The following is a 71,711-nucleotide window of genomic DNA, read 5'->3' as shown; positions in this document are numbered from 1 at the left end:
CAGGGATCCTTGATGCACACAGGTGTGGAAAAGTGGGTTCTTCCTTATCTGACTTTGACTGTTTGGAGAAGTCTCTTATCTCAAAGGATGGATAAAACCCCGTTATTCTGCAGCCATCCCACCTCCCTCTTTTCTCTGGGACTTCTTCTCTGCCATGGCAGACGGCCCAGCACATAAAACAATGTGGCTTAGACGCTGGCAGAGAGAAACTATGGCCTCCTGGAAATATGCTCTCTGTTGACTCATTCTCTAAACCGCATTCTTCATCAGCAGCACAGCAGAGTCCTTCCCGTCGGCCATGGAGGCAAAACATCTTATCTGGCCCAAGTTAATAAGTGTCTTTTTTCTTCTTCTTCTTCTTCTTCTTCTCCTTCTTTTTTTCTTTCAGCGTCTTAACCATCAAGTTTAGGCGCTAACACTTGGTGGAACCAGCGGTGGAAGACGAGAAGGGAGAAAGAGTGACCGGCTAACAGCGGAGTCCAGATCCCCCTGGATTTATTTGTGTACATAACTCTCTCTCTCTCTCTCTCTCTCGCTCTGTGTGTCTTTCTATCTCCCCTCCCCACTTCATCCAAATCCCACTTTTCATTCTTTCGTGCTGCTCTTGGGTTTTCTCGAAGTACACAAACACCCACGTACTTCCGACGCCGCGGTGACCGCGAGCGTACGGATTCGCACGACCGCCAAATTATCGTGCCGCGTTGGAGCGGGAATCCCACACCCACGGCCCCTCGCATATGCTAATTATTTTGGTCGAACGCAGAGCGGAGCGCTTCCAGTTTTTACGAGGCTCATACCGGGAACGGCTCGAGCGCAAACAGAAACCAGAGAGCTTCCCAATCCCACACGCACTTTTCTCACACTTCTGCACTTTCGAACTGCAAAACGACACGGAGGAGACGACCGCTGAAGTTGAATGCTTTCGCCGTGATTTCATCGTATTGTCATGTAACCTTTTAACCTCCTCGCCCCCCCAGCTCTCAATCAACAGACCAGACTAAAGTCCTATTCATGATGACCACAGAGGGCCAAGTCAACAGCCTGGCAATAAAAACAGGCTAATTGGAAAAACACATGACCCAACTAACTACCTCTCATGCTCAAAAACTTTTTCATTTCTCTGCTCTCCCTTTCAAGTGTTCTCATCTTCTCTTTCTTATCCTCTCTTACCATTTGGTGCTTCTTGATTGGTGCTCGTGTCAGGCTCCATGGTGAATTCGCAGGGTGATGGTGAGCGCCCAGATCAACACTCCCACATCCTGACCGAGACACAACAAAAAACAAAACAAAACAAAAAAAGAAGTTCTCGCCAACTGATCTTCAACCGGTGCAGGTAGGATGATGTGTCGTCCTTCTGTTGCCGACTTTAGTCCCGTTGCGGTTTTCCAGTAAGAGCTATTGGCTCTGGTCTGGGCCCCCGCCGCCTGCCAGATCAGCTCGGCTCCAGCTTCTGCTGCTGTGTTACATCTGTCTGACTGAGCCCCTCTGTGGCGAGCCAGGCGGCGAGAGCATAGCAGAGCCTGGAGCAGGAGGGAGGAGACTGAGGGGCAGTTTCCACATGGAGTGAGAGAAATCTGGGTGGAGGGAATTGCGGCTGCGCTAAATGTCGCCTCTTCGATCAGACTTTTCCACTTTCTTTTTGAAAAAATAGGGAGATTTCGGTGTAGTTTCCACAGCCCTTAAATAGGTAGTATCGCGTAAAATTGAATTTGAGCTTTACATCACGGCATCGGAAACATTCCTTTGACTATTACATGCCCGTTTGAGAAAGCTTTTAGTCTCCCATGGCAACCGTTCAGCTGTGCGAAACGCCTGGGTGGACCTAGCCCCGCCTCCGAGACACGGCTCCTCCTCGGAGCTGCGGTTTCCAGGCCTCCGACTCACAGAGCAGCGTTGCCCCGACTCTCCCACTCGGCTCCTTCAGACTAGCCAGCAGCAATTAGCAAACACCTGGTGGAACTGTGCATCTGCTGAGCTCATTATAGGAGCTACTTCTCAGTGCAAAGCCGGTGCAAACTTTATCAAGGAGCGATGTGATGACTTCCTGAAGGCAAAATTTAAGAAAGAGCAGGCGTTTTTAAAGAAACAGTGGCCCAATTTCACTGTTTGGGCCACAGTGAATGTGTAAAATTACAAAATCACATTTCTTTTAAGTTATATTTGATATAAAGAGCTTTTTTTAACAACTGATGGTAACAGTTACTTGACTGTGCTATGAAATGGCACCATGTGCTTGGAAAATACGTTATATTGTTCCTATAAGCACCACTGGAAGTGCTGTTAGCAGTTTATGTAGGAAACACAACAAACATGTGGATGAAGCCAAAATTGGGTTTTCTTAAGGAACACGTCTCTTGAAGTTGTCGGTTCATTCAAATCCGAGGACTCAGATGGCCATGGGGAAAGAGAACACCATATTCTTTCATAATATGATTTGCTAATTTCAGACGTTCTTTGTCCTTGATGGATTTATTGGTGTATTCTGCATCTTGCGGTCTGATTTCATGGTGAACTTGTTTTGACGGTAAGAACTTGACATGTTGGGAGCTGTTTTAATTATTCCTCCAGTCATAAACCATATTTTATATGGTGATTTTAAAACATTTCAGAACATTTTTCAATATGTTACCAGACTTGTAAGCTGCAAAAAACATGCTAGCATAGTTTGATTGTAGCTTCAGGTTTTCCACTGGTGCATCACTCAACACTCAAAATCAAATTAAATGACAAAATCTTCAGGGACTTTTCAAATTTTCAAACCGGTGCAAGTTTAAATGCTATTCTTTATTATAGCACCGGTAACATTAAGCTGGACTATACATTTTCACATCCTCGTACACCACCCTTTTTCAGAGCTAATAGTCATTTTGCGCTCTGGGAGAAGGATTACAAGCAGGAATTAAAGACACACGAGAGGAAGCATTTGGGTTGCAAGACGAAATCCTTTAAAAGCATATCTCCGTTTAATCCTTTATAAACCACGACAGCTCACCGCAAATTAAAAAAACCGGGAAAGAGGTGCAACGTGTGACCAATAAAACAAGTTGTCACAAATATTTAGCGCTCTGTTATTTGACTAAAACAAATGCGTGTTCTCGTCAAAACCTTGACGAGTTCAAAAGAACGGAGGCGACAGGTGCTGAGAATTCAGCCTGGAGATCAAACGAGATGAAAGCGCGCTCTAATTTGTTTGAAACCTTTTCATGGATGTGTAGTTTTCCTTTCTTTGCGCTGCTGGTTTTGAACGGAGCAGGTGGGATGCATGCCGACTGCATTGCAAATATTGTTTATGGTTTTGCAGGGGACACACAAACGCATGCAGAAACACAACAGTTGAGATGCTTGAGACAGACGAGTTATATATGCAGTAAAGCCCCAAAAATAATCATAACCCTGGCAGATTTAGGTTATAAAATTAAGATCTTAATTTTATAAAAGGTGCAAAAGCTGTGAGAGATCACTGCAAAAACACAAAATCATACCAAATATTTCTGGTCTAGATTCTAGTCCAAATATCTGAGAACACCAGAAATAAGAAAAACAAACCAAAGTCATTTTCAGCAAGACACAGGAGCTTGTTTTAAGTCAATAAATCCTTAATATTGATGAAAAAGTTCTAGTTCCATTGGCAGATTGTTTTACTTATAACAAGACATTTTTCCCGTGTTCTAAGTGAAATAATTTCCCGATGGAACTGGAACTTTTTCATCAATATTAAGAAATTATTGAGGTAAAACAAGCTGCTGTATCTTACTGAAGTTACTTGCAAGTTGTAGATAATATTATTGTAATTTCAGGACATATAAAAATAGACACCATTCAACCCTTCCGCAACGTGCCTTCATTGGCCACTATATTAGGTACACCATATTTGAACCAAGTTGTTCCATTACGTCATGACAGCGTCCAACAGTAGAAACAAATTTGTCTGCTAAATATCTACACACCAAAAGTGCTCGGTGTATTAATATCTGGTTATTGTGGAAGTCATTGGTGTATACTGAATTCATTGCCATTTTGGACAAAATAAATGCAGAAAATGATGAGCCTTCTGGCGTGATGTGTTATCCCGGTGGAAGCATTCTGTGGTCGTAAATGGACGGACCAAACATATATCTCAACCTTAAATGCAACATCAGACGGAAAGAAGGATCAATACAGGATATTATCTATAACACAAATTACACCTTTTTCTTCAATACTTTTTCCTTCCACTCAACTGTAAACCAGCTATTTGTTTTTACATGTATTTACTTTCTATTTACTTCACTTGCATAATTTCTAATATTAATTAAGAGTTTGTGTATTGAGTCACACAGACACAAAACTTTAGCCCAGTTTTAAAATTGTGATGTGTTTCTTGTCCTTTACGGGCCACAAGTGTAAAGGTGCTGTGTATTATAGCAAACAGTTCCATCTGATATTTGTCCAGAAATCAGCTGATTATATAATTTAGCAAGTTAACTATATAGGGGCCGAGATACAGAGCAAAAAAACAAAAAAAAACAAAAAACAACTGACTACCAAAACACCTGCCAATTAGCACCACTTCCTTTCCAAATCTGACTTTATGTGTTGATTGTCAACCCTGATCTTTAATTAAGATTCTCTATTTGGATCAAGTTTATACACTTAAGCCTAAAGACTGCATGCCAACAAAAAAACTTTTACACCTATTTCTGAGTGTTGAAGTGTGATGAGTGCAGAGCAGCAGCGAGAAGCAGCAAGCTCTCCATCTAGTGGATAAGCGGTAGAAACAAAACACGACACAAATCCCCTCGTTGAGCTGGGCAGCGAATCGGCCGTCCTTCTCTGGAGTGACGTTTACCTCACCGCCCCTCCACTCTGTTCGAGTCTGACTCAAATGCATGAAAAAGTCAGATTTCAGTGAATCAAACATCTTTGCTGACGCTCGCAGATGAAATTGCCTGTGAAGCCAGTGAAATTCTTTCCAGAAAAAAAAAAAAGAAAAAATGAAAGAAAGAAAAAAAAACTTGAGAGAGCTGGGCGTTAGCAGCGGGGAGCTTTGGGCTGCTTACCGCTCTCTGTGGAAAGCTGGCTGTGGAACTCTGGAAACTGAGTTTCCACAGGAACGCTGATGGTGCGTCGCAGGAGATGGGCCCTGGCTGACGCAATGCGCCTCCCCTGCAAAAAAAAACAAAAAAACAAAAACACACCATCAGTCATCTTAAGACAGATAAAACAATATCACAAAATTGACATTAGTACCACCAAAGACAACAAGTCCTACATTGTAACAAACAACAGTTACTAAGGGTCTTATCGCTGTTGCAATTCTGATCACTGTGTTGGGCGCCGTATTGGGTCGACGCCTCACAATGGCTGTCGTAACCCTGATGAATGAGTGTCTGTTGTTCTGAGTAGAGCAGACACTAAGCAGCGCATCAATCTGTGTCAGACGTTTCTCTTCCCGTAGCTCGCGTTGACGACGTTTGGCTCCGAACGATGATTGAAAACACAAAGGGGAAAAGAAGGGCTGTGATGAAACAGCGGCCTGGTGTCCTCCTCTCGTGGCGATAATGGCTTATCGAACACGCTCACACCTCCAGGCTCATCGCGGCGCCCTGTCCGCCTCGTTTTCTCACATCCTCCGATACGACTGCTGGGTCGTCGTCTCCGTCTGATCCTCTCTGCGAGTCTCTTTGTGCATCGGGGAGACTAAAGGTGCCTGTATTGTTTCTCCGAAGTTTCTTTGCTTAGATGTCTAAATGATCTACAACTCACAGAAGCAGACTGCGGCGTCACCAAAAAAAAACAAAAAAACTCAGCTCTAGCTCAATCTAATTGAATGGAGGGAATTTGTGATCGTTTTCAAAGTGTGTTAGGCTTGAGACTACATTCGCACAGCAGGTCTTGATGTTCAATTCGGATAAAAAAAATTTTTATTTTTTGTTTTGCTACTAATTTTTCATGCTGCCAATTAAACCCGACAGCCGTGAGAACTTCTGTGTGACCCACATGCACAGAAGAAGAGAGTCGGCGTCGCAAAGCAGCACAAGTAATGATAGATTTGTGGATCAATCCTAAAGTTTATCCAACGGCGTCATCACAAGATCATAGCAACTTGAAGGAAGCTAATCAAAAGAAGCAATGCCCTTTTTGTGGAGTATTGACTGCAATTTCTGAAAAGACGCTTTGAAAACAATCGGACGCGTCTCCGAATTAGCAGCACATGTGGAAGTGGCACAGACTGGATTTTGTTGGGGGTTAAAAGGAAGAATTGGGTTGTTTAGGCTGGAAAAAGTTGGATGTACATCAAATCAAATGTCATTTGTATAGCACACTTCAGCAACAAGGCATTTCAAAGTGCTTCACGTCAGAAAAACACAAAGTCATAGAACACACAGTCAACAATTGAAACATTACACATCACATGAAAACGAGCGTGTTTGGGTCTAACTTACATATTCTGTAGGCATAGCCTTAGCATGTTAGCTTTCCGCCATTCATAGCGTTCCCCATGTGGTTCTCTTTAGTTTTGGTCTCCTCAGAGCAGAGAACCTCCCACGTCTACATGACTTGTGGAAAACTTTAAACTGAACTTATGTGCGTTTTCTTTTAACAATGCCGTTTTTTTTTCCTAGAAGATTTGTCCTGTGCACCACTAACAGTTTAACAGGCCAGTTGACTCTCCTTGCTTGCCTTATTAGTTCAGCTGGGCATCCATTGTTTTTTATTTTGGGGTCTTTTTGTTCGCAGTTGTGTCATACTGTTTCAGTTTTTGGAAGATGGATTCAAAGGCACTCCATGAGACTTTCAAACTCTGGGATATTGTCTTTTTTATAACTTCTGCTTTAACTCCTCCACAACTTTCTCCCCTGACCTTTCCTGCTGTGTGCTTTGGTCTTTTTTTTTTTTTTTTTTTGCTATTTGTTCCCCGATGCTCTCAAAAAAAAAAAAAAACCTCTGAAACCTTCACAAAAGCTCTCCATTTCTAGTGAAATTAAATTGCACACAGGAGGATTTTTATCTACTCATAAGGTGACTTCTGTGGGAGGTTCACCGGAGTTCATTTAAGGTAGCACATAAATACAAATGCACACCACAATTTTTAGATATTTAGGAGACAAAAAATAGAAATACAGGCTTAATTTTCCTTCAGATTTTTGGGGGCGTAGGAGTGGGGATGAACTTTAAGCGAACCATGCGTAGGTGTCTCAAGGGACACTTTGTGGTTCTAGTACAACAAAATATGAAAAAAAAGATTAAAAGGGGATAAATAAGCCTTACATCTATATGGACTACAAAGCTCAGTGAGCTTTACGGCTATATCAGCACTAACTCTACGCAGATATTGGAATTTGTGGCTTTTCTTTATTATAATGAGATTTTTATAGTCCATTATTCATCCTCTAATCCATTATTCATTTTTTTTTTATACTTGGTGACAGAGTAATAATTTATCTGAAGTGTTGGAGCATCCTACGTTCCCAGGCTTGAAATATTGAAGGAAGGGGAGAAAAAAAAAGAAAAACATATCAGATCCTGTACAGTGGCATTCGTCATTAGAGATAGCTTGATTCTGATTCATAATTGAGACGGTAGAACGATTCCAGACCACAAGTGGAGAAGATGAAAACATCTCTAGATTAATTAAAGAAAGGAGAGAAGCGAATGAGAATTTCAGGAGAGCAAACGCCTCAGAGTGTCGCTGAAGACGGAGAACGAGACATCAGAGGGTCGTGGAACATCGCAGTGTAATGATGTGAAACCAGAACCGGAGCAGATTGATATGGCAAACCAAACTGAAATAAAATAATGTAAAATAATGCGCACACTCACACCGATATTTACGAACAGTGAACCTCTGGTTGAATTAAAAATTTTATTTGTAATCACAATGATCCCTGTGTGTTCTGCTATTTGTAGTTAAATAGACAAAAGACAAGCTCATATTAGCCAGATAATGTTGGTGCTGTTGGGAGATAACTCCCTGTTGTTCCAACTAATGTTTCAGAACAATTTTATCTAATTAGGACAGATTAGATATCCTTGTTTTTATCCGTCGGATGTCGTTTCAAATAGCTGATTTCGTGTTTCATGTAAGTTTGGGGCAGGAGCAGCGACTTTCTTCTTCTACCCACCTGACTGGCAGCATGCGGCACCAAGTGGCAGGAGAGGGCATTACATCGCTACTCTGCGGGTCAAAACATACTCAGATCTCCTCAACACTGTCTCTGGCATCTCCTTTAAAAGACTAATAGTGTTAAAACTACAAAAACAATCCCATGCCATCACACTGGCAGCTGGCTCAAACCTGCTACCAACTACCAAGAAATACAACAGAACAGAAAACGTAGAGGCAGATTGTACATAAGAGATAAAATGGAGCCGTTAAGCTGTGGGGATAATTTTTTATCACTTTTGCATAAAAAATAAGAAACTGATGCAAGGAATGATTTCTTTTTAGGATATCAGCCGTTTTGTTTGGTTGTCTTAAAAAAAAACAAAAAAACAAAGAAGCAGGAACTGCACAGATTTTCACAATCCAACTGTCCTTGAGAGAAAAAACAAAAACGGTTCGCTCTGAAGCTTTTCAGATTGTTGAAAGGATCTTTCTGACAGACAAAATCATAACTTGATGAAAAGTGCAACAGGGTTCTGTGTATATATATATATATATATATATATATATATATATATATATATATATATATATATATATATATATATATATATATATGTATATATATATATAATCAGTGATTCTTGAGAATAGGGACAAAATGGGTTTTAATTTTCCCATATTTTTTTTTTATTATTTCTCAACCTTATGTATGCAAATATGACAAATAATGTTTAGAAAATATGAAGATTCTAAGGTACAGGCTCCCAGTTGCAATTTTTTTTTTTTTAAATTACATTTTTAATCGACCTGGCCCAGAACTTTGTCATCACCATCTGACAAAAATAAATCTAAAATGATTTTTAAAATACCCCATTAGAGATATTTTTACTCAATTTACAGACAAATGCTTCTCAAGAAATAAAATAAATATTATTTAAAACAAAAAACAAGAAAAATTCCATCTGATGGAGTTGACAGTGCATGACGGAGTTGACACAGAACTGAAGGTGGTGACAAACTAGTGAGTAAAATGAAAAACTTGGTACATGTGAAGTAATGCAATTCATGTAAAATACATTAAAATGAATTAATTGCACAATTAAGTGAGATTTGACAACAATTTCACTGAAAGAGTCAGAAAAACTCTGATGGAGTTGACATCTGACGGAGTTGACGAAATGCCAAACTACCTCAATTTATATGATGTTATTCTGAAGGAGGCCATATTGTAGCTCGTCAGGTCCATGAAATCTTTACAGTTTACCAAAATTAAGCTTTTATTTCGCAAAATTTCATCAAAGTTTTGTAAATTGTCAGTTATGGAGTTGACACATCATGGTTGTGACAAACAACTTAGGAATAAAACAGAAGAAAAAACTAAAGAATAACTTAAGCTAACCGGAGCTAACTAGCCCTCCTAGCAAAGGAAGAGAAAAGACAACGTCATGGGGTCCTCAGAAGTTCTGGTGCCCCCCAATAATGCCTGATTTTTTTACATTCTTTTCATTTCTGACGGTGTTGACAAAAACTAAGGACAAATTTCAACGGAGTTGGAAAATATCTAAAAATTATTTTTAATTCAATTTATCGATACTTTTATAATTATTTATATGACTACTTATACTTAATTGTCATAATATATAATTTTAGTATTTCTTTAATTGTTTTAAACTATAAGAATGTGTTGAGTTCTGCTCCTGGACAAGGGCTTTTACAGGCATCATCCACCGACTACAATGTTTAAAATGAAAAAATATTCAGCAAAAAAAAGAAAAATATACATTGTTGTGCTCACATAACCCAGGTTAGTTTAGTCAGATATTTGAAAAAAATATATTTTGTGTATATTTTATTCAAATTTCATGCTTTATCCATAGGACCTGTTTTGTCCCTATTCTCAAGAATCACTATATATATATGTATATATATATATATATATATATATATATATATATATATAACTAATTTGCTGTGGAAAGTCTTTCATTTTGGTTACAGCACTTGAACTTCAACACAAAACCTTTTAATACTGTAGAGCTTAAGCTTATTTTTCTTCACCCCCCCCCCCCCCCCCCACAAGTACTGAGTTTTTTTTTGTTTTTTTTAATCAAAACTCTCATTGAGATTCTGGGTCTGCGTTCTAACTTCATTTCAAAGTGGTGCAGGATGAAAGTGCCATTGTACGGGAGTACATCAGATTCATCCAGAAAAAAGAAGACACAAAGCCGACACGGAGGGACACAACAGATGAGAAGCTGTGCTGTCTGCTCTCACCGCCTCCTGTTCGTCGAGAAGCAGCATCTGACGGTCGGCCACCGCAGAGCACTTCGGGTTCCACGAAGTTCTCTCTTCGTACGAATGTCCGCGTGACATCCGCTGCTGCGGCAGGCGCCGCAGATCTGGGAGAGAGAGAGAGGAAAAGAAATGTAACAACAAAGAATAACAGCATCTGTGAAGAGCAAAGAGAAAAGCAAAGATTTCTGCATGTTCATTGAGGATTTTAAATGTCAAGATTTTCTTTAGTTGTATTTTTTCAGCTCCTTTGCTTAAATAAAGGCAGGTATCCCCTTTATTGTCGATATTTTAATTGATTATGTGTCACTTTCACTAAAAATATTAGTCTGTTTGATGAGTATGGTGTCTTAAAAATAGACATCCCTTTCTACATTTTGCATTTTTTTCGTGAGTTATAACCTCCAGTCCACCAAAACAAAAGGAAAATTCTTGCAATTTTTTTCCCCCGGTGCCACAATGGTGATGTGCAGAAGTCAAGATATAAGGAAGCAGCAGGAAGATAAAAAAAATTTAAAATAAAGAAACGAAAACTAAGTAATAACAGACAAGCAAGGCTGGCGGTGTAACGTGGCGGTTTGACGAAGAACCGACCGGACGAAAGATGTTGATGCAAAGAGAGTCGATTACTGAACAAGGATCAGGTTGTAGATTAGAAACTGGGTGCAGCTTTGAGGGAAGGCAGACAACTGCAGCTGAACTGAGGAAACGTGTGAAATGGCTGGTAGGATATGTAGGGAACATGGAAAAACAAAAACAGAAATGTACATATATCAGACAAGAGCCAACAGGAGAAATTGTCACCAAAAAAAAAAAAAAGGCTTGATGAGAACACCAAAGCAATAAAAACCCAAGTAGAATATAAAATATGAGTTTTTAAAATCAAACAAAATACACTAGAACCACAGAGCTGAATAAAAATACATAACACTAAAGCACAATTAAAATTAAACTGATGACAGTAACCTAGAACTAGAGCTGGTAGCTGCGTATTCTGGGCTCCATTTACCTCTGAAACTGGGATCTGGCAATGACAACAAAGCAAACTGCAAAGCAGTTCCAAGTTTGAACATCTGTTGGATTTACTAATTGATAAACACAACAAACGGGCTATTTATTATTAGCAATAACAGTCTCGGCTACAGTGCTGAGAAAGTAGCGTTTGCCCCAGTAAGGATTTAGTCTCATTTTGCTTCTTTGTAGTTCTCAAGGTAAAAACTGATGTGCAGCCGTTGGCACCGACAGCAGCGAATCTTTTGCGTCACTGCGGAAGAAATTGGATCCACTCTTTACTTCATCCACAGTGCAAGTGGGTCCCCCCTCTCCCCTCCAACCATGAACAGCCTTTTCGCCAAAATGACAGCTTCAAGTACTTTGACTAGTCCACTCCAGCTTTCAGTTTCCTCAGATCGAGCTGTTGGTGTCCTTCAGAAGATTATTGTCTTGCTGCGTAGTTGAGGTGTGCTTGAGCTTAAGATCAGAGGTTTTTTAAAAATCCACATTTTCACATAGTGGGGCAAATTATTGTACAAAGTTTGCATATTTAAAATTATTTTAAAAGCTTTTTTTTTCCAAATAAAAATTACAGTATACTGCCTATTTAATTCTGAGATGAAACCTTGGTGAAAGTCTTTCTTTTTGTGTTTTTAGCTGAGATGAAACATAGCTTTGAAGGAAAACAAAGCACACTGGAAAGCTAGCAAACGTTAGCGCAGCTTTTATCAAGCATGTGTAAATACTGAAACATGCTCTTGATCAATGGATTCAAGCACCACTAAACAGAGCTAAATTAAATTCAACGTGAATAACTATGCAAAAAAAATGCACTCTTGCAAGATTTCCCATAATCTAAATGTCTATAAGAAAAACAGACAAAAACTAGTCTAGAAATAAAACTAGTCATTTGGACTGGCTTTCAGCGGTCAAGAAATTAAAAGTAAGTTTATTTTTATGGTTTGTATAGTAAAAAACTGAGCGCTCTCAACTCATCTGTCCGTTTTAGGACTGGTAGAGGGTTCACGTTTTGTTACAGGAGATACTTGTGACAAATTTTGATTTGTTCCCAATTCTATATTAAATTAAAAAAAAAAACTCTCAACATTGTTTCACATAGTAACCTACTCAAGAGCATAACCAGAGTTATGCACAGATGTGGTGTCTTGTATTCCATATCTGTAAAAACTGCTAATTGGAAAACTCTTCAGTTTTTCTTATGAAACCAGCAGAGCAGTTCTGAATTTTTCTTCCCTCTGGTTATTGTTATCCGTGAACTACTTACTATACAGCGCTCCTGTTTCTGTTGCTCTCACACTTCTTCACATTTCCCGAATTAAAAATAAATAATCCAGGTTCCAGTCAGGCAAACGTATAAATACACATAATCCAAAATTGAGGACCAAAAACGAGCACCATAAAAGAGAACCGTCGTCTGTGTGATGTACAAAGTATTTATACAGACATTTTTCTTTTTGGCTGTCCAAATGGTCATACCACCTAAATGGAAATAAATGCATTTTAATGAATGGAACCAGACAAATCAGTGTGAATATTTTATTTTCCTGGTCATAAAACCTACATCTCTCTTTGGTACTACAATGTCTCAGAGACCCAATTCACACATTCAGTGTCATGTAGCTGTCGGTTATGAAAGACATGCAACATTTCTTATTCATTCGGATCTGACTGCAGGCGAAGGAAAAGCCTGAAAGGAACCTGTAGCACAGATCCAAGGTAAAAAAAAAAAAAAACATTTACCAATACGCACTTAAAACTAAATGTAGGACTTTTCTAGTTGCTGATTTTCTCTTTTTTTGGCCAAGTTTCTATGTAACGTGTAATTGTTGCTTGCCCGTTTCAAATAATACCAGTTAAATTTTCTTTCTAACCTTTTACCACAGTAAAAGTCAAATAAAATCTACCGTAGCAGTTTCTGCTAAGTCATTAAGATCTGACATCTAAACAGATGCCTTTTTTTCCCCAAACCATCTGTTAATGTCTAATCACCCTGTTTCCTCCCCTCTATTTCTTAACAGCGCTGACTGAAAATTTGAGAAATTACCTTCCTCCTCTTTCTGTACCTTTTCGGTTTTCACATAGTTACAGATAATAAAATAAGAAAGCGCAAAAGTCTGATTAGAATGAAATCAACTCATGTGCAGTACGTCATACAACGCGTAGGCGGTGAACAAGTATATTTAACTTACTGCAGTAAATGAAGACCAGCTCATACGCGTAGAGAGGCATCGTGGGGTCAAATAACACCCCAGCTGGGTGTTTATGATAACAATACTTGTTATCATAAAATCCAACAAATGAAATCTATACAATTTAAATCATGGGGCTATGGAAAGTGGGTTATGTTTGAAATCATAAAGAAAATAATAATAAAAACCAGAAGTTTGGCTTTGTTTGCATTTTCTGTGGCTTTCTCTAAGGATGTCCGTCTTTATTTTTGTCCGCACTTGTTCTAAAAGTAATTACACCAACAACTGTGTTTGTGGAGAGATTTACACCAATGTGATCCAAGATTTAGAGCTCATTAAATGTTTATGAAGTCTGACTTTGCAGACTTTGTTGTTCTATTGAAGGAAATCAAATTAAAAATGCGAAGCAGAGCTCCATCAAGTCAGCGGACTTCCGTCACTCGCTTCATCTCTTTCTTGTTTATCTCTCTCGTTCTCATAATCCTCGAGCTTTAGGTTTAGCTGATACTGTATAGCGTAATTTAATCAACACGGGGATTATGAACCTGTCTCCACAGAAGCTCGGTAAAGAGAGAGAGCAGCACGTCATTTTCAAAACACGACTTCAAGCTGATCTGCGAGAAACTCGTCGTGTGCGTTTGTGCATTAATTTGACGTAGAATGACATGGTGATGGGTTTTACACATCTGTGAATAAGACCTAAGATGTAACCTTTAGGATTTCTCAGTGCTTAAATTATTTATTTGAATCTGTCCTTGCTGTAGCTGTCAGCAGTACGGGCCACCGTTCTTACTGCCCATTTGCCTGAGGCATATATTACTGTTATATTATGCTGAAGAAATACCGGCAGGATTTATGTGTGGCACGCTACGCCATTATGTTTTCATGTATTGCTTCAGATTTATTTAAGCTGTAAATAAATATAGGGCTGCGATGGCAGGTATAACGAGCCAATTAAAGCAAGCGCTAAAGAGGTGATTGATTTTTGAGCGAAAACACCATCTTTGCAGAAACGACCGGCGTTCTTTGAACTGGGATTCATAAACACGGGTGGCTTCGGAGACACGGCGAGCTCTGCGGCGTTGTTTCGAGGTTACAGTCGGGGGTGCGCTCGTTGAGCCCCACGGAGAGATCGATGCCATGACTGAATGTGTGACCGTCTAACTAAAGCTTTGACACCCTCCCCCACCAAAACGGTGAGATTCCTCCCCAATAACAATCCATAGATCATCAGACAAGGAATTACTGAGGTAAACAAAAGCAACTTAAAGTCAGGAGTAGAGATAGGAAGGAGGAGCGAGCTTCATTAGAACAATACAGGAAGAATATCAGGCCAAACAGACCTTGACCATCCTCCTTTTATTTGTCACACCATCGGCTCAGGAGTTGATGCTGATCCCTTCACATCCTTTTCTAGTCCATCTCTCGGAGATAAGATGCAGATGCCATCTTGATTGAACGAGAACAAGGAAGCAGACCCAGATCCCGTTAGACCTGGATGCGACGAGCCATTTGGGAATCTGGAGGACATCCTAACCCGGGAGAAGGTTCCGGTGCTGTGGAAGACTTCCTCCCTAAGAAAACTCGCCCATCAGAATTGCAGATGAGTTGCTCTGACGTTACACATAAAGAAGGTTCTAGAGGGAGTCGTCCTCTTGTTCCACTTGAGTGAGGGAAGAAACCCAAAGAAGGGAACTCTGCTTCCACCATCGTGTTTTACTCTGTCTGCACAGGGATTTGCAGAAATGCTGCAAATGTATCCGATGATGCATCCACAGTTGTCCGGTGTATCAGAGGTTCACACGATGCAGAGTACAAAGAGTTAGGGCATCTCTAGAGTCTACTGATGAGAGATATTGTCTTGTAATAATCGTTTGCTTCTTCAGTGTTGTCCAATGTGGTTTGATGGACCAAAAATAATCATCAATGAGAACCAAAGTAGTCCATCATTATGACAGATTAAATTCAGTCAAATATACTTGTGTTTTTGGTGTCAAGCATAATCGGAGTATTTCATATACAATTCATGAATGTTGTCATTTCACATGCAAATGATCAAAATGAGAACTAACGAGGCACAACTAAGATTACTAGATTGCAGTAAATGATTCCAATACAATCCCTTGATGTGTGTAGAATATGCACCAACAGGGATTAGTGTGACAACTACACAACCATGCTTACATTGAAATAGAAAGTGGTTATTTTAGATTTTTTTTTTATTGTGAAGTTATTATTGGTAACAGTTTTCTCACCTGAAGAAGATAGATGTCACATCACAGTGAGTTTTTTTTAATTTGAAAAAAGTCCTCCTATCGATTGATACTAACTTCTAGTCAGATATACTGTACAGTTTTACCTGACTTTGATGCTGTTGCATCCCAAAGGCATGAAGACGTTAGTTCAGGTTTTAGACCATCACTGTTTGGTGTAGTGTGAAGTTTTATCTTGCAAACGTTTATTTTACGTTAGAGTCATTGAAGATGACATGTTCCTTTGTTTTTCGGATCTCAAAGTTGTTTGAAAAACTATCCGGATGGTTAACTGGTTCACTGACTCAACAGATACAGTGTGTACAGCTTGATGGCTTCCACCGTCTGTGCGATGACAGATTTCTACTCTTGGTAAAGTGAACTTAGCAATAACAAAACCTCACTTCAAAAAATAACCAATCTAACCCTTACAGTCATGTTAAGCTTTTTCACACCCACACAGGTTCAGCTCATCTTTGTGTTTCTCTCCCGGTTTCCTGCATGCTGCCCACTTGTAAAACTGTTTGTGCGTTCACACTGACTTCACTGAGCAGGTAAGGTTGTTTTTGTTTTATTCATTTTTGTTTATCTGTTGTTTCAATAGAATTATTTTTGCAGTTTCTGTGGCCATTTTTTACACACTAATATTAGCTTTCATTGTGATCCCACACAAATTTAACAAAATGTATCCCTCAAATAACTACAAAACATAGTGGTACATTTATATTTCATGGGAAATAAGTTAATTTATTTTTCTTTGCTAGCTTTTCTTCATGTTCCTCACTAAAAAGTGTAGAATTATTCAGCAAATACCACCATTACATATTCATCTCTCATGAAGTTATGTTACTTACTTAAATAAACGGTAACACACATCTTTCATTTGTTTTGATGTAGGTTTGTTCCGTGTTGTTCCTGAATGTGTCTCAAAAGGTTATAAAACCAATATTGTCACCATTTGGGCCATCCAATCAGATTGCAGCTAGGTGCTCCTGCCTAACTCTGATTTTTATTTGCATGTACCAACAACTGTGCCATTATGCTCCTCTCCCTACTTTAACTTCTGACTGAGCGGATCAATAACTGGGCAATATTAGCATTTTATCCCTCCGTCAATAGCTGTGACTAACAATGCAATAATAAGCTCTGGTTTAACAGGTTGGACTAGAGCACTTATATCTGGTATTGACTTGATGTAAAAAGCCAAAATGGATTTAAGTCAATACTCCGAGTTCGGTGGAGATGCTTGTCTAACATTTTATTTGAAATATTTCAGTTTAATGCCCACTGTGGTGAGTCAACCCTAGTTGGCACTCTTAAGAAAGAAAACTGAGGGCTTACATATAAACTTTTTTTATATATTACTGGTGTTACTTTCACTGTATTTGAAAATGCTCTGGAAAATCTGGAGGTTAATATCGACTTCCCATCACATTAAAGCGTGCGCACCCACAGTGAGACTCCTACAGAGTATGGATTTTAGCCTCCTTGCTCACCTGAAGCAGAAACCATAAGGAAGCTTTGAGGTTTTCTACAAGCCGGTACAAGTCTGTTGACCAGAACATTTCTCACAGAAAACATTTTCAGAATTTATTTTTAAAACCTAATGTTTTTTGACGTCTTTAAGTATCCGAGTCGTTTCGCTTGTTGTGTCATTTAAACGTGACCAAAGTAAAAACTATGCACAAGAATTAATTTGCAGCAACTTTTATTTTTGGGAAAAAAATATGATTTCCACTGCTTCTATAAATTACAAATGCAATCATACTGAAAACGGTGAAATAAAAAAAGAAAAATGTGACTAAGTCTTTATAGGATTTAGAATCATCATTTCAGTTCACAGACGTTGAGAGTTTGGAGAGAACGCTTTGATCCAACATGTCCACTTGTTAAGTTCTCTGAAAAACAACTGAACTGTGAAAACCAATGGACAAAAAGACACTCTGCATGCAAGACTGTGTCTGAACGTGATGAAGGCTGACTAAACAGAGGGAAAATAATGATGTTCTCGAGAGGGTAATTACTGAACAACAAAAACTTTGCAAGGCAATATTTAAAAAAAAAAAAAGAAAAAGAAAAGAAACAGCGCAGTAACCGCTGGCATAAAAACCAAATTACGGAAAATATGACTTAGACTTCAAACAAGTGATGCTGTTTCTTGTTTTTCCTTTGATTTGATCCAATGTGTCATTTTCCTAATATCTCTCACTAAGCAAAGGAGTTCCACAGGGCTCAGCATTAGGATGATTCCTCATTGGCCCTAAATATAAATGAGTTTTGGGGTAATCCGTCATATTTTGCAGCCAGTTTTCAATAGATTGCACATTTACCACAAATTTTTCCAATCTACCAGGCCGTTTACATTTCTTGAGCGTCATTATCAGTGAGAATTTCTCATTTAAATCCAAGATTAAAAAGGCTTGTCAGTAAATTAGAAGATGGGTTTCTTTTTTAAAAAACCTTGTTTGTCACTTCTGCAAACGTCTAGCTTCTTTTGGGGTTAGGAAGATTTGTATGAAATGTAAAATGTATAATAAGATTAAGTAAAAATAATATGATTGTGCTAAAAAATCATTTAAAGCAAATAAGTCATCATGGCCCAATGGTTTAAAACCAGCAATTATTCATATGGACACATACAAAAAAAAACAAAAAAAACAGTGATTTGTAAAGTTATGATTGACTCATTATAATAAACTATAATTAGCTGGTATTAGGGAGTTAATTTGTCTGCAATCAGCTTAAGACATCTTTACCATATCAGCAACAGATGCCATTCCTTTAATTGTTGTTTCTTTTGTATTTTTTTCAGCCAGCCGGCCGAATATTCACAGCAACAGGTGGTGGAGGGGCAGCATATATCTCTATGGAACAAAAAGTCAGGAAAAAATTAAGCACTTTCTCTGCCACCTCAAAATTGAAACTGTAGGAGTGACATGATCAAGTTTTTTTGGCTCTTTTTAAACAACAGCGTCACTTTGGATGTCATGTGAACGTCTTCAGTGGAAAAAAATTAAAAAAGAGTTTAAATATCCAACCCAAGGGTAAGTTTAAGTCAGTTTATTGCCTTTACAGTCAAATTTCTAATGAGAATTTGCATCTATTTTATTATTAGGGTGACATCACGATAGCTCTACCTAAAAATGACGCCGTTTCTGTCGGATACCTCAACACCCATCAGAAGTAGCTCCACGATATACAGCCTCATTGCATATTACAGTTCCCGGTCAGAACAGTTTGTGTGTTTTCAGAACATTTCAGTATGTACTGGCAGACTTGCTCTTTGAAGTTTTTTTATTTTTCCCCAGAAAGGGAAGCAGAGGATTATGCAACATTTCTAACACAGGGAGACTGTGAGTCAGTGTTGATCACCACGAGGAGCGTTTACACCTCTCTCTTGTCTGCTGAGCTTCATGCACTCTCACCGGACATTACCCGTTTATCACCTTCATCGCATCAGGCGACGCGTCGACACACAAACAACAAATCAACGCAAAGCGTCGTGTAGCCCACACCTCGTCACATCTTGAGGTGTGTTTTTTATTTTTATTTATTTTTTTTGTTGCAGTCTCCAGGGCTCGTGTGAAAAAGTGATGGGAATCAACATAAATGCGCATGCAGGCAATGATTTCAACCTCCCGCCTCCCTCAATCATGAGCCAAAAAACCCCCCCAAAAAACACGGTGATGGGTAACGGGCGGCGTGTCGGAATCGCGCCGACATGTCAGTCAGTCAGCCGTGGAGAAAAACTGGCAGCTACATCATTAAATCCGTTCCAGGTATCCTTCAGTTTAACTGTGGTCTGAGAGGCCGAGGATCTAAACAGAAACAATACGTCTGGGTTCGGGTTTTTTATTTTTACTTTTTCCCCACTATTGTGTAACTCAATTTTACTGTGATACTCTCAACTATCAAGGCAATTTAATGTGCCTTCAATTAGACTTTATAAAATAGAATTATTTCATTCAAACGTTATGCAATCGACCATCACAGAGTTGCATCTTATTGTAAGGAGAAAAGTGAAGCTTAGGAGTTTTTCAACAAACATTTTTACCCAGGATGACTGTATAATAATATAGCTATCTGTCAAGGCTACTGAGGTTCACCAGAGAACATTGGTGAACCAGTGACGTCACAAAGACCAAGCAGCTCAGCAGGCGGGTCAGGGATGAAGCTCCAGAGGGATTTATACCACAGGAACCTCAAAGTTCAGTTTTGGGAGTCAATGTCCCACAGCTTTTAGATCTGTGTCCTGTTTTGCACTTCTGAACCGATTACATTTCTGCAAAACGTGACTATTTCTTTTTGGTGTGTTGAACCCACAATCTAGATAACAGTTTAATTTCACATCATTGTCGACCACAAAGCATGTGGAGGAAATAAATAGAAAAAAAAAAAAAGATCTGGTCAGACGATAACGAGCTTGAACTTTTAGCCCAAATTGAAAATGCTGTGTGTGTGTGTGTGTGTGTGTGTGTGTGTGTGTGTGTGGGGTGTGTGTGTGTGTGTGTGTGTGTGTGTGTGTGTGGGGTGTGTGTGTGTGTGTGTGTGTGCGCGTGTGGTGAAAAACTAAAAGTGCATCTCATCCTAAAAATACAGTGAAACACAGTGATGGCTGCATCATGCTTTGGGGATGTTTTGTTTAATCAGTGATGGAAGATTCAGACTGACAGTAACCCTAAATGTGCAGCCTTACCTACAATTAAACAGTCACAAAAACAGCACGTTAATGTGGAAAGAAAAAATTAAAAATAAATAAAAAATGGTCCAGTTAAAGTAACATTTTAAATTAAATTGAGAATCTGAGGGAAAACTTTAAAAAAGCATGAGACTGACTGAGCTGCAGCGCACAAAAAGTCACTATTTAGCTCTAAAAGGGGAAACGGGAATTTTCAATCTGTAAATATATATATTTTTTTCGTATTTTACAGTCATGGAAAGATTTGTGCTGCTCTTAGACTAGAAAAAAAAATTCAATCACGTGTGTAATTGTAGTGTGCAAAAACAGATATATCTGGAGAAGTTGGAAGGGTATAAATTATCTTCATCGCCGTCTGTTTGGTGATGAAGAGCCATTGATTTGCACCGTGTACTTCACCAAGAACAAAAGCGAAGCAAATCCACGTATTGCGGCTGAGCACTTCCATTAATCAATCTGCCTCACTGTTCAGCCGAGATTACAGAGAGGCAACCTGCATCGTGTTTTATGGTCGCCTTCATCTCGGAATTAAAGCTTTACGTTACGGGGGCAAAACTACAGCAGATCTGACTTTAAAGAAATTGTTCCTAAATCTAGGTCACGAGAACCAACTACTCCCCTCATCCATATGGAGTTTCACAGCTGGGCTTTAAGGGACCAGCCAGTTGTAGTAACAGCAACTACTCCACTTTCAGCACTACCATATGGAGAGAGGCGCAACAACAACAACAAGCATTATCACCTCCTGCAGAACACCACATGCTCTCATAGGTGTGTGTGTGTGTGTGTGTGAGGAAAGGGGGAGAAAAAAAATGAACACACAGATTCAGGTAGAAGATTAAACAAAATGTCACACTTCAGAAAAATGGATAAGAGGATGCTTAAATATGAAAAACATTTTTTTTTTTTTTATGGAAAAATGACAGATTTGCTTACCTGAAGGGGAATACGAAAACATGACTTCTTGTCGCTGTTGCTGATGCTGCTGCATCTTGAGTCCTCGCTCCTGGGAGTGAGGCCACCAGCGAGCCGCCCTCGCTGCGTGTTGTGGTGACGAAAGTCTGTGGAGCCGCTCGGGGGGAGAGACGGCAGCATGCGCGTAAACACCAGGGCCGGGGCGACGAGACGGGAAGGGAAGGGAAGCGATCCTCCCAGATTACCTTGGAAAGTGACTGCAGCCGCCACACTCTCAGTTTCTCTCATTCTTGTTCTCGTTCCCTGCTGGGGTGTGTGGGGAGGGGCGGGCTGGGGGGAGGGAGGGGATGTGAAAGCACATGCAACTGCGGATGGAGATCTTTTGACGTGCACGCAGAGTCAGGAGGCATGGGAGGAGCGAAGGGAGCCGGAGGAGGTGCCGAAAGGAAGGAACGAAGCAATTACCTTTTTAGTGTAGCCTTACTCGCTCAGGCGTTGAGCCGTCCCCCTCTCCCCCTCCTCTCCCCTCCCCTCCCTCCTCTCGGTAACCTTGCGGGGCGCTGCACGCTGAACCAATTCGGAGCTTACATGCACTACATCAAGTTTAAGTCTGTGTATGACAGATCCAATCTTCTGGGAATTTGCGGAGCCGAACGAACGGCAGCAGGCCAGCGTGTCTGCAGAGAGAACGCATCAGAAATTCAGAAAAAATAAATTAATTAATTAAAAGCAGTCAGCTGCAGGAGTTAGCAGGTCAGGAGGAGTGTTTCAGTTCCAACAGGGGTGCAGTGTTCCTAAGACACTAGAAAACGGAAGACCTGCATCATATGCATTCATAATGGAGGGAGAAAAGTGTGTCACGAAGGGTCAAAATGAGGAACTGGGCAGTTAGTTATGTTGGGATACACAGAGCTATGGATAAGAATGTTTGTCCCCTTAAATAGTTTGTTCTGTGTTTTTGGTCACATTTTTTTTTAGAGCTCATTAAAACAAATGGCTAAATCCAATCTGGCCTTTATGGAACAGTAAAGGCTCCACTGCATAAGCAGGTACTAACCTGGCGTCAGTCTTCTGCCTCGACTGGCAGCGAGTGGCTCCCATCTCCATGGAGAAAATCTGCCCCACTTTTCTTTGCAGATTTGTTTTAATTCAGACATATTGGAGGATTTATGAGCATAATCTGTCTGTTTTAGGTCATGTCACGGCATGTAGATCAGTCATTTGTCTGGACTTTGACATTTTAATAACGTAATCAAAAGGCAGATGATGTCGTAACTCGGAAGGCAATGTAAGAAGCCAGATAATCTGTAAACGCACCAAAAGTATAAAGACCTTTTTTTTTTTTTTTTTTGTGACATGTCTTACCGTCTGATGAAATAAAGTGCTTGGGTTTACTGACAACAGATGCAAGACAGTTTTAGACTGGTTTAGTTAGTAAAGTTAAGAAAATAAAAACAATGCGGTGTACGCAAATATCTGGTTTTAGCTGTATAATAGAAAAACAAGAGATCAAATTTCAATAAAGAGATTTACCTACGTCGTCAATCAAATTACAAGCTTTAGATGTTTTTAATGTTAAGATTACAAAATGCACACAAAGCAACTTAGGTTAGAGGGTGGTAGAGAAACAAAACCCAAAAGACAACGACTAAGGAGTACCAAGACTTTTAAAATCCAGTTAACAAATCGTTCACTTTTGGTAACAATACCGCAAAGTATAAGAGAGAGAAAAATCTGTTAAGTCTTCAGAAAAGAAACAAAATTAAACCAGAGACAAAAACCTGGCTTTGTTGGAAACTTACACTCAATTAGAAAAGTGTGAAAGTAAAAGAAGAAAGTACAAGACCACATTTGTCCAGGCTGTGCCGCTCACACTTAAAGAAAAGCCTGGACAAGCCTCATACTGGAATAATATATCTGAAATGACAAATCATATTTTACTTTCCTTTCATGCTGTTCAGAAGAAAAGTTCATTTTGAAGCGAATTTCCTTACAATAATAGAAAAATCTGTACTTTTCTCCAAGTATTGGAGTTTCACCTCCAATATTTGTTCTATATGTCATTCTCCTAGGAATCGACTGACTCAACAAAGTCAAAAGATTTCTTTTTTCCCCTTGGCTCTCTTCTGAACTTCCTTGACCTTCCTCAGTCCGTTCATCAGCTGTGTTGACAGTCTTATCACTGCACGTGTACAAACTGTTCCAATTCTCTTTCTGCAAAGGGATGCGATTTGTTTGCGAGTCCCGTCATGCTTACTCCTTTTGGCGACTCAATGGATTCATTTGCACAGGTTTTGTGAATACAGTCAGTCTGTTTGACAGAGGACAATGGTTCACAGATGTCTGCTGTATTTTCAGTATCAAGTCACAAAAAAAAAAAAAAATAGGCCTCCATTATGAGCAAATGGAAATTCATCATAAGCTATAGTGTGATAATAAAAGAGCAGGAGCCTGGCATCGTTTTTTTCTTCTTCTTTTCTGCAGGTACGACATGCGTCTGTGCAGGACGCGTGTGTGGTTGACGGTGGGGAGTTTGGCCATTGTGTGGTTCTTTCGACGGACATTCAAATCATTTCTTCCTGACTGATGTCGTGGCTGGAGGTAGAGGCGAAGAAGCAGAGACGATTTGCGTGGTTCTAAGCTGTCCTGGCGCAACAGTGTGCTGGAGAGAGATGTTCACGGTTTCTATGGAGCCAGTCACTATCTCCACAGCACGGGATGCAACGCGGACAATTATCAGGTTCTGCACCTTTGTGTTTGTTTGCTTCACATTGTCTTCCTCTTGTCAGCTGTGGACAGGTGGAGGACCACCAGGCAAAGATAAACTTATTGGCTCCTCTTCATTTCGTTTGCAGCCTCTGCATTGTGTCCTTTAAAGATTATTATTTTACTTGTGAAATGAATAAATATGACGGATTTGAATTTTCTGAACAGCATTGAAGTTGACATATGAAATTCATGCCAGCGGAAGAGTTTTTTTTTTTAAACCAGATCTCTACATAATGAGATTTTAGGTAGCAGAGTGAAGAAATGTGTTATGTCTGCCCTTCAGTAGCATAACTAAGGGTATATTTCTGTGCTGAATCTGAAGTAAATATCGTTAAAAAAAAAACTATTTGCTGTAATAAGTTAATTATAAATGTTCAGGTTAATGTCTTACAACCTGAAAGCGATTTACATCGTTTATCTTACTGCATGTCACGTCCAAATGTGGTACAACACAATTGTACTTGTTTCGGTGAACACAAACAGCGCCATCTAGTGAACATTTACTTAAACAGTACTTCACTCCCAAATAAATCTTTTTCAAAAGACCTTTTGTTTTGAATGAAAAAAATAAATAAAATAATTTTATTTTTTTTTCGAAATTGTTCGTCCATTTTCTATATCTTTCCTCCAGCATTGACTTTTGGCGTCATAAACTGAGGGTCATTTAGTTAGTCAGTGTTTGCTTATTGTCATGTCATCTATGGCGGCCTCTGGTGGTGTGTTTTATTGTTGCACATAATTTGCTTTTGCACTTTCTTTTTTTTAAATCCAAAAGTTCTGATTAAACTTTTGCAGCATTTTATATCACAATTCAGATTTTGCAAAGGACTCGGGAGCCGAAATCATTTGTAATTAAGACGAGCCTTTAAAAAAAAAAAGAAAACAAAAAAGTAATAAAACCGCGAGTGGAGAACATAGCGTGAACAACAGGAGTCAGCAGGAAATGGCAGCGAATGAGAGACTTTACACTGGGGAGTTGATTACTGACAAAATACAGGTGGGTGATTAGAGGAGGCGCCAATAAACATCAAAAAAAAAGAAGAGGAGGCAAACAGGCAGAGGGAAAGAGAATAAAGAGGAGGGGAGCAGATGGGAGGATATGGGAAGAAGGTTTACTACGCCAAGAAACCTGAGCACAAAAGCGCAAAGACCATGCAAAGCAAGAAACCAAAAACAAAGGGCTAAACTGATTAGGCAACACCCATGTTGATTTAAATGAGCAATACAACAATAATCAAAATAAAGCAGATGAAAACCAAAACTCAAACACTCAGTGATGCTGACAAGCTTCATGGAGATACTGAGTTCATTTCCCATTGACTTTGCACTTGTCCACACTCAGCCACTGCTTTAGTGACCATGCAATCAAACAGAAGAGCTGCCTGTCAGTAACCTCATAGACAGTGTGACAAGGGTATTCGACTCCAGTCCTCAAGGCCCGGTGTCCTGCAGTTTTTAGGCGACTACCTGCTCTAACAGACCTGAATCAAATGGCTCAATTGCCTCCACAGTAGGTAGTCCTGCTGGTGACATGTTTTTATTTTTGTCTGCAATTAAAAGTTTGCAGGACGCCAGCCACCGAGTTGAATAACCCTGACTTTTGGAGTGTTTTCAAAATATAAGCTCATATATGAACTTTCTTTTTTGGTAGGCCAACAGTTCTGTATTAAAAATCCTTATTGAAAATCATGCATGGATTCTCATCATCTGTAAGGCATAATATTCAAAATGATCAGAAATAAAGGGTTAAAATGTGTATTTCTCTGAATATAGTACATTTGTTTACATTTTTTAAGCTGAAATGGTTAAAAAAATGTATATGGTATTCTACTTTATTTAGATGTACATGTTAATCCTTAAAATAGACACAACTTTCACCATAGATAAACATAATTCACAGGCATTACCAGCAATAGCACAAACCCAAGAGGAAATGACACTTACTAAATGAAACTGTAATGTGCTGTTCTATTTACTTCTCTATGAAAGACGGTGGTGAAAAAGAAAAACTTAATGCCCACTGCAAAATGTATTTTCACCGGAAATAAGTCGTTTGAACCAAACTTGAGTTTATTTTCTCATAGCCGTACATCTCCAATCTGTTGTGATCAGCTTCATTTGCAGAAAATAAAACCGATTCTTATCCGTGCACAAAGAACAAAACAATAAATCCAAGTTGCTTTATTTTAAAAACCAAATTACATGTAGAACCAAACAGATGGCGTTTACGGGCAGAGTCCTGAGAATAGTGTACAAATGGACGGATATCTGTCACAACTAACGAGTTGAACAACAAACATGACGGAGTCATCCATAAGGTATTTGGGTTTGTCGGTTCTCTCGATTCACATTATAAATTGCAGTTCACAGTTTTCAGTTACAGTTTTGTGAAAAAGTAATTGCATCCTATTCCTAATAGCTGGTTGGGCCACCTTTAGTGGCAGAAAATGGAGCCAACACTGACGTAACTCACAAAGAACCTTTTTGATGGAATGCAGAACTTTAGTCCACTCTTCTTAGCAAATAAGACAATAAAACCTTAGTTTTGTTGTTTTAACCACTTAGAGAGACTTGCTGGTGTTTTGGATCATTGTTCTGATGAATGACCCAAATGGTGTCTTGTTGTTTCTGCATTGTCTTTGTCAGTTCGTTTATTGTTCACCTTTTTGGTCTCATCAGAACCTGTACATTTTTGACTGACAAATTTTGTAATTTTAATCTCCATTGGTTAAAGCAGTGGACTTTATTTCCATGTTCTCTAATTAGATATTAATTGTTGGTGTGTTGCTGTTTTTATTATAACTTGCATTTTTAAGATTTTTATCCTACTTCATGGTGTCAGACAGGTTTTACTTAAGTGACTTTTATTCTGCAATTTTAATCAGGCCTTTGTGTGAAAGCATGTAAAAATGTGATACGAGTCAATTCACAATTAAAGAAAAAAAATTATATTTTGACAAATTGGTTGAGTTGGATAACTTTTAAATGAACTAATTATTGAGAACTAATGTTATATTTAATAAAGCTATGTTTATATGATATCAAAATTTGATCATCTGAAACATTTTTAAGTTTGACAAAACAAGCAAAAATAAGAGGGTATAGACTTTTTCACGATCCTGCATCTCCAGTCAGTGATAATCACACAAATGATTGAAACGGTTACGCTATTTGGCAAAACTTTAGATTCTCTCGTTTTGTATATAATTCATGAGACAGAACAGCCGATTGGTTACGGTCTGCTTTCAGGAGTACTGTGTGTTGGAAATTTTCTTCCACAGTAATGTCTTCAGGTTGTTGAGAACCAGCGAGTGGTGCACTTCCATCTGGCTCGCTAACCCACTGAGTGTCACGCAGGTGCGTAGCTGCTTCTCCAGATCGCCCCGCAGGTCTGATGGGGCCCCGAACAGCAGGTAATCCTGCAGGAGCATGCACACCTTGGCGAGGTTAGGCTGCACGACCTCCGTGTTGCACTGCTTCACCAGTCGATCGCACGTGGCAGAGCAGTCTTTGCCGTAAGTGCAGTCCGCGTTGTTCTCGCACCGCCGGCCCTTCAGGAAGGCCCGCACCACAGCCTCCGACGCCACGCTGCGCAGGTTGGCCATCTTGCAGTCGTACTTTGAGTTGTAACCCACGTGGTGGGGGCTGGCGTCACAAATTAGGAAGCTCCCATAGGATCCGTGGAACACCTCCTCCACGAACTCCAGAAGGCCGATGGTGATGCGGGCCCTGCGGGGCCAGGACGGCGCCAGCCAGTGGTTCAGGCCAGAGCTGAGAGCTTCTGGGACGACCGCCTCCAGGTAGTGAGGGACCTCCAGCCTGTAGAGGGAGCTGTGGCTCACCCTTTCTGTCACGTACAAGTCTCCACAAAAGCCCAGAAGCTTTGGGGTGTGCTCCTTCTCCTGCAGCGCCACCATCAGGAGGAACTCGTTGATGTGAAGCAAAGCCCAGATGGACTTGGCCTCGGCGAGAGACACTTTGCCATCCTGGTTGATGTCAGCGAGAGTGATGACTCTGTCCACCAAGACGCTCAAAGACGGTTGTTCCCCGAGATTAGCCTTCAGAAAAGAAATTGGACGCTCAGTAAGAAAAAGAGCACATCAAGAGCTCTTTTCCTTCTGTGCAACATTAGAATGACTTCCATTGTCAATTAAGTAGTTTGACGTAAATGGTACCTTAAGAAAGCTGTGCAGCATCTCTTTGAATTCGTCCATTGAGGTTCCACGAGTCGGCTTGTCGAATAAGCTCATTTCCGGTCTCGCCAAAGTCTCTGGGACTCCATCTATGTTCACTGGATCCTCGATGCTGCATTTGATTACCACCGGCCTGTCCTTCCAAAGTCCAACGTAGACCTGAATGAGTAAAATCAAAACTAGAGTTAGTTAGAAATATGGAGAACATGTTGAAATGGTAGCCAATGTTTGTGTGATATACCCAAAACCGCATAAACTGTAAATCGATATGCATTTCTTAGCTGCTTGAAACTATTATTTTACAGACATACACAAAGATAAATTTTATCATATAAAAAAAACAAAAAAAGCATTCAAAAGCAAAAAAAAACAAAAAAAAAAACAGTGTTTGTGTTTTACCTGATGGGTGGAGGAGGTGGACATGCAGTGGTGCAGCGTCAGAGTTTTCTGATCACACAAGGCCTTACATGACGAGCCTGAAATGATGCCCCTTCTGTAGTGATCGCACTGAGAAAACAAGCAAAGAAATACCCAACGTCAGGCCACGGGAAACGGGAAGCAATCCCAAGTGAGCTAAGAAACATCAGCCATTTTAAGACCTCTATATTTACGTAGTCTATGAGGTCTACCAAACAAAAGCAACAATTGCATGACATTGTTGCTGTGTCCTCTTTTCAGCGGTGTCACTTCCTCTTAATGACCGTCTCGCATTGCATTTCTTCCCACAGGTCACTGATTCTGACCAAAACATATCGGTTTGACTGGTACTTGAAATACGTGTGCAAACCTTTACATCGATTAGCAAATTAACCTACGGATCTCTGAGACCTCGACCAGGGTGAGAAACCGTTCAAGACCGACCTCAAGAGTACAATTACACACAGAGTCAACCACGTCATAAAATATTAAATGAATAATGATGTCCCAGTGGAAAAGTTTAAATTTTCCAATGGCCTTTCCAAAAGCCTTGATTTTACTTCAAGGCTGAGGTGCTGTCATTATCAGTCGCTTATGTTTATATATATATATATATATATATATATATATATATATATATATATATATATATATATATATATATATAAACAGTTGATTCTGGATTATTTAGTAGAAAGGAAATTCCACAAATGAACTTATTTCCACAACTATAAGTGCATCAGCATTATTGGCGAAGTTGGTAGAATCTTTGAAAAACAGTAATTTGTACAAAAAAAGTCAAGTTTAGATGAAAAAGCTGTCAGTGAAAGTAAGTAAATAAGATGCATATCACTCTAGTATGATTTTTTATTTCTCCCCTTGTCTGATTGTGATCTTACTGCAGACGTGCTGAAATTTCCGCCAGCTGGTGCCGAGGGCGGAGGTCACGTCACACATCAGAAACTGCACACTCAACTGAGTTAGAATTAAGGGCAAGGAAAGTTTGCTGAGCCTGAACGAAACATGAGTCATACCAAAAGGAAACGATTCTGGTTTTTATTTTTTCTGAGCCGTCAATGTCGTTTCTCACTGCAGCAGCGACACACGTTTAAAGTTCAGACAGATAAAAGCAAACATTTAGAAATACCCTGGTGAAAAAAAAATACAAATGTTTTATCTTTTAGTTTTTTTTTTTTTACACGTAAAGCGTAAATTTGTCACCCAGTTATTAGAAAAATTGGAAACTACTAAGTTCTGAGCAAGATTGAAAGGAAATCATACCAGCCAAGCCTTTAAAGCAGAACATTTAATAATTTATGGATTTTTTTTGGTGTCATTCTATATGTTGAATGTGGGATGGGTGTAGTGAAATGTTCAGTGATTGGTACAGATACATTAGCTCAAAATGAAGGGACACTCATTTTGTCCTATTTATTCCACTGAATCCAGGTACGTTGTTGTCCCTCCCTTTTTTAATTCCGTCTTATTTTTAAGACTCTTCTCGCCTACTTCGTGTTGCCAAACAGGTTCCAGTCATGATTTAACTGCAGAGGTTGGTTCGGATGTCTTTATTTCTCCATTGGAAAACAGAATCTTGCATTGACTGGTTTTCTCCTGTTTGCACCCTTTCAAACTATTCTGCAACATTTTGGCAAAGCTAGCTAGTTTGCCAATTTGTTCCGAACAGCCTCAAAAAAAATCACATGCACATTGTCAAAGTACTTCTAAACGTTCCCTTTGTGAGCTCGACAAAACATCGGTTCATTCTTAATATGTGCGAGTGTGACTAAGACTATTCAGTGCAGCTAAGTGGTGTCATGAATGAAATGTCACATGCAAAAGCAAAATACATTCCTTTTTTTTTTACTCCGAGTAAATACAAGTACGCGTTTACTTACGATGACCATTTGACACACGTGCCCGCGACACATCTCAGCGTACGAGGCATACTGCATGTAGACGATCCAGCTGATGATGAGAATGCCCAGCCAGGCGAGGAGAAGGTACTTCACCTTGATGCCCGGGAGCCGACTCTATGGAGCGCAGCAGAGGACAAAAAGGTGTCCGCTTAATTAGAAAGTCATTACAAAAGCTCATGGGAAGTAGAATGTATTGAAAGGCAACACGTACACCGCGTATTAATACATTTTTTTCCAGCAGTATTCATGCACTTGGAACTTTCCCACAACATGTTACGAAACAGCCAGCATGTAAATTAGGCTAAATTGGATATTTTTCGCTGGAGTCTCTAGAATGATGGATCTGACACGGTTGATTGCAAAGTGGTAGAATGACAACAAAAGGAGGTAGTGTTGCGTCATAATCGAGTTTGTCAAACTTACTTTTTTCCATACGTAATACTCAAACTTAATTCGACTAGATCTAACAAATTAAAAAAAAAATTAAGTTGGAGCTCCATTTTTTTTTTAGTGCATGGCCATGGTTGCCATTTTTTAATTTCTCACGCGTTCTCATCGTCATTTCTGGTTTCTATGACCTCGTAACCCCAGACTTGCATATTCGTTGACTCCCAAGTGGGGCCTCAAAACTCATCTTTGAGAACGTCTGAATCACAAACAGCTGAAATGCCGCTTCATCATTTCTAGCCAAATCAGTGCAGGCTCAAGGACTTCATAACGCACCATGCTAAAACTAATGCAGCAACGACGAGTCACAACTTCACCATTCTTTCTTAACCCGTTCAAAATAACATGTTTAGCACAACAATTTCTATACTGGCCCCAAATAGTCTGCTTCCTCTTCTCCTTCATTTCCTAAGCTGGGGCCCAAAAGCTAGCGCACTCTCCTCACTCTTGCCTGCATTTGCATCGTCTTTTTTTCTCTCTCCAGTGTTTGTGAGGTTAGGTTGGGTAGGATGAGGAGAGGGGGGTACTTTGCGACATTTTGGATGTATATCCACGCAGATTGTCCAAAAATGTCCATCGAGTCTCTTTTTGTGTGTGTGTAGCAGGTACCTACCTGCAGGCCTTTAGACAGAGGGCAGAACAGCATCAAATGGACCAGTCGCCGCAGAGCCCTGGGCATCCTGAGCGGCAGTGAGGAGGAGGCAGCGGAGCGAGAAAGCGGAGATCCCCGTCAGATCACATCCTCACAGAGACCTGCACGCCATGCGGTCGCACTCATAATTATGACGCACTTTATGCCGCCTTTACATGTAATATGCCTTCTGAATCAGGGTAATTTTGGTAAAAAGCAGAAATATCCGGAGCTCGTCCTTGAAATAGAGGAACTTCAGCCTCCATAAGGGCTTTTATGCATACATATATATGTATAAAAAATTAAATCTCAAAGAGAGAAGAAAAGGGATGTCTCCGCTTCCAAAAAAAAAAAAACCCCTTATAAGCTAAAGCCACTCTCTTCCTTATCCCATCAAAAAATAGCAACAATGATGCAGGCGGTGTGTCGCGCGATGCACTCTCAGCTCAGCTCTGCGCTTTTTTAAAGGGACAGGCGCCAAATTGTGAGAGGTGCTTTTATTTCCACCGACATATAATGGCGAAAGATCCATTTATTTATTTTTATTTGAAGCGGGGGTTTTGTTTTGTTTTTTTGTGGGGGAAAAAAAGCATCGCCCTTACATACACGTACATATCAATAAATTGTCTAGCTACACAATTAAACTGAATTAAGTAAAAATCTCATAGACCTTTTTAAAAAAAATAATCAATTCGCAACATTGAGTGATGTTGCAAGCTCCCCCCCCCCCACAAAAAAAAAAAAAACATTACTGAACATCAATAAAAAGTGATTTTTAAAACAAATGTAGTCCTATTGAACAGTGGTCCCCAACACCGTGGTGCTCAGGGCCCACTGTCCTGCATATTTTAGGTGTGTTCCTGCTGCTGCACACCTGGATTAAATTCATAGGTGATTAACCGGCTTCTGCAGCAATTACAGGAATGCAAAGGAGGTACTGCAATCATATGAATCAGCTGTGCTGCAGTCCGGACTCATCAAAACCATGCAGGACAGCGGTCGCTGAGGACCAGGGTTGGGGACCACTGCTATTGAATATATTTATGCTCTGTACAGTAAAAGCTCTTTATGGCATCAATGCATATAGGCCCAGGTTTATGGCGACCCTTCAGCTCGTCTCCAGTGTGGACTCTGGGGGTCTCTATGGACTTTACTGTGCAGATTATGTATGACACGTGTCAAACACGAGGCCCGGGGTCTAAATCTGGGACGCCATGGCTCTTTATGGGGCCCTCTAAAGCAGGGGTGCCCAAGTTCAGTCCTCGAGAGCTACTATCCTGCAAGTTTTAGAAGTATCCTTACTCCAACAGACCGGGATCAGCTCTACAGAGGCCTGATAACCAGCCATTCATTTGATTCAGGTGTGTTGAAGCAGGGATGCATCTGAAAGTTGCAGGATGGTGGCTCTCGAGGACTGGACTTGGGCACCTCTGCTCTAAAGTCTTGAGGCCCACATAAACAAAACTTCAAGATAACTGCTGTGTGCTTAAATATTATTTTACAAGTCAAACTAGATCAGTTTGTTTTTGTATGGTGCCAAATTGCATCAAAGATGGATGAAAGATGTTCAATATGTTGATTGAACATCTTTTCAGAAGTAGCAGTCGAATACAGTGAAAGCTATACAGGTGCTGGTCATAAAATTAGAATATTGTGATAAAGTTCATTATTTTCCATAATGTCATGATAAAAATTAAATTGTCATATATTTTAGATTCATTGCACACCAACTGAAATATTTCAGGTCTTTTATTGTTTTAATTTTGATGATTTTGGCAAACAGCTCTTGAAAACCCAAAATCCCTGTCTCAAAAAATTAGAATATTATGAAAAGGTTCTCTGAACGAGCAATAAAAATAATCATCTGAATCAACAAAGTGACTCTAAACACCTGAAAAAGATTCCTGAGGCCTTTAAAAACTCCCAGCCTGGTTCATTACTCAAAACCGCAATCATGGGTCAGATTGCTGACCTGACTGCTGTCCAGAAGGCCATCACTGACATCCTCAAGCAAGAGGGTGAGAAACGGAAAGAAATTTCTGAACGAATCGGCTGTTTGCAGAGTGTTATATCAAGGCACCTCAGTGGGAAGTCAGTAGGAAGGAAAAAGTGTGGCAGAAAACGCTGCACAACGAGAAGAGGTGACCGGACCCTGAGGAAGATTGTGGAGAAGGGCCGATTCCAGACCAAATTAAATTTTCATCTCCATAAAACTTTTCAGCAGATGGAAGCATGAAGTGCTCCAAAATCTTCTGATAGCTGCTGCATTGATCCTGCCCTTGATAAAACCCAGTGGACCAACACCAGCAGCTGACATGGCACCCAGACCATCACTGACTGTGGGTACTTGACACTGGACTTCTGGCATTTTGGCATTTCCTTCTCCCCAGTCTTCCTCCACAGTCTGGCACTTTGATTTCCGAATGACATGCAAAGTTTGCTTTCATCCGAAAAAAGTACTTTGGACCACTGAACAACAGTGGTCCAAAGTGCTGCTTCTCTGTAGCCCAGGTCAGGCTCTTCTGCCGCTGTTTCTGGTTCAAAAGTGGCTTGACCTTTGACCTGGGGAATGCGGCACCTGTAGCCCATTTCCTGCACACGCCTGTGCACAGTGGCTCTGGATGTTTCTACTCCAGACTCAGTCCACTGCTTCCCCCAAGGTCTGGAATCGGCCCTTCTCCACAATCTTCCTCAGGGTCCGGTCACCTCTTCTCGTTGTGTAGCGTTTTCTGCCACACTTTTTCCTTCCTACTGACTTCCCACTGAGGTGCCTTGATATAACACTCTGCAAACAGCTGATTCGTTCAGAAATTTCTTTCTGTTTCTCACCCTCTTGCTTGAGGATGTCAGTGATGGCCTTCTGGACAGCAGTCAGGTCAGCAATCTGACCCATGATTGCGGTTTTGAGTAACGAACCAGGCTGGGAGTTTTTAAAGGCCTCAGGAATCTTTTTCAGGTGTTTAGAGTCACTTTGTTGATTCAGATGATTATTTTTATTGCTCGTTCAGAGAACCTTTTCATAATATTCTAATTTTTTGAGACAGGGATTTTGGGTTTTCAAGAGCTGTTTGCCAAAATCATCAAAATTAAAACAATAAAAGACCTGAAATATTTCAGTTGGTGTGCAATGAATCTAAAATATATGACAATTTAATTTTTATCATGACATTATGGAAAATAATGAACTTTATCACAATATTCTAATTTTATGACCAGCACCTGTATAATTCAGTTTGTTAGTCTTATCAGTGCACTCTGCCACAACAGGTCCTTTGAGGAAATTCATCTGGCAGTGAACCAATACCTGTTAAAACAAGCAGTGGTGCTTTTAGCAGTGTGAGTTGGTGCCATGCTGGTCAGGAGAGGCATAGAAACTGCTCTAACATTTGTTGTTAGGGTGTGCCTTGATTTCCCAAATAAATTCAAATTTTGCCGTCCTTCTTCTCCTTAGCTAGCATCGCCTCAGGCCAACAGAAGGAGAACAGCAGCTTGCATACAGCCGTGGCTCCACGTTATGAACGTCCTTCACAATCCTTTCGAGCCTGAGGTTTGTCATGTCAGGTGTGCACGTTCTCTTCTTCACGCGGCCCCGTAAACAGAACGTCTCCTTCAGCAACGACCTTGTGGTGGGCAGCGAGTCATTGACCGCTCTGGATAACTGCCATGTCAGCAGTCTGCGCAATTGTTGCAAAGTTTGGCTTTTTGTTAGCTTTAAGCTAAGACAATCGAATTGAACAGAAAAAAAAGTGCTTGAAAAATATCACTGTCAAAAAAGTTTGAGTCTGAATTCCATTATTGAAATGAATAAACATTTCAGTGGCATTGCAGTTTCTTGTTAAATATCTTTCAATCCACCAAAAAAGTGAGCCCACCATCCATTTTCTTTACACCCTTGTCCCTTAGTGGGGACAGGAGGGGTGCTGGTGCCTATCTCCAGCTAACGTTCCAGGCAAGGAACATTACACCTAGGGACAATTTAGAGAAACCATTTGACCTGACAGTCATGTTTTTGGACTGTGGGAGGAAACCAGAGTACCAGGAGAAAACCCACGCATGCACAGGGAGAACATGCAAACTCCATGCAGAAAGACCAGGGCTGGGAATCGAACCCAGAACCTTCTTGCCTTGCTGCAAGGCAACAGCTCTACCAACTGCACCACTGTGCAGCCCTGTGAGCTCACCAGTAAAACATATTTTGTTTCTTAAATTAGTTTGAAAACAATACACTGAATTGATCATGCAAAAGGAAAACATGACAAGAGTAAAAATATATGAACTTTTTATTGATTTAGCATATATATATATGAATGATAGATATATGTAAAAATATGTGGACTGGACTTACGATACTCGGGTATTAGGGATCAAAAAATAGCAAAAAATCAGCTCTAGAAAAACTTCTGCCTATTGTAATAGTTTAAACACCAAATGATAACAATAATAATAATATTGATTTAACACACACGGTTTAAGCAGAAACTAATATCTACCGTTTTCCTTATCTCTGTGAATTTTCCACTAACACCGCTTTGCTGCTGTCTTCAAATGATTCTCGTCAGAACTGGAATCCATTTGGAAGAGCATCTGCGGAAACAGAATGAAAAGGGAAAATTAAAACTTGGCACTTTTCTGTTTCACATTCACTAGTATTGTCTTGGTTGACTCAAGAGCCTCAAGCTCATACCTGTCCCGGCCGAGGTGGACCGTACCGAACGACCAGCTCCTGTTTTTTAAGAAATTGTATTTTGATAAACAAAACATGAGTGGAAAACAATCAACAAAGAACATTGTTGCATCTTTTTTTGTGTGTGTGCAATAATTATTATCCAGCCCGGTTCCATACTCAAAACCCACTGAACAACGGGGGAATTAAGCTATCGAGAGCCTGTTTACTTTCCGCCCACCTAATGCGCAGCAGAGCCACTTCAGGCGGAGCTGCGTCTCAAGGGGCGACGGTGACCGTTTATCTACGGCCGTGAGCCAGTTACCGTTCAGTGAGATGTGGTCTTTCCACACCGGCTTCAGCGGTTTGAGTGAGGCTAAAGCGACGCATCTGCTTTGCAGCATATTTCCCTGCAAGAGAAGCAGCAGCACAGCATGAGGAGATGTTTTCTCATTTAATAAAAGAAAAAAAATAGTTATCATATTAGCTTGAGTTTTCATATTACAACCAACAACTTGGATGTATTCTAGTTCTAGTAAGTCACAATATATTGGAATTAATATGGCATTGACTGGTTGAAAAATGTATTTGACAGTGATGGTGACAAATATATTTTACATGACAGATCAAAACAATAATTGTCCGTGGATAATTAAGAGAAAAAAATAAAACTAATTTTGTTCTATGTTCTCCCTTAAATAAAATCCACTATTCATCACGCTTTTTTTGTGCTTAAATATAATAATTTTATTAATCAAATCAAAGCAGTTCTTGTCTGTGTGCTAGCAAGTTACATCGACGTGAAAATGTGTGGAACATCATTTAATTTTAAGACACACTCATTATTAACATTTTAACAGTTTGTTAATGTGTAGTTTTATCAATGGATTCTCGCACAACTGCCCCTTTAAGATTATTCATTGTCTGGATGAGACCCAAATTTGCTCTAAACTAACACAGGGTGGTGGCAGCATCATGCTGTGGGAATGCTCTTTATTTTTAGCAAGTCGGTCAGAGCGAAATACAGGGTAAAAAGAAAACCTATAAAAGGTGGCAAAAAACGTAAGGGTTGTAATGTGAAAGAATTTTTTAAAGAAAGTTCAAGGGGTTCACATTGTTTTAAAGGCACATTACAGGAATTGTACAAGAATGCAAAGTATAGTCCCAACTGAAATCTAGCAAAGATCTAATGCACTCCGATGTCCCTATACCCCCCCAAAAATTAATCAATAAACAAATAAATAAGTTGAGAGTGATTTAGATAGATAGGGTTTTATTTTAAAACTGTATATGGTGCCAGAGAAGGTACTGGTGTGAGCAGTCTTTACATTTTATAATTGTAACACGAATGTTCTCTCACTTCTTCCAGCCTCCCCCATTTACGACAATAATCACAATGTGAGTTTCCACGATTGTAACCTTCTTTAATTTCTTATTTTTAGATTGATTCGGATTCATTATTCCACAATCATTGCAAAAAAAAAAAAACCCAACAACAACAAACTAATAATAATAATAATAATAATAATAATAATAATAATAATAATAATAATAATAAAACTTTCTAAACATACTTAAATACGGTGGCGGACTGCAAGTCATTTCCTCTATTTTAAAACCACTGGGTTCGAAGGGGCCACTTCACTTCACTTCATATTTCTGTTCACATGGATTTATAAATAGGAACATTTTCAGCAGCCTCGTGCGGCATGGAGGTTCTGGGCACACAGCAGCTAGTCGATTCTGTTACTAATTTAACAGGTGAAGTGATATATGCAGGTCTAAATAAAGAATAAAAATATGACCAGCTAAAAAGAATTAATAAGTACACTTTATCCCAGATTAAGCAACCTGTTGTTTACGTGTTTAGCAACAAATGTCCGAGTTTCAACGACAATACAACCAAAAGAGGAATTACTCCTGCACGACCAACTGTTGTACGTGAACAAACTTCGAGTTTAACATTAATTACATGAATATAGGAAGGTTAAAGAAATAAATATAAATTGCGCGGACTTATAATTCTCAGTGTTTCTAGCCGGTATTTGCAACCACGTCACTCTTTTAAGCGACGTGCTTATTGTGTTAAATGTAAATCTGTGAGAGTGGGGAGGAAAAAACCGCAAAGTTAACTTTATTTTATTACCACGCTGACCTTACTCACCACGCCGTCATTTCGCCCATATTTCAACCCCCTGGTGGTTACAGAACAGAGTTTAAACTACGGAAGCCGGAAGCAACCAAACAGTTGCGACAAGTCAAGCATTGACGCCGCTCACATAGTTTTTACTATTAAACACCAAAAACGTTGATACATTATTATAGTAATTCTCTAAATCCAGAACAACATGCATAAAGAGTCATAATTTAAAATTATTCCTGACAAGGATCAAATATTAATTATTTTTGCCTCTATATCTGCATAACTTAAATTTAGCAGACTTAAAAACAAGCAAAAATAATAATACATTTTTAAGAGGCTTAATTCCAGACCTTATAATGTCAGCTTCCTTTATCCACTCCAAAAATAACATGTGTTTACGTGGGAACATCAGTTTTTGGCAAAATTTCAATCATTTCTCTATGATTTTAGGTAAAGTTCTATTTATGCCTCTTATTTATTCTACTCTGTACCAGTACCTCTGGAGGTAAACCAGATCCCAACTACACAGCTACCATCAGTAAGGTGGGTTTGTGTTGTTAGACATGAAAGTCTCACATTGCTATCTATCTTCCGGACTGATAAAATTGCATATTATTTCATCATTCCGACCCCCACCTAAAAAAAATATTTTTTTAAATCACTGAAATCCCAGAGCTGTTACTCATCTTGCTAAGTGAAAAGTTCAGAATCTTTCTCTTTTGAAAAAATAAAATTAAAAATCTTCTAGGTTATCTGCTTTGATTAAAGCTGTAGTGATTACTCTAACGTATATTACGCCAATTTAGGCAGATTTTCAATTTCTTATTAAATCACTACAGCCTTGTAGACAAACTATCCTTCCAGCAGTACATATTCAACTTTATTTTTTTTCTCCTGTTATATGCATTATTAGAAAGACATTTTTGCACTAGGTATTTCTTCTTTAATGAAAATAAATCAGTGAGATCCGATTAATCAGGAATTGTAAAACAAATAGACATTTACTGCAGCATGAATTCTTAGATGTCATCTGGAATGGCTCAGCATCAAAACACATCGAATATCTGTTATTGTATCAACCTGCCAGACCATTCGGGTCTTCTGGTTGTGGTCTGCTCTGCATCCCCAGAACCAGAAGCACACATGGAGATTCAGTTCCTCTCACGTGGAACAAACTCTCAGAAAACGGCAAAACAACAAAAAAAACTGAGTTCCTTTAAAACATGGCTAAAACCCCAACTGTTTACATCTGTCTTTGATTAATAGTAAGTGGAACATTGATCAACAGATTTGATGTGTATTTATGATGGACTTTCACAAAATCTCATGTTTATTGGTTGTTTCACAATTGGAGTCCGTACGATGTTTTCATGATGTAAAGCACTTTGAACCGCTTTGCTGAAATGTGATAAATTTGACTTGAATAATTATGAGAAAAATCCTATTACAGTAACAAGATTTCTTTTTAATGAGCAACATACACACAGTCCTGTGAAGTCAACCATGCAAGAAAGAAGTTATAATACAATATGAGCTGTAGTTTTTTTTTTTTTTTAAACTGCATCATCATCTCTCGTTAAACATGACTCATGAGCTGGGCTCCGACAGGCTGTGGAGGAGCTCCATCTGTTTTCGTTTGTTTTTGGCTCTGTTGATGACCGTCTTGAACAAGCGGCAGTACAGCTCCATGGCAACCGGAGTGTCGTCGTTCCCTGGCACGGGGTAGGTGATCAAGCTGGGGTTGCAGTTGGAGTCCACCACGCCGACGGTGGGAATGTTCATCTTGCGTGCGTCCCTGATGGCCACGTGCTGCTGGAACACGTTGTTCAGCGTGGACAGGAAGACGACGAGGTCGGGCAGCCGGACGCCGTGGCCGTACTGGATGTGAGCGTTGGTGAAGAGGCCCCCCTGCCAGTAGCGCGTGTGCGCGTACTCCCCACACTGCTTGGCCGTGTTCTCCACCAGGTGGCAGAACTGGCGGCGGCGGCTGATGAAGAGGATGATGCCGCCGCCGTACGCGGTGTGAGCCGTGACGTCCAGGGCTCGCCGGAGGTCCTCCGCCGTCTTGTCCAGGTCGATGATGTCGTAGTCTAAGCTGGAGTCATACAGGTAAGGTTCCATGAGCCTAGAGGAAGGAGTGCATGTTGCCGTCATGAGAAACACTAAAAAAACTTTAACTTTTTTTTTTAGAAAGCTAATGCTAATTGTTAGCCATGTTTTCTGATCTAAATAATTGAGTATGAATGTTTTTTTGCCATGCTCTATATATTTTAACATTCTAAGAAGCTCCACTTGGTTTCAAATGAAAAATAAAATAATATCCCGTCATTTCGTACTGTTTAATTTTAATTTCATATTAGTCACAAGTGGATTTTCTTTTTTTTCATTTACACAAACACACGGTGTGCAATCTTTCAGCCATGCGCTCCTTTTTATTTTTTGTACACATCCATTCAGGTCAGGACAGAAGTGCTTCCTTTCTCCTGTACAAAAAGCACTTTGTGACTTTGTACAATCATTCTGGGAAGTTAACAAGGAATTGCTTTGGCTTTCAAAACAGGTCTGTCTTCTATACTAGAATTGCAAATGAACAGATTAGTTTCATGAATGTGTTTCCGAGGTGATCTGCATGGTTGCTTTGGTAACAAAAGGGACATTTAACGCCACTGTTAAGGAGGACAGGTAGATTTATTTAAGCCATGAAACACAACAAAAACAGCCTGTGTCCCTTTATTTCAGCATATTGTATGTCCCGTTGGTACTCTAAATGTTCCCCAATGAGGAATTTTAATAATATAAAAATGGCCGGAATGATGGTCATTCAACAGTAGATTAGAGTCACTTGGCTAAACTACATTTTTTTTGACACAATGACAATTTGTATGATACACCATCACAAAGTAGTGCATAATTTTGAAGAGGAAATGAAATCATGCATTTTTTTTTCTACAAGTAAGAACCTTTGAAAGTGTTGGTGTCGGGTCAGTGAGGAAGTTCTGGAGGTGTTTAAACCAAGGTTAGGTTTCATAGCAATTGTGCAAGTTTTGAACATCTGATGTAGTCAGTTCAATCCATATTAAATAATAGAAAGAGTATGAGACATTTGACAAAAAGATGGCTGTTCTCTTCAAATGAGAGAGAGCTGCAGAAATCTAGAACTCAGGTGTGAAAATCTGATGACAGGTCATGCACCCCACAAATCAGGCCCTTACAGAACAGTAGGGAAGCTGATAACATATTACTAGAAACACACTAGCATTACCCTTGACAGTTAGCAACAAGTCAATTTCACGCATAATGCTATGTGTCAGTAGCATTGCTAGGAAGTTGTATGGAGAAATCCCGGAACAGAAAAACTGAGGAGATTCATTTTTAGCAGGACAACATACAACCTGGGCTAGTACTGAATGATTTACATCAGATTAAGAATGGCCTAAAACGTATTTCAACTGTAAATTTTGGGGACAACTTTATTGAGCTATTTTGAAGAACTTAAAAGCAGAAATACCCCCAAAAGACTGGCAGCTGAAGTATTTATTTCTGCATTTACTTGATTTATCATTAAAACAACACAGATATTCCAACTGGTTTCTGTACCGTTACATGCCTAAGTCACATATTGGGTTTCTAGCGAGGTTTATATTCTACAGAAAAATCATATCCTACAAACCTGTGCCTGCAGCCTTTCTTGTGTCCAAGATGCACTCTGGCGTCGAACAAGTCCTTCACAGTAAACAACTCCGACACCCGGAAAAGATCCTGTTTCTCTAGTGGCAGATCCAGCATTTTATCTGAAATGGTTAAAACGGACTTTAGCTGGGAAAATGTTATGCGTAAAGACATTGTTAGCAGGTAGAAACTCACCTCTGACGGAGCAAGTTTGCGGTTCAGGTGATATAATGGAAGATGCGGTGGCAAACTGACGTCCACTGTTGGATACTTTAACTGTGGGACCCCGAACATGGCGCAACCCCAACAGACCTGAACGTAAGGCATAAATGAAGGTTAATACTGGACAAGAAAAAGGATAAAGACTGAAAACTGACACACTAGAAGTAGCTGTACAGTTTCCTGTTCTGTCCTGTCCCACAACGCTTACAGGAGAAACCAAAGCTCAAAAAAAGGATGAAAGTGTTTCTAATTAGAAGGCTTGGGACACCAACATGAAGCTTTCTACACACAGGAAAGTACTGTTTTCATGTACATACCTTTTGTAAGCGCCCGGGTAGCCATGCTTCACAGCAAAAGAAGGTCAACAAAGTGCGCCTGCGTGATTGTAGTTTATTGTGCCGTAAAGGGGACGTTTTGTCGCGTCACACCACGTAAAACTACAACTTCCACAGTGCTATTCTTTTGTTGAACGTCAAAATTTTGTGTCGAACAAACAACGTGACATCACTAAAACTTTTAATAACAAAACATTGAATTACAAATAAAACATTATAAACATGTCCTAAACATAATACATTTAAATAAAAATAATTTTAAATAGTCAATGAATAAAATAGACTAAGATATTTGAAAAAAAAAGGACAAAAGGACAAAACAAAATCATGAGTCATGAGTAGCATCTGGAAAGCTAAATTAAAGTAAAATAAAATCATCACTTAAAGTAACTTAATACTAATGCAAAAAAGTTCCAAATTGCAAAAATAAGATTCTCAACATAAAGTTACAGAGCAGTGACTAAAATTAAAATAAAGAATATTTCAGTGAATATGAAATGAAATACATGTACAAGTATAACAGACAGAAAAATGAAAAAAAAAAAACTCTTAACATGGACAAAACCAAAAAAATGGACACCATTTCCTATTAACAACTGAACCTTAACTTTCTTTAAAAACGAGAAACTTGGGGGAAAAAAAGCAATATTTTTTTCTACATCAAAGAAAAACTTGAACTCATACTTAGATGCATAAAATTGCCCATGAACCTATATTAGCCACATGAACTTAAATATGCTTAACAATCAAGACTTGCTAACTTCAAATATAACATACAACAGAGAAAACCAAACGTTATCCTGTTAAATCGAGTTGCCAGCCTTTTTTCACCTGCAAAGAAAAAAAAAAAATAAAGGACAGACATTTTGGAGCATTTTTATAGATTCTGATCTTCACTGGAGAAACTGCTGCTGGTAAACTCACAGGAACAAAGCGAAGCTTTCTTTTGACATGCTGCAGGGCTGCCGTATGCGCAGAAGAACAAGTGAGAGGACAATTCCCCTGAAAGCATGATTAAACACAACTCTTATTCTATGGATTTTGATGACAAATCACTCAAAATTTGCATCTTTGGAGAATTTGTACCTTCATGCATTTCCTAACCAGTAACTTCCTGTTGGACACCTTGGTTCTTTCCTCTGACGTAAGAGCTATGCATGGACTTATAGTGAGGCCAGGATCTATTTCTCTGGACAAAGACCTGAATGAGGCAGAGCAGAATGTCGGTCAAACCACAAACATCTTATTCCTTAAACATGTCATCTTTAATGGCTAATTAATCTGAATTAATTGCAACAAAACCCAATTATGTTCAGACTCGACTCTTTATTTCACACTTAAAAGATACAGCAAAAGTTGTTTTTTTAATCCAAAGAATGAAAAAAAAAAAAAAAAAGTTAAAAAATATTTACAAAAAAAGTCTGGCAATGCACAGCATGTTCAGTAATGATTCCATTTTTTTTTTCAATAAACAAAAATAAATAGCTTTTTGTCACAAAGAAAATCTTTGATATGACAAAGAAACGAGCACATAATAACGTATCACATTCAGTAAGACAGAGGGGGTCGATGGCGAGGTTTCAGTGGAATCTGGAACAACAATCTTCATCGTAGCGGTTACAAACGTCTGACACTGTTAGTGGCGTTCCTCGGCAGCAGAGCTGTAAATGACTTTAAAGCATACAATTATACACAACAACATCTGGTTGTTTCAAGACCTTAGTCATGTTGAAAGTATACCTGGTATCAAGAAATTTCTCATCATTTCCATTTTGTAATGTCCCGTTAATCAGATGCCAGAGTGACCGGTGCTGCACACTGCCGGTCAGCTGGCAGAAGGAAGGTTGCTACACATTCATCTTGCTTACAAGAAAGACAAATGTGTCCTGTTTTTGAAATATTCCCAGTCGCAAAAACCACACATGGTAAATAAAGGCAATGGATAATATTACCAAACTATAATAACCAAGATGTAGCATTATTTATTTTAGCAGCAGTAGAAGTAATTCTTTCTTTTCTGTTCAAAATACAAGCAATTCAATCACGTTACAGATTTCTGTTTTACATTTTATTGAGCTCGTTTCGCTCAAAAAGGGTTTTGCACCTGGAAGAAATAAAACCTGAACAGATCTTTAGAAGCAAAAATATGCAATGTTTTGATTTTGTATGGTTATGATGATAAGACCACTTGTGGCAGACACAAGAAAATGAAGAAATAGTCACAATAAAAACACAAAGAGGTGGTTTATTAACGTCACAGACATGTCATAACCCATTTATCTTGTGTATTTTCAAAGAACTGAAGTCGATCTGGTCAGGCCTTCAGTGTAGAATAGAGCTACCTCTGCTTTGTTTGTTTTCCTCCACCAAAGCAGTTCTAATGCTAAACCAAGGCAGTTTCTACACTTAGTTTTTAGAGTTAGTTTTATAAACTCAGTGAAAAACCACTTTGGTTTTACGTTTTAAAAAAATGAGCTCAGTTCCATGTTACAAAAAATGTCCCTTAGTAGATGTTTGTCCTTCCCTCTACTCCGTTCTAAGTTTCTGTAAAGGATCACAGAACTAAGAGAGTTTTAACTACAGAAATTCAGATTTTTCTCCATATTTAGCAAACAAATTTTTAAATATTAGCTGCTTGAGTTCAAAAATCTGTGACTGTGAATTGCTCACAAATTTGAGTTGTACAGTACTGTACTATATTTTTGAAAGAAAGCACAGAAAAATTAAATAAAGTGAAAATGTAATTTATATTTTAAACATGTGGCTCATAAGATTGTATTTTATGGTTTTCTGTCCTTCTGGGGTTAAATATGCCAAATTTTCCTATGACACAGGCATCCTATTTTGCTAATGGAAATGAAAAAAAAAAAAAAACTGCTGTGAGGCGAGCAATAGCTCAGGTTCAACACTGGAAAGGGTTTGGTGGGGGAAAAATAATAAACAGATGAATAAATGTGGGTAAAAAACAGTAAATTCTCTTCCTGGAGAATTTAGTCAAAGGCTATTTTTAAATCAACTCACAATGATTTACTGTAATAATACATTTTTGCTCACTGGTCTGTTTTTTATCCCAGATTTAGTTTTATTTTGACTTGACAGAGAAAAACATTACATTTTATCTGCTGCATGTATGATGAATGAAAACAATAAAGTAATACACGGTTAATCTTGACTTAAAGCCTGTCAGGACTCTTCCATATGAAAGATCTCTCCAAATATACTCGTTTCATGTAATACTTTTAAAATCATTTTGCTACCCTGCATTCCCAAGTGGTAATATAAAAAAAATCAGCCCAATTTTTTTTACTTTTTTTTGTTTTTTTTTTTAAGTTATTATGACATTGTCTTGTTGTTGCAACTTCTTCTTGTACCAAAACTCCACTGTATTGCTTTTCAAAGGATTAGGGATATGAAATAATATCAGAGCACAAAAATGTATTGCTGCCACTGTGTTACACATTTTATATATAAAAAAGAGCATGTTTTGTTTTGTTTAGATATATTAACAAGTATTCCCTTAGATTCTGTACATGAATGAGCTTAAGAAATATATCGATTAGCAGGGCAACATTAGGAAGTTAACATATAGAACTATGATGCTGTTGAGGAATAGTGATCAAAGCAAATACTTACAACGCTGGAAAGCCCTGCATCTTATCTGGATCTCTCCTGCTGTCTGATTCACAATCTGACTCATCTATAAACTCTTCATCCTTTCTATCTTGATCAGCTCCTTCATCATCCATCTTCATGCTCTTGCCTTCTCTTTTTCGCTCTCTCAGTGAGTCTGCCTTCTCCTTTCCCTCACTTCTTTCCCTGCTTTGAACCTGGACATGGTTGGTCCTGTTAGACTCCAGCTCTACAAACACACTCTTGTCCTTAGGCACATGCACCGTACTCGCCCGCCCTTCTTCCATGGAAAACTGGGACCTGTTGCCAGGCGTAAGGCTCTGTGTAAAGGTCATCTTTGAATGCTGCCTAGCAGCAGAGAAAAATTTCAAAACGGGGGGTCTAGCTGTGACATTTCCACCTGTCTCTGTAGAGGCAGAAAATGGCCCTCTGCTGCTCCTTGAAGAACACCAGCCGGCGGCCGGAGTCTGTGATTTTAGGTCCCTATTGTCTGATGAAGTGTCTCTTCTCTCTGAAGAGGTGATGTGAAAAGGAGTCCGGTTTAGAGCCCTTGGGTCGGGAATTGGAAGCCCCAGGCTCTGGCGCCACTTAATTGACTCTGCAAGGGAGCGAGCATAGTTGGGACTTGAAGCTGGTCGACCTCTGTCCGCCTGTTGGCTGCCATTGATTAGGCCATCTCTGGCAGTGTTGGGCCTCCTTTGCTGGTTCTTCGTCGCCCCTGCGCCATCGGCAGGCTCCAGAAGACTGGGACTGCAGGACTGGACCGAAGAGGCACGTGACTGTGGGCTGGCAGACGAGATTTCAGGATAGAACCTCTGTTGGGTCCCTACTGGAGATGCAGAGACACCACTGATGTGTTTTGGAGAAATCTCAGCCAGCTGAGTCTCCGGTTTGAAGTCTTTAAGTGGAAATTGAACCTCTGATTCTTGAACCACAGGGGATCCGTTTCTACACAAAGATCCATCATTACCTTTGTCTCCTGTGGAAACTTTGGCCTTCTCAGCCAGAAATCTTCTTATCTCTTGCTCGATGCTGTCATCGCTGTCTACTGAGCTGCTCTCATCGTCAGTTCGATAAAGGGGTTCAACAGTTTGCAGTGACTTGGCGTGTTGTCTTTCCCCTCCCACGATGTCTGCTGTATCACCCTCCTTACATTTATCCATTTGCTTTTGTTGTGAGACATTATTTTTACTGAATCCACACTTGTCTTTTACGTCATCGTCGCCCCCGTGTACTTTTTTCAAAGTACTACACTTGGAGCCAGGCTCGTGTTTGAACTTTCTGTTGTGTAAAGCATTTCCCATCAGCGGTTCTTCATCTTTGATGCACTTCCTGTGTTTCTTTTTCGTGTCTTTGATCTTTTTCTTCGATTTCTTTTTTGTCTTTAGCAGGTCTTTGATCGCAGTGTCGAGGTCCTCGTCACTGTCAAGTGAACTGCTTTTGTCTCCGCTTTGGTCTGCCTGGTGTAACGCTGTGCTTGGTTGGGGTTGACTTCTCTGCGGAAGTGTCAAGGCGTTAGATTCTCGTGCGTGCTCAGTAGTTTCTTTACATTTCTCATCAGCTCCCGACATGTTCGCCACAGTCATTCTTTTCTCCTTCTGTTTTCGTTTCTGCGTTAAAGACAGCCTTTGTGATTTCTGTTGAGTAGCAGCATCTTCTCCTTTCCCCTTCTCTGGATCAACAACACCACAAGGCTCTTCAACAGTGGGCGGCTGTTTGTGCATCTGGGCTTTCTGCTCAAGAAATTTCCTGATTTCTTGCTCAATCCCATCCTCACTGTCAATGGAACTGTCATTGCTTTCTTCATATCGGTGTCTGTCAGGAAGAGAGGACATTGTTGAAGGTTGAGCTGGAGCACACGTGCCGAGGGCAATGCCCTGATGGAAGGCTCCAGGCATTACAGTTTTGGAAATGTCCAGTATTGCTTCAGCACACATCAGTTCTGCTGTGGTGTTAACTTTGGAAGGAGCAGGAGCTGACTGCTCTTTAGCCTCTGCTTTTGAAGAAGGCAGTCCATTTCCCTTGACCTTGGGGTTGAATGACAGTGAAGTCTTGGGTTTGGAAACAAATGGAGATTGAGTCTGTTTTCCTGGTTTAACTTTTTTTCTCTTCAGTTTGTTTTTCTTCACGTCATCAGAGTTTGTACTTCCAGTGGCATGTACCGCTAACTTGATAGGGGCTTTCGGCTTGCAGAACAGTTGCTTCTGAGGGCTATTTTCTTTCTGTTGCTCAAGCTGGTAGCTCCGGATAGCTTCTTCAATCCCATCATCGCTGGTGGAGTCAGAATCTTCTTGGAATGTTTGTGGATTACAGGCTTCCCTTTTGCTCTGCTCATTTTTCTCTAACTGGTATCTTTGAATGGCTTCCTCTATGCCATCGTCACTACTGGAATCACTCAGGTCTTCCTCCATCTTTGGCATTACTGGGTAAGTTAGAGTGCTGTTGAAGAACCTCATTGTTTCAGAGGGACTCTTCCATTGTTCTTCAGAACTGAGTAAGCTATTGGCTGAACTTTTATCCACCTCAATGTTTTCATCCCGCGAAGCCTTATTCTTGATATACTTTTTTAAAGGTATAGCAGCTGCTGTGATAGGAGTCTCTGATTTCACACTTACTGGGAACTTTCCACTGGATATGAAGGACGAGTTGCCTTCAGAGTGTTGCTTGGCAAACTCAAAGGGCAACGGATTTTTCCTTGGAATTTTGGACGACTGATGGGAAGTGGAAGATGTTCCCGCCTTGCGTTTGTGACCATCCTTTTCTTTCAGGTACTCCATTATTGCCTCCTCAATTCCTCTGTCTACTGAATCGTCACTGTCGGATTCGCTGCTATCATGGTTTGTTGTGGAAGAAAAGCGGACGTGTGGGCTTTCAGTGGGCCTTTTTGTTTTCAACTTGGCTCCCACGTAGTTACCCACTGCAGCCTTGCACACTTGCGTATGGCGATCCTGTCCCGATAGCATGTTTGCCTCGATCTCATCGCCCATCTCGAGTGAGGACTGGCTACTCCTGAGGCTCTCTATGATCATCTGGACCTTATTTGAGATTGGTGTGCCTCTGGTGGACAACTCCGTGTCAGAGTCATTGAAGCAAACTGGAAGGCTATAGCCTCCAGGTGTTCCACATCGTCTCCATTCTGTTTCCGTCGCTGCGACAGGCGGTACATTCATCAAATACATTCTAGAGGAGTGTGGAGAGATCCTCGAGCATCAGAGGGCAACAGCCTCCGACAACAGTCACATGGTCCAGTCTGGGGGTGGAAGACAGAAACAGAAATTGTGTCAACAATAAATTGAGGGGGGGAAAAAAGAAAAGAAAAAAGACTTTGAAATATATTTCATTTAGAGATGATTTTTTTTAATCAAGTTTAATAAGTGTATGTAATTAACTGCATTTTAATCAAAGATCATAGATAAACTATGAAGCATTCTCAATTCAAAAACCATTTTAGCTGCTAAATTATTAAATAAATAGGCATGTTAGTTCAATGTAAAGACATTTATTGTGCTTAGTGTTATTTAGCTTATTAAAACATCAGACTGATGAACAGCGCTATTATATCCGTTTCAGGAATCCTGATCATTCATGTAACTTCTTATAAAAAAATAATTCTATGTGGTCTGTGGATGCTGACATTAGCGTTGGGGATGTCTGTGCTTGCAGCAACATATTTTGTACTAACAATGGTATTTCAGGCTAGATAAGCTTCAGTGATAGGCTAACTCCTTTTTGCACAACAATAGTCTTTTCCACCATCTCATATGAGGATTTTTGAAGCAAAAACTACCCCCAGTGGGCCAAGAGAAGCAGCTTTGTTGTCTATCTTTGTTATTTGTGGATGTCACTTGTGCATTACAGGAGATGTGTCAATACAAAAGTTCTAGCCAGAAATAATAATAAAACAAAAAATTATTCATTGGGTTCAAATTTTGAACATGTTATGTTATAACCTATGTTATTAATTAATCAAAATCAATGCTTTAAAGTCTCGACCCTAAATTCAATATTGATGAGAAATTTAAGGGGCTCTGGCAACACATGCAAATGATTATGTGATATGCAATATCACAGCACTGAGATGAGCTTTTTGATACATTCCTTAAACAACCTGGACTGTAACAAAGACGGCTTCACAGGAAACAGAACCTCACTGTTTTGAGCCAGCCATCAGGTCTCCATAACGATAATTTATAATAATTAATTTATTTAAATGTGGAACGCACTGTATAGAAAAGATGCATAATATACATGATCAAACTGATCTAGCCAATGAAGTTGATCTATACTCGTGTCAGAAAAAAAAAACGCACTGTGAAACAGGAGATTGTTTGTTTATCATGCAAAGAAATACTTACAAAAAAATGACAGCACACACACACACACACACACACCCACCCACCTACACACACACACACACACACACCAGTCACACACACACACTGGAGACCAGTCAGACAAGTTAGGGGCAGCGTCTGGCAAAATAACTCATGCAAAGAAATACTTACAAAAAATGACAGCACACACACACACACACACACACACCCACCTACACACACACACACACACACACACACACACACACACACACACGCACACACACACACACACACACACACACACACACACACACACACACACACACACACACACACACCCTGCACCAGTTGTACACAACAGTAACGTTGAAACGCTGCACTGTCGCTGCAGGGTCGGTTGATTTTCATTGTTGCTCCTCACTTGTGTTTTGGTGGTTTCGTTTAACGTGGAGACCAGTCAGACAAGTTAGGGGCAGCGTCTGGCAAAATAACTCGTGGTATGTGATCCCTATGTTACACAGCATGACGGTTTGTATGCACACGAATACAATCTGACAGGCGTTTACAACAAAATATGAAAGGAGAACTGTATTACAGTAATGAGGTAAATAAAAATAGATACTAAACACGCTTTAGATTACACATATGATTAGCATGTACGTTCATTCACTGTTTTAAAAGGGATGGCTGTTTTTTTTTTCCGTGAGGTTGTGTCTAAAGTTTATTAGTTGCCATTGTATTAGGCAGCTCTCTTGGAATACTAATTAAGTATAAACGCAGACTTGTTGATTTTGGAGAACAGTTAGCCTGAGAGGAGCCCAGGTGTTTGGCGTGGGTGGTTATGGAAGCTGACAAATATTTACATAGAAAAAAAATTAAGCTTGAATGTGGTACGCCACCAACAACCATCCGGTGTCAAACAGAGCATGTAAAGCTTTCCTGGTCAGACAGAAAAGTAGGGGTATGTAAAATTGAATAAAACATTGTTTTTATACTACTTTACTTTTAATTAGCTAGTTCATTTGACCAGAGAAATACTTTACAAGCTACACTGCAAGAGTTTGTTTCGCACAGGAAGATTATCAGGGTTGCACAGCCTCCAAGCTGCTTTAAAAAAACAATTAAATTGGTTTACTTAATGTGAACATGGTGACAGTTTACAGGTTCATAAAATAGCATTATTGTTGTAGCCATTTTTTTTTTTTAGTTTTTCTAATTTCAAATAACATTCCTGATATTATTTGCACATCTAACATACATTTTGTACATGTTTTTTTGCAATTCTTGTAAATAGTTTGTTATGCACAGATTTACGTACATTTTGCATATTTTTTTATTTATTTAACTCAGTTGCACATTTCTTTGAGTCAGAGTACACCATTTTTATTAGCTGCACAGTATTTTACCATGCTATAAATTTGCCCTTAGTATGTTACTCTTATTTCTGTTTTTTGTGTGTATGCGCGTGCAAATCTGCATGCTCTGACTTGCAGATATACACCTTGCTGGTGTACAGAACGTTCTGGATTGCAAGTTTAGATCTGATATATTAAAAAAAATCATCTTGTTGTTGCCTTTTATACAATTTTAAGGTACATTGTCGTTTATCTTTAAAGGGACAGTTCAAGATTTTTAGGTGAAGTTATTTCTTAGCTCTTGTAATTAATTCACTTTATATTTAGGAATCTACATTAGTTAGACCCAGAGACCGAAACTAACTGTTTGTCTAAGAAGTGGACTCTCGACTCAGAAATGATGTTAAGGTTTATAGGACAGAATTGAAGTGAACTTTATTGTTCCTAAGAGGGAAATTCAGGCTTACCTGCTTGGGTGTAAAGGTAGATAGTGACCCGTTTCTTTTAGCGGATTATATAATTACATACAGTGAAGAAAATAGAGAGGGAGGTCAACAAAGCCTCCAAAACCCAATAGTAGAGAATTGCAGCAAAGAATGGAATCATGGGAGCTGCCAAGTCCCCATAACAATCAATGGATGTTATCTATATGCAAACTAGTTATTGGGGCTGTATGTCAGAATAAATCATTTCCTGTCCAACCATCACAAGCATAACAGTTACATTTAGCTAAACTCTACATGGACTTTAACGGCAATGCGCATTTTAAGCAAAACACTTTTTTTGGCTGAATAGTTTGAATATGAAGGAAAGCATCTCAAGTATATAAGTATAGTAGAGGTTCTGTGATCCTGTGGGCCTGTTTCTCTTTCACAGTCCAAAGGACCATAGTTGAAATATCAGGTTTTAAAAAAATGGATGACTTTGCCAGAAAACTAAATAAAAAGTCGACAATGTGGTTTTTAGCGGCATATTGGTTGGAAATATAAGGTCAAAGGATCACAGAGAATGCTTCATCAGACATGAAATTAGTCATCTTCCATACGGTACAGGTATTAGTCTTCCTACTAGCTTTACTCCACAGATAAATGTTATGAAAGAAACAATCCTCTCAGTGAGTATCAGACGACATTTTCTTTCTTTTTCTTTTTTTTTGTGTGTGGAAAAAGAAAGGGAACAGACATGTTCAGTCAGTCATCTGCCCCGCAAAAGAGACGCTGTGCCGAAAACTCCAGTCTGTCCGCCCCGACGGTAAAGCCACCCTTCCAGCTCAGTATGCACAGACAACCCGGCTGACTTGTCCGAAGAGCAAAGCCAACACGCAGAACTCCAACCACCACCCCAAATGATGATCACAACCTGCTGAAACCAAACCAGCGAAGCGTAAAAACAGCGACACGAAACCACAGCTGGTCTCCGAAGACGCCCAGCTGAAAACTGGCGAGAAGCGCATTTACCGAGTTTTAAAAACGTCACATCGTAGAGTGCCAACTTTGTCTGCTATATTACAAAGAAAGTTTTAAAAGGACACCCCCCGACATCAGCAGGCGGCTGTTTTTATTGCCTAGCTAAACATGTCGCCGCGTCTGTTTTACATCCCGATCCCTTCCTGGACTGCTACAGAGCAACACCGGCTGCCCCCGTAACCCTCTAGCGGCGCGGACCGCTTCAATGCCCGGCGTGCATCCGTAGGAGACTCCGCAGAGCAACCATGTTTCCTCGCACCGGCCACGGTTGTCAAAACCCACGTTGCTCCCTCGATAACGCCTCTGGTCGTGAGCAGAGGTCGTTAAGGCGTTATAGTGAAAGCGGCAGGAGGATTTTTTGAAATAGAAAGACTAGGATGGTGTGAAACAGTGGAGCAATAAGCGAGGTGAGTCGGCTACTTGAAAGACACAAGCGGGCCTCCCGGCTGCTGCAGCCCCGGCATTTTCTCCGGCGAAGAAAGCCTTTGTACACAGTCGCGGTACACCGTCCTGTGCTCGGCTGTTTTCCACGAAATATGTAGCATAGATTTCAGAACATATGTTAGACTCACCTGAATGTGACTCAATGCGAACCATAGGAGAAATGAGTGCTTTTCGTCGTGCCGCTGGTGGAGATATTTCGGTGTCCGTCAGCGGCTCGCTCGCAGCCTGAAGCTCTCGCTGTCGAGTCCCCCTCCTCCGCTCCGACTACCGGGCGGACAAGCTTCCTCTAACCCTCAGTCCAACCAACCATAGACCCATTCAAATATGACATCGACGGACCTACCCGGAAAACATTTACACTTAACATATTCAAGCGAGTACATTATCTTCCCCAAAATTAAATACATCTAACGTCGTTATTTGAATTTATTTTTTTTTAAAGAATTTGACTAACCATTAGTAACAGCTCTGCGTTTTATTTTAGTAAGACCAGAAGTGAAAAACTAATGTGAAAAGTAGTGCATTAATCTGTTTTTATGTGTTAAAATAAATTTCTATGAAGGTGTAGTTGATTTACAGACTACTTGTAACTATCAAACAACTTATAAAACTTTATCTCCTGAGCCAACTCCCAGTTAAGTTCACTACTGATATCAGCTGTACACTTTTAACTGGCGCATTTTTACAGTGCAAGATAAATTAAATGCAAGGAACACTGCATGATTCATGCAGTTTTTTTCCTTATACATCACCATTGTACCAGTAAAACACTGTCCTTTGCATTTTTGTATCCAAAAGTGCAAATGCCATGATTAAAACTTTTTTTTGTTGCTAAAAATATAAATAATTGCCACCATAAATACGTGTTTTCATCATTTTCTTGTTTTATGATGAGATTATTCACATTTGAAATGTGGGTTCTCAGAAACTTAGAATTCCTTGCAAGATAATAAAAAAAATATGAATACAAAAATGTTAGGAAGTACACACTCATGGGAAATAATGATTACTCGACAAATAGCAGATAGTCATTGACAGACACTGATATATGAGCTGCCAGCTGCTGTTATCAGCATAATAGAAAGTTGAGTGGAAAGACAAAGTCTAGTGGAAAATCACACCAGTCACAGGAATGATTATAACCTTGAGAATAGTCTCACACAGCCCAAAGTCACTGGGTAATCACCGTCATACCACACCTCATTTGTGCAGCTAGGCCAAAGGAGCCCAAGCAATGTATTTAGTGTATACAAAACATATTTCTTTAAGTAGGATAACCGCTTTGTTTTAAAAATGCTTTTTCATGTGATATTATAATCTTGTGAGAAACTAGATTTGAGGTACTTCTTAACCGTAAGCTATAATCATGACAACACTGACAATACTTTGCTCTTTTTTCATGAACCTCTATGATATGTCAGTTGCACCGATCCATGCATTTGGACCAGTATCGATGTTAATATTCGGTTATGATCCATGACTGAAATTTCCGAATGTTTTTTTTTATTCATACCGTCTCAAAACCACGAAGAAACAATCACACAGCTGACGTTGGTTCTCTGCGTCAATTAAATGTCCCACGAGCATTAAAAATGCCCCATTCAAATTTTTACTGTATATATTTGTATTGATCCTTCTTATTTCTTTATTTATTATTGTAGCCCTGCAATGAACTCTCTCTCTGTCTGTACATTTTAACTGTGCAGTTGACTGACAATAAAGGTGTATGCTGATCATTGTCACATGCCTGAACATGGCAAACCTCCTCCTCTTTCTCTCAAAAAATGCTGTAATGGCAATGAAATAGAAATTAAAACTAATAATCGATATCAATCTAGTTTTACTTATGGGGTTTGACACTGGTATGTTAAAAATGGTTAACAATGACAGATGGAGAGATAGTGTCAGTTTTTGAATTGCATGACTGAAATGAATCGACTTTTCCGTTCTATTCTCATTGATCCAGATGCACATGTTGTTTGTCATGTGTAGAACAACGTGTTGTGGTCAGTTTTGTTTTTTTTTTTTGTTTCTTTTTCTCTCTCTGTCAATTGCAGTGGCATTCCCAAAAAATTTTCAAAGGGGGGCCCAGTTTTATTTCCAGGGGTGGGCATTGTTCCCTGTTGCCCCACCTTGGGTCGCCACAATCTTTAAATGTAGACCAATTAATAACTGATCAGATTTAGATGAAGTTTTTACAGTGATCAGCCATGTTACGAAGTTGTCAGAGAATAATCGAGCATCTAGGGAAATGCAACGTCATTTGAAAGTCGTTGAAAGCTACATAGTCCACTCAATCTTGTGTTGAGTTTACAATAAACAGAGACTGCTTCAAATGTATACTCATTTTTATATACATGCCAATTTTAACTTGGTTTGCATTGCTTACTCATGCAGAACAGCTGCAGACTCACTTGGTGCAACTAAAAGCACAAAGTCTTTTTTCAATCAACATTTAATGGCAGATATTCTACAAATGTCAGTTTGTTTGACATTTTATGCTTTTCTAATAAAAAAATAGGCTTAATGTTTCACCGATCCCTATGTACTGAAAACAGCAATTTCCAATTAGTGTTTACAACATAAGCAGGCAACAAATAGGTAGATTCTTATAAAACCAAATTGAAAGGCTTAAAGTCTCAGGAAGCACATTTGCACAGAGGTTCTACATATAAATGACATTAAAAATACCCATGATGCAGTGCTGTGCAAAAGTCTATGCACCCCTTGCCTGTCAATATGAAAACATGCAAAAATATGTAAGTTTTTGCTGTGTGAAACCAAAACGTACGGCAATACCAAAGCGAGGCTTTTGCTAAACTATTCGCTATAGAAACGGATCAGTTTCTGTGTGAAAAAAAAAATCCTTCTCTGGTTAAACTTAAACTGGTGCAGATTGCAAATCTTAAAAACCGATAGGATTCCTGAGATTCTTACTTTTTTTTGTGTCCAAACTATGCTTCCACTGCTGCTTCCACGAAAGGAGTACTTCACTCTCCTTTTTTAGTTTAGTACATGATTGTACGCAAATATAGCGTATGGTTACCAGTGTGGGTGTGTTACCTAATCTATTTGGTTTTGTAAAGTAGCCTTCATAATGTCTGGTAAGTTAGAGGCTATGTGATATAGCCTCTAATTTTGATAAATGATTAAAATGTTTCTATTGTAGTCAAATTTGGCTACTCCACCTCCTCCTGTCTTCTGTGAGATCCACATTGTTTACACACCTGAACTCCTCACTTGCAGGATCTGTGACTTTCTACTCAGGCTTGTCTCCCTAAATCAAAAGCATTTATTCATTCTTGTCAGACAATGACTTTGCTAAGGTTTCTTTCTCCGAGTAAGCTGGACTGTTGGGGTTAGGTAAAATCAACAGTTTGTCGTCTGGGTCTTGCTTGTGTAATATATCTTCCCCAAAATATAGAAAAAAAAAGAAACTTCACCATAACCAGAAAAAAAAAGATACAAAATTTCTGCAGTGGCTGTGTGTGGATGACAGCTGGGTGTTGCTGCTTTACACAAAACTATAACCAAACTTATCATTCCCATACAGAGCACAAATATATTACAGTGTCAGTTCTTTGCTATATTGACATTCAGCACCCTGAATATGATACATTTTCAATATACAGTGTGGTCACAATTGGTGAGAAGCAATTGAAATCGTCTTCCCTGCATATTGGTAGATACAATCTTTCCACCCCAACTCATTCTGCAAAGAATTGCCCTTAAACATGTCTGGAATATAATCAAAGGAAATCTGCTGAAGCAAGACTAAAGTAATAGAAAAGCTTTAACTAGACTAATTATCAGATTAAAAACACAAAAAAGTATGGAAAGCATCTAAACAAAAGCTAAAACAGCAAAGCATTAATTTTCTATTCTTGTTTTGCTGAAAAACAAAGACAAACCTCAGAGGCGGCATTCTACGCAGCAAAGGAATCACGCTGCGCTTCAGCAACACTATGCAGAGCTGAATCAATACAGCTGGAAAACATTTTGGGTTTATTTGATTAAGTGAACATTGAATAGATCATATTTGCATCCAGCACATGTTCTCTTACACTTCTGGTCTACTTTGATCCCAAATGAGTGACACTCGAAGTTAAAACGGGTTTATCAAAACAAGTTTGAAGGGGATTAAAGGAGAGCTACGGGTGTCCAAATATTGCACCACAATCCTGTAATATTGAATTCATTTATTAATCTGGAGTGTCTTTTCACAGGCTGATCCCCAGCCAAGTACTGAATGTATAAATGCTCTATAGTGCATTTAGTAGGCTCACATTTTCTCTTTTCTGCTGTTAATGTTATTTTCTGTTCATCTAAGAAACTGAATTTTAGTGTTGCATGTACCGTAAGCCACAACCATCGAGACATGTTTGAAATTTAGCATTCTATCTAAAGTTAGAGTTTTGTATATTTTTTATTGAATCGGTTAAATAAAGTAATCTAATATACTGAGATTTGCCTGAAAGCATAGAAGTGTATTTTTCCTTTTCGAGAGAGAAACATTTAATCATTTCTGAACAACAACAAAAAAGTGTACACGTTAGATCTAGTTTTTGTGCTGTTTTTGATTCCCCTGCCGTTCCTTTCATCGTCTGTCAGACATGAATAAAATAAAATGGACTCCAAACGTCTGTCTGAGCTCCCTCAGAAAGGCCCGAGGAAGATGCTGCTGTCTGAGGTTTTTTCACAAACAAGAAAGGCAAGGACGTCTCTCTCTCTCTCTGACAGTTGCGCTTTATGCTAACTCCGACAGGTTTCAATAAATATTCTTTTAATGGACGCCCTTGCGAAGTTGGACAAGGAGGCAGTAATGCTGTGTCTGTTCAGGGACAGGAGGATGTCCACGTCCTCAGCGACAAGGCTCCTCTCCTCCAATGATCGCCTTTTAAGTTGCTCCTGCAGTAACCGGCTTGTTTTTCACAGTGCGGCATAGCCTCCCGGCAGCATCAAGTTTTTTTTTGTTTTTTTTTATATCTCTGATCTTGTATGGCACATTGCTTGAACATTTAGCTATTTCATTTCCATGCTAATGAGGAACACTAGTTATTGGTTCTTGGGGGGGTTAATTGAGTCAGATGTTGCAATAAAAGGAAGACATGAGTTGGCCATGTAAGAAGTCCTCCGCAATAATTAAATAATAATAAAAAAAAAAAACACAAACATAAAATACTAAATCGCTGACATAATTCTCTTTGTCTAAAGTCAGTTGGCTACTGCGAGGTGGAGGCCATAAATTGGACCATGGTGACAAGGGAGGTTCAGCACCATGGACAGCAGCGCTGCCCACTCCTGTTTTAAGAGGAAAGGTGGGGATATTGGCAATAAACTCCTGTACAAACTGACATTTATGTGCACAGTATGTGTGAAGAAAAGCTATGCTACCTTTTTGCATTTTATTTGTATTATTATTGAAGAATATGCTAAACCAGAGGATGTAAAAGTTTGTCTTAAACACCGGGGGCATGCAAAAAGCTTGAAACTAAACATTATTTTAGATTCATGTGACATTTGACATTTAAAAAGGCAATAACCAAGGGTTTTGTCTTCATATTTAATATTTCTAGGCTAAAGCTATCGTACAAATGTGTGAGAGTTTGTGAGTGTGAAAGGCTGAATGTGGCTCTATTGTGAAACACTTTGAGTGTCTAAAATGACTGAAAAAGCGCTAGGTAAGTTACACCCATCTCCAGGCCGTTTGCACTAAAAAGAAAATTGCTATGTTTTGTTTACGATGCAGACTCTTAATTATGGCTTCATTTGTTTTGTGTATCTCATTCTAAACAGGTTGGAATGATGGCGTCCAAGAGTAGGGAGAACATGATTTGGAACAGATATTCCACTTAGTTTGAAGAGAAAATGTCTAAAGAAGATTAAACTTCAGAAAAGAAAGCTTGAGTAAATATTGCAAATACTCTTCAAACAAAACAATATGTATGAAGAATGTATTGAAATGCATAACTGTAACCCTAAACCAGTGGTTCCCAAACTTTTTCTTCTGCGCCCCCCAGTGGTTTCCAAACATTTTCTGGAAACACAAATGGCTGTCTGGTTGAAACGACGCATGTGAGGGGATGGGGGCGGGGGGGGGGGGCATCGACTTTTTTGGGGGCAAAATGAATGTACGTAGCTGAAAATAGACACCAACATCGTAGCCTACAAGGTACTTGTTAAGCTTACGGTTCTGTATTGATATTAGCTAGTCATCTTTTAGCTAACATTACCTGCATCCAACAGCTTTACTCAACTCAGTCGGTTAGTTTGGAGGGAAAAACTGAAAAGTTCTTTGCGTTTTGCTGGTTTGCTGCCGTGATTCTAACACAAACCTACGTAGCTCCGCACAGCAGCAGCAGGTCTCCTTCACAGGTGGAAACCCAGCGCGAGCATCGTAGCGCTCATGTTGCGTTTAAAGGCGGCTCGGAAAAACAGGTTACAACATGTTAACAACGGATAAAACAGTTTTAACTGCTGATAAAAGTGACACAGGACACAGATATGGGAAGTGTGGAAGCCTCTACTGTATCAAATTGACATAGGAATAACAGAGAGTTGGCCATTCTAAGGTAAAAACCCAGCGCATACAGCGTTCATGTTTTTTTTGTTTTTTTTTTCATCCAGACGGCTTCCCGCGCCCCCCCCTGCAATGACATGGCGCCCCCCCTAGGGGCCGCGCCCCACAGTTTGGGAACCTCTGCCCTAAACTATCAACATTTTAAGCTTTATAACTTCTCATTATTATTATCATAACCATATTTTTCAGCAACACGTAGAAGTCAGACTCTTTTTTTCCAAGATTAAGTAAGACCACATCCTGTATTTGTTGAAGACAACATGCACATAGAAAACTAAGATGGTTTTAATATTAAACTCCTAATTCTAGAGCCACAGAAAATACTCTATGAAAATATTAATATCTGGACAACACACACACATGCACACACATAACTAAAGTTCATAAACAGTATGTTTTGAAGTAATGTTTTTTTTTTTTTTTTTTTTTTTTTTTTTTACCTCTTAAGCCTTTATTTATTTATTTTTTGCAATGTCCTAGCTACAAAATTATATGCATTTTATTAGAATTTAACACCACAAATCAACTCAAAGTAGTCCATCTTTATGAAATGGAAAGAATGAAAGTTTAAGTTGAGCTGATTTCAGCTTAAATATTTAGTGTTCAGTGTTCTATCACTTCTTGATGTTTTATTTATGTAGTGATATTAACTTCTACTATCATCTCGTGGGCTCCTTTGTAAGTGACCTGGGTATGCTCAAAGAAGCTAGAATGGCTCGCTCAATCATAATGTGATAAAACCGAAGTGATAAATTACATAAGTTACTGCAGGAAGATGTTTGTGTGCTAAAAACTTAAAATCAAGACAGAAAAGTTTTTACAACTGCTTGAAGACACACATATGACACCAAATCCATCAAAACAAACAAAAAAAAATGCAGCAGTGATCTCCCCCCCCCACCCCCCTCTCTCTCTGTGGATCAGACAGAGAGAAGACAATTCCAGCAAAATAAGTTAGCGCCAAATTACATCTGATAGCAATAATAAGCCTCATTCAGTCTCATATATTAAAAAGACAAAGTTTATTGTAAGAGATCCAGGAAGCCTGGTCTGTGACAGCCTGTGTAACCATCATGCTGTTGAGCCAGTCTGCAGCTCGGTCTGATCCGTACAGCAGCAGCACCCGGACTGCCTGAGGACAGAAAAGCCTCAGGCAAAGCCTCAAACAGAGCTGCTCAGATCTGGGCGAAGCAACCGCAAACAGTGGCTATAAATAAAACCCAAAGCGACTTAATGACGGCGGCTTACACGGTCAGTAACTTCAACAGAGCACAATTGCTGTATTCTGTTGAATTTAAATCAGTTGTTTGAAACAAACCCCGCTCTCCCTCCCAGCTCGAACGTCCTGCTCTTTAAATAACCTTCGGTGGATCTAGGCGGGTTTTTTTTTTCCTTCAACCTACCGCCAGATGGCAGTGCAGATCTTTGTAAAAACAGAAACACCATACCTGTATGCTCTGTTGTTCTCCTGGGCTTATTGCATAACAGACACACACAAAAAGGGCTAAAGGTTAATATTAATTATATCACATAGAACACGTTTTAGTCAAACCGCATGCTGTTGGTCTGCGCGGCCAACAGAAGCAACATATTTTGTGTATTCATATAAGGTGCATAATAAATATATATATTTTTGTAAGTTAATTTCAAACTAAAACAACGTTTGTTTGTTTTTTTCATTATAACATCAAATCCCAACATATAAAAATTTTGTAACTGATCTGTTTTTGTTTGCTTCTACCACAGCCTGCAGGGGGCAGCAGAGGGTTGCTTTGAACCTTTTATTTTATTTCAAGGTACTCGTGGTATCCAAATCAGCAAAGAGTAATTTTAATTGAAGTGGTTTAATTGAGAGCTATCTTTTGTTTCCTTTCCATACCATCAGTTCACTCGTTCGAGCAGAAGACTGACCTGATTTCTGATATCTATTAGCAAAGAGTCAGAGCTTAAATGTCACCGAGCAGGACTGCTATTTCCCCTGATGCAACTGCCACGCACACACACAACGGAATGATTTCCCTGCAAATTTCTCGTGATCTCAAAATGTGTCAATGCAACAGTAAAATATGAAGATGCAAATATTTAAAATTGAATAAGCACTGAATATAAGCAGAGAATCTGTGATAAGATGTGGAAAACAAACAAACAAACAAACAAACAAAAAGCATCAAGATGGAGTTCAGGAGGAAGCCGAGACCCCCGCTGTGGCCCGGCTCCCACTCAGAACACATGTGCTGTGTGCACATGTGCAGCTCCACCTACACACAAACACAGGCGCAGATCTCCACTGCTGAGTTCGGGTTTTAACTCAAGGTTGTAGCCAATCGTAGCGAGAATAAAAACCTAACAAAACGTGTTGATGATGTTGAAAACACAGCGTCTTGCAAACTTGTTCTAACGCATTTTCTACATCGCCTCAAACCTTAATGTATTCTGTGGGAATGTAATATGATAAGTACACATCGTTTTGAAGTGAAAGGAAAAAAAAATAAATCATGGTTTTCAACCAGCTTGAATAAACTAACTGCATATTTTAAACCGTGGCTCTAAGACTGTTGAAAAATGTAACTTTTCAGGAAAGAAAAAGCAACTCCTTGGTTCTAAATGCACATTTACAGTTTAGTCGAAGCCACGTGCTCTTCATGAGACTTGTTTTTACTGGATATCTATAAATGGAACCATGGATGGGCAGATGCGAGGGAAACAAAGCAAAACAAAAGAACTCAATGGCTTTTATTGTTGTGCTGTCGACAGGACAAGGAGAAGCCGGGACAACTGGACAACTGGCTGCTTTTATGACTATTGCTCTCTCTGCAAAGCCAGTCAGTTTGGGTGGACGCCCATGTTTTGTCTTTATTTCCGACCGTATGCTGTGTTCCTTGGCGTTTGGTATCAGTTTGTTCACTGATGCTCTCTAAAAAAAACCCTGAATCCTCCACGGAGCAGCTGTACTTGTGCTGAGATTAAAGATCAGTTGAGTACTCAATGCATTGGGTTGCGTTGGATTTGTTTTTTTTTTTTTATTTTTAGTTGTCAGAGTGGAGAGGGCGAACACAAATGCGAACCAGACTTATATATTTTTGTTAGAATGTAGAAGTTGTTATCGTTTGTCATAGCACACATGTACAACAAGATTAAAACAAGATTAAAAACAATAGTTTAATTTTACATTGAACTAAAATTCTAATAGAACAAAATGACAATGTGCAAACGTATAATTTGTATCAACACTTTTAAATTTATACAACAGGACAAAAAAAAAGTAAGTAAGTGAAGAACATCCTCACACGCTGAGGATCCCAAAAACGAGACACCACCACACATTTTGATCATGTTTTAGTATTTTGTTAATCAGGTAATGTAGGTTTATAAAGCAGATTGAATGTAAACATAATATCAGAGGCTACAGTGATTTTATTTGTGCTGTAACTAAAGGGCTTAATTACCATTCTGAGATTTTTCATCTGAATGGCAGATGAAAAATCTCTCTCATCCTGTTTTCTCCCATCCTGACAGCTCAGTGTTTATTTATTTTTTTCTTCTTTTTTTTCCTCCCCACATGGTTCATCTGTTGTTTGACTGAATGTAAGCCTCTCAGGAGCCGAGCAATATTTTTGGAGCTGAGGATTGACATGCCATGTGATTGTGTGATCTCTGGCACCCTGTTCGAGTGACTACCTCCACGTACGCGCGCTGCATGCAGAGCATGGCGGCAGAAGGCGGGAGAGAGGGGGAGTCAAGTTTTCAAATGAAAGACTAATTCTTAGCTTGTCTCTTCCCATTTAGGTCTGGCAAATTAGGATGCTCTCTGTGGCAATTGCAATCCTATTAGACTTAAAAAAAAAAAAAAAAAAAAAAAATTCTAACGTAATTAAGAAGACAAATTAATCGAGCTCTGAGGTAGTGCCATGTTTAATTTGTTCTTGCACGCCACGGCATGTTTGCTAACTTCACACAGGCACCTGGTCTTTTGAATTCGGCTGCCGCACAGCCGCTGCAGCTTTCTCAGGCTCTCCCTGCCTGGTTCTTATTGCAAGTATGTCCTTGTTTTGTCAGAGTCGGGGGGCGTTCCCATGCGCTGCAATGTTGCCCAGGCGCCGCGTCGCAGAACCGTTAAAACTGGTGGCCGTGTTGCAGAGCCACACCAATCTGGAACTCTAAAATTGTAAATTAAGATGTATTTTCTGTGTGTATGTTGGTCCACAAACCTGCGTTTTGGAAAAATAGATTAGTTGCGTCACTGCACGGTGTGTAACCACATCCATAAACATCAACAAGTGGACAATTTGGAGAAGATTTGCAGCACCTTGTCTGCAGGGGCGACGTGTGAGATGACCCCCAGAGCTGTGAGGACAATGTCGTGTCAAGACAAACTCTCCACTTCTAACCCCAGCAACCTTCCATCATCTTCATGCAGTGAGGCATTGATCGCTGAAGAAAGTACATTTAATTTCGCTTGCAGCAGGTTAGCTGTGCCGGCCTGTCCTTCAGACCTCTTTTTTTTCTTCTTCTTCTTCTTTTCGTGCTTTATTTAGTATTCCAGAGCCACGCTCACGAAAACATAATCATGAAAGAGAAAGAAAGAAAGAAAAAGAAAGAGAGGATATGTACGCTTCCAGCATTCTTCCTCTGTAGGGAATACTGATTTTACGACTCTGTCAGGAAAAAAAAAAAGGAAAATCCCCACTTGCAATTGTGCAGCAGTTTTTCACCACTGCAAATGTGTCTTGTGTTTTACTCAGAGAGTTCCTACATGTCGTCAGTCACATGAATTCGATTAGCCTCAAATAAAACTCAGAGGTCCTGTCGGAGTTTCCCGACATTTTCCTCATTTGCATCGTTTAGCTGAAGCCACAATTTGCCGAGAGGTTACGGAGGATCAAAACGATCTGCTTCTGCAAAGGGAAACCAGCAGCGAAAGTTATGAAATGGTGGCACAGAAGGCTGTTAGCTGTAAATGGGGAGCATGTGGAATAACAGGACGGTGGGACACAAGAGGAAAATGAAACTGGTCTTCAGAAATCGACAAAAGGCTGAAATCAGCTCAGGTGTAGGAAATTTGTGACAACAAAGCTCATGTATTCTCTATTTTCTTTTCTTCTTTGGAAGAAAATAAAATAAAATCTCCCCAAACCTCGTGGAAAAATGTCCTATGGTGTCAAGAAACCAAAATTAAACCTTTGGCCATTTTTCCAAACTGTAAGTAGATAAAAAATAACATAGAACGGCACCAAAAGAACATCAGTATATATACATATATATTTTTGTCAACAAGGAAAACGGAGTTATAATCCTGAATGGTGGTCAGGCTTACAAGAAAGCCAGTTATTTTTTTGTTTTAGCTTCACATTCCAAGAATACATCCATAAAAATCAACAAAATAAAAATATAAAAGATATGGAATGACTTTGCTAGTATTTGGAACTAGATTTAGCCGAAACTCTGTGGAATCCTAAAATGTGATGTGGACGAAAGATGTCCTCACAGTTGGACGGATTTGGAAAACATTTGCAAGGTAGAATGAGCAAATATTGACATTTGGAGATGGGGGGGGGGGGGGGGATAGGCTCCTTGCAGAGGAGACTGATTGCTGGAATTGAATCAAAATGAGCCCAACAATGTAATAACAGTTTGAGGATGTGGACACATAAAACAGGCAGCTTATTGCATCTTTCTTTTTTTTTATTTCTTATTTAAAGTATTTCCTCCTCACAGATTTTATTTGCTTTTCGGGAAAAATGTCGCCTTGTGTGGGAAAATATTTTGGAGTTGCTTATTATTAAGGTCCCCGGTTGTACATAAAAAAGAAATCCTGACATTTTCACTGCGATTTTTTGCACTTCTGGGAGCCACTGTGACTTTATATGAGAAGGAGATTAAAGTCGTCTGCATTTGTGGATGTTCCTAGACATGTCGTCTCCCGAATGCAGCATTTATTTCCACAAATAAACACAATCAGAACAACCAAAGTAAATAAATGACTGAATAAATACAGTTATATTTTCTCCACTTGAGCAAATGATTTAAATGTTGGACCTTGGTGCAGACTGGAGTGGAGTCAGAAATGGACTATAATGATGTATTTAAAAAAAAAGAATTCAACATAATTCTGTGCTAAAAACAAGAACATTTTGAAGGTTAATGTAATAATGGTGTTCATATCTAAACCCTTATGCATGTTTATATGGACATCAGCAATGCAGCAAGCAGTAAGAGACGATAGATCTGTTTTACAATCTTTCTTTATCCATTCAACCAACTCATATCTACATTTCACTTTATTTATATTTTACCAGCTTCTTTTTGTTTTCCCTGGGATTTTGCTTAGCTTTCAGTATTATAAAGCTGATGTATGTTCAGTTATGAATCTGGGCTGTGATCTGTCCAGAATTCACCTAAATGCAACGCTGGGATGTTCTCCAGTGTCAGAAAGGAAGTGATGCCTTCCAGGTCTACTCGGAAATTGGACTTTTAGCTGTTCAAGTCTGAAAATCTGTCTCGAATGTCTCCTGAATTCCAAATACCAACTTGGATAAATTATATTCGGATGTGATTGGTCGTACCCCTGAGAGTTATTTGATTTTTAAGTTTTTCTTATATTGATGTGCGACTGTCTTGTGTTTAGATAATGCATTTAAGTTGAATATTTTGGTATTTGGGAGCGATGATCCATATCCTGACTTCTGATGGAGAACTAGTAACAAACACAGAGAACTGAAGTCTTCCCTGCTTTCTGGTTTGTGTCTGACTTTGCGATACTTTTCCTTCCAGGTTTGAAGAAAAACAATAGTGCAATGATGTTTTCAACCTTGGTGAAAGAAAGAAGAAGAAGAAAAAAACATATTATCACTTCTCCTCTCTGGTTGTATAAACACCTTAATATTGATTGTGTGGGTGGGTGAATGTGTGGGCAGCCAAATATATCATTTCAAACCCAGCGAGGTTCAAACTTCTCATATTTATTCTCACAAGTGTTAAAATAATTTTCACTTTGTGCATAAAACCCCCCCATTTGCTGAGCACACTCAAAGTCAGGGAGCTCTAAAATATTTCATCAGCTTGCTCGTTTAAAGTTCGAGCTCACTCAGCCCAAAAGGCTTGATGGGGGAGAAAAAAAGGAAAAAAAAGAAAAGAAACTGCTTCTATTGCCGTGCATAATCTTGCACTTGAAAACGTCAATAGACGACGCGGTCCTCTTTTGTTTCACGAGGCTGGAGCGTACAGGGATTCAGCTTTCAGCATTCAGTCGTCTCAGGCAGGGATCTGTCGGCAACCTACGTCTCGGTTTGGCAATGTTTGCAGAAGTTCTCCAGTCTGTTAGGTAATGAGAACATTTCATGCTTGCAGCTTCGCTCCTACGTATTTTCTGTCACATTAAGCTCTGAACTCTGGGTAGTCTTTCTCTAAAATGGATTTTCCCCTGATGAACTCAAAGACTAACTCAAAGAGATGTAAAAAAAAACAAAAAACTCTTCTTCAGTATTTGACCGAAACTTGAAATTTGGTCCAAAGTGAAATGGCAGAATTTTTTAGCAATCCACTTGTGTGTTTTCTTAATGTGCTCAGTGCATATATAACATTTATAATGTTGGTGTAGCAAAATGGAAAATTTGTTATTTATGCTGATAATTGTGTGCCTTAAGGGAGATTGTGGAGGAGGCTTTGCCCTGGCTGCTGCTAGGATACAGGAGCTCACTGTTTTCAGGTCTAATGAAATGTTTGGGTTTAGGAAAGCAGGAAGCAGAACCTGCTGATGTTTCTGGCTGATCAGTGAAAGGAAGCAGAAGCTCCTAATAAATCAGGTAGCAGCACACAAGTCATTTGCTTCCATAGAAGTGAACCCACCTTCCCCCCAAAAAAAAACAAAAACCAGATCTTTGCGGAAGAGATAAAATGGAAACCGCCTAAGCTTACCTGAAATTGTCTGACCAGCAGGCTAAATGCCCTGCCTGCAGGCTAAAGTCTTGCCACTGTTGCCTTTCGTTGGCTCACCGGTCCGAAAACGTTACTATTTTCATCCAACACCACCAGTTTAAACCGCAGAAATGATCTGGTCCGCAGGAGCAATTTCCAAACGGTGCATTAAGCATGTTTGCACTTCGAGGAGAGGAATGTATGCGGCGCATTTGCTCTAATGCAGCTGCTGTGGGGATGCCATGAATATTTAAAGAGTGCTATTTGTCCCACTTACAATGAGGCTGTTGAAGCTAAGACATAGGTTTAAATCTTCTGAGCTTTTAGCTGTTGACACTTTGTGCCTCTGGGAGAATGTCAAAGTATAACCATAAGCCTCCTAATAGGACAGTAGTCCCAAGTGCCCCTCTTGTTTTTTTGTTTGTTTTTGTTTTGTTTTTGTTTTTTTCCCCACCACTGTTGGAGCTTTTACCGCAACATCCAAGCTCTTCACAGGCACAGATGGAATCACATGCAGCCCTTTTGTTTTCCCCACCGCACACCCCTGTGTGCTGAAGGGTTCAGCCTCGTTAAACATCAGGAACACAGATAAGGCAAAGTCGGTCTTCGTAGGTTAGAGTTTATAAATCCGGGCGCACGTTTCATCGGAGGCAATCCGCTTTCATTCCATGTCCGAACAAATGTAGTAAATGAAAGCAATTTGAGAAAATGCTACAGCCACAAAGCCATGTGCAGCACACAGCGTAGTGACATGGAAGGAAGACAACAAACGGTTTGCAACAATGACATGCATTTATATTCAGTCCCGCTGAGTTAATGCTTTGCAGTATCATCCTTCATTGCAGTTGCAGTCTTTTGGACTTTGACAGAGGAATTCAGACACATGAGGATGCTTTCATTTAAATCACACCGATCTGCTGTAGGTTTACGGTGAATATCTGCCCCAGTTTTGATCCTTTATCCAGTTTTCTTTCACGATTGCCCTGCACTTTGGTCCGTTCTTCTTCTCATCAACTCTGATCAACTTCCATGATTCTACTAAAGAAAAAAAAAAAAAAAACTCACTTCAAACGCACGATCTCTGAAGCTCCCAAATTACCCTTGAGCTTTTTAGCTGCTACTCTCATTCACATATCTTTGCATTTTCATTGAGGGAAAAAGTTTTGAACATTTCATGTCTCATTATCTCAATGTAATATCTCAATATTACATTGAGATATTTAAACTTGGGCTTTACAATGTACTCCTGTGTTCCTGGCAAGCAGGATTGTGTAGATAATGAATGCAGATGAAAACAAAAACAAAAATCTGTAGAAAAATTGACTCCCAAGTAACCGACGGGTAAATAAAAAAATTTTGTAAGTCGGTTAGCTGCAACAAACCAAATTTTTGCAATTTTGTTCTTTGTCCAGGAAGCCTGAAAGTTTCACGCTGTCACAGCATTACATTTATATTGATTTTCTTAAAGCCTTCAAACTGAGACTGGATTTATATTGGAACATTGTTACACATGTCGGGGTACTAAAGTGAACTGACCACACATGTAGACACAATTTGTCAGATTTTGGTTTCTAAAAGAAATCTATTTTGTCGTCTCTGCAATCATGCAGTGCTTTACCTGTCTAACACATAAAACACCAGTGAAATACATTGAACTTTGTGGCTGGAATGTGACAAAAAGCAAACTTTTATGAACTGAATTGAAATACTTTCTGTTACAGTTTTAACACCAAACGTAAAGCATCACCGCGACGCCACGTTTCAGGCAACGTGACATGGATATTTTCACACTACAAACGTAACGAACGCTAACATTAATTTACAGGATCCAATTTGCATTGATTCACTTGACTCACACATTACCATAATAATTACAAAAGTGAAACGGGGCTGTTTTTTTTTTTTTTTTTCTTCTTTATGCTGCCGTCGCTCTGAAACTGCTTTATTTGCACTCATATCCGACTTAATACAGTGAAAATGTGAGGTCGATGTTTTGGTGGAAGTAATCACAGCTCTCGCTCAGTTCCTGACAGCCAGGAAGAAAATGTTTGTCTAGTCAATGTGACTTTTAACCAGAATGCCCCCCTCAGGTTCAGAGCTGTGATTGGAGTGAAAGGTTGTCTATAAAATATGCATGTCACATTAGGGGATGGCTCTAGTGTAAATGTGAGTGTGTGTGTGTGTGTGTGTGTGTGTGTGTGTTGTTTTTCCTCAGTGTTTCTGTGCTGCAGTGCTGTGGGAATACTTGTGAGCCGGAGAAGTGCGGAGGTGTGATGTAAAACGCGCTGGTAATATGCGAGTAGGCTTTGACGGTGCAGAAATGCAATACAGTAATTCAAATGAGATTGGAAAACCATAATAGCTTTTTTTGTTTTTTAGTCGGTGTACACAAACCCCTCCTGCTCCTCTCGAATTCCATCATCGGATTCATATCGGTGCATATTTAATGTTCTCCTAACTTTATTCATATGATGGCGGTTGAAAGAGAATCACTCTGTTGGCGGACTGCCACTTCCTTTCTCGCAGACAATCTGCTGCCGCTCTGGAAGCGGCTGACTCTGTTCGGTGTCTAAATGTTTATTACACAAAGCGTAAAGTTTGCGTTAGGCCTGTTGGGAGCGAATATTGATCCCATCATTTTAATCTGTGCAGTTCGACACCCTTTGGGTTGAGACTTCACACCAAATAGCAGCCTGAGCAGAAACCTCATGATCCGGCATTTTTTTTTTTTTTTTTTTTTAATGTAATTTCTTGTTGCATATATTTATCCCCAGCATTCTTTGGAATTAAAATTGTGCAGAACTCTGATCCAGATTGTTTTTGTGTCTTAGTAATGTGAATGAGTCCAAAACAATCTAATATTGGAAAGCATGAAATTCTCCATTGGAGTACTGGTGTATGTTTTCAATCATTTTCTGTAACACTTCACGTTGAGATGCGAAAGAAACATTACACAAATGTTACGACTGGCTCAAGGTCATAACAAAAACGTGAAACCATGCCGTGGTTAAAGTGCATACAAATGAATATTTATTAACAAAAACAACAATGGATTGTGGATATCAGTATCAGTGATGTAATGCAAATGGTTAGATGTGTTGTATGAGTGCATATGGAAGTGCTGAGGTGCCAAAACAAAGACAAACTC

General features: G+C 39.4%; 3 protein-coding genes and 1 long non-coding RNA gene across 7 annotated transcripts; all 4 read right to left on the bottom strand.

Moving 5' to 3' along the window:
- Positions 1-26,271: 26,271 nt before the first annotated feature.
- On the bottom strand, positions 26,272-32,578 carry dipk1b (divergent protein kinase domain 1B). The gene is made up of 5 exons (XM_014972746.2): positions 31,809-32,578; positions 30,728-30,862; positions 28,812-28,919; positions 28,395-28,571; positions 26,272-28,277 (listed from the first exon to the last, which is right to left on the bottom strand). The coding sequence occupies exons 1-5, from the start codon at positions 31,872-31,874 to the stop codon at positions 27,465-27,467; spliced, it is 1,299 nt and encodes a 432-aa protein (XP_014828232.2). The 5' UTR covers positions 31,875-32,578; the 3' UTR covers positions 26,272-27,464.
- A 3,510-nt stretch (positions 32,579-36,088) lies between these two features.
- Positions 36,089-38,711, bottom strand: LOC106907107 (uncharacterized). Of its 2 annotated transcripts, none has more exons than XR_015764835.1 (4): positions 38,654-38,711; positions 36,815-36,899; positions 36,511-36,549; positions 36,089-36,410 (listed from the first exon to the last, which is right to left on the bottom strand). It is a non-coding gene; the product is annotated as an uncharacterized LOC106907107 (long non-coding RNA). The 2 variants fall into 2 exon arrangements; XR_015764836.1 differs by having other exon boundaries at positions 38,645-38,695.
- A 1,210-nt stretch (positions 38,712-39,921) lies between these two features.
- On the bottom strand, positions 39,922-42,943 carry mrps2 (mitochondrial ribosomal protein S2). Its single transcript, XM_014972644.2, has 4 exons — positions 42,841-42,943; positions 42,497-42,613; positions 42,303-42,423; positions 39,922-40,757 (listed from the first exon to the last, which is right to left on the bottom strand). The coding sequence occupies exons 1-4, from the start codon at positions 42,863-42,865 to the stop codon at positions 40,220-40,222; spliced, it is 801 nt and encodes a 266-aa protein (XP_014828130.2). The 5' UTR covers positions 42,866-42,943; the 3' UTR covers positions 39,922-40,219.
- On the bottom strand, positions 42,894-54,381 carry ppp1r26 (protein phosphatase 1, regulatory subunit 26). Of its 3 annotated transcripts, XM_014972634.2 has the most exons (5): positions 54,198-54,379; positions 46,492-49,738; positions 43,945-44,059; positions 43,783-43,860; positions 42,894-43,689 (listed from the first exon to the last, which is right to left on the bottom strand). In XM_014972634.2, exons 2-5 carry the CDS (start codon positions 49,665-49,667, stop codon positions 43,654-43,656), a joined length of 3,405 nt encoding a protein of 1,134 aa, XP_014828120.2. In that variant the 5' UTR covers positions 49,668-49,738; positions 54,198-54,379; the 3' UTR covers positions 42,894-43,653. The 3 variants fall into 3 exon arrangements, with proteins under 3 accessions (XP_014828120.2, XP_014828113.2, XP_087866968.1); XM_014972627.2 differs by having other exon boundaries at positions 42,894-43,860; positions 54,198-54,381; XM_088010842.1 differs by lacking the exons at positions 42,894-43,689; positions 43,783-43,860; positions 43,945-44,059 and having other exon boundaries at positions 44,165-49,738; positions 54,198-54,372.
- Positions 54,382-71,711: the final 17,330 nt, after the last annotated feature.

The sequence above is a fragment of the Poecilia mexicana genome, unplaced genomic scaffold (assembly GCF_051168715.1).
Source record: "Poecilia mexicana isolate PSO_F unplaced genomic scaffold, ASM5116871v1 scaffold_12, whole genome shotgun sequence".
Lineage (NCBI taxonomy): Eukaryota > Metazoa > Chordata > Actinopteri > Cyprinodontiformes > Poeciliidae > Poecilia > Poecilia mexicana.
Note: the sequence above shows the minus strand (reverse complement) of the source record. Positions and strands in the feature narration are given on the sequence as shown.

Bases quoted from the DNA above. Each gene is read 5' to 3' on its own strand.
- dipk1b (XM_014972746.2), bottom strand. From the start codon at position 31,874: ATGCCCAGGGCTCTGCGGCGACTGGTCCATTTGATGCTGTTCTGCCCT. The intron at 28,920-30,727 runs GTAAGTAAACGC...TTGTTTTCTCAG, and splicing joins ACGTGTGTCAAATGGTCATC to TGCGATCACTACAGAAGGGG. The intron at 28,278-28,394 runs GTACCATTTACG...TCTTTTCTGAAG, and splicing joins TGCTGCACAGCTTTCTTAAG to GCTAATCTCGGGGAACAACC.
- mrps2 (XM_014972644.2), bottom strand. From the start codon at position 42,865: ATGGCTACCCGGGCGCTTACAAAAG. The intron at 42,614-42,840 runs GTATGTACATGA...CCTTACGTTCAG, and splicing joins TACCCGGGCGCTTACAAAAG to GTCTGTTGGGGTTGCGCCAT. The intron at 42,424-42,496 runs GTGAGTTTCTAC...TAACCATTTCAG, and splicing joins GCAAACTTGCTCCGTCAGAG to ATAAAATGCTGGATCTGCCA.
- ppp1r26 (XM_014972627.2), bottom strand. From the start codon at position 49,667: ATGTATTTGATGAATGTACCGCCTGTCGCAGCGACGGAAACAGAATGG. The intron at 44,060-46,491 runs GTAAGTATTTGC...TGCCTCATTCAG, and splicing joins ATGCAGGGCTTTCCAGCGTT to GTCTTTGTCCAGAGAAATAG. The intron at 43,861-43,944 runs GTACAAATTCTC...TCATGCTTTCAG, and splicing joins TGGTTAGGAAATGCATGAAG to GGGAATTGTCCTCTCACTTG.